The sequence below is a fragment of the Folsomia candida genome, unplaced genomic scaffold (assembly GCF_002217175.1).
Source record: "Folsomia candida strain VU population unplaced genomic scaffold, ASM221717v1 Fcan01_Sc044, whole genome shotgun sequence".
NCBI classification, from domain to species: domain Eukaryota; kingdom Metazoa; phylum Arthropoda; class Collembola; order Entomobryomorpha; family Isotomidae; genus Folsomia; species Folsomia candida.
The window spans coordinates 275,745-347,833 of NW_019091236.1; the positions used below are offsets into that span (position 1 = coordinate 275,745).

At 35.6% G+C, this 72,089-nt stretch overlaps 4 protein-coding genes and 1 pseudogene across 6 annotated transcripts; 4 read left to right on the forward strand and 1 right to left on the reverse strand.

The window, feature by feature from the left end:
• Positions 1–10,973: 10,973 nt before the first annotated feature.
• Positions 10,974–12,921, reverse strand: LOC118433196 (myeloid zinc finger 1-like). The gene is made up of 6 exons (XM_035844881.1): positions 12,910–12,921; positions 12,614–12,840; positions 12,107–12,337; positions 11,960–11,996; positions 11,044–11,477; positions 10,974–11,001 (listed from the first exon to the last, which is right to left on the reverse strand). The coding sequence occupies exons 1-6, from the start codon at positions 12,919–12,921 to the stop codon at positions 10,974–10,976; spliced, it is 969 nt and encodes a 322-aa protein (XP_035700774.1).
• Positions 12,922–21,309: 8,388 nt separating this feature from the next.
• LOC118433219 lies at positions 21,310–22,484 on the forward strand (annotated as a pseudogene).
• An 11,564-nt stretch (positions 22,485–34,048) lies between these two features.
• LOC118433230 lies at positions 34,049–35,864 on the forward strand. 2 transcript variants are annotated; one of them, XM_035844938.1, is made up of 4 exons: positions 34,049–34,266; positions 34,811–34,930; positions 34,991–35,089; positions 35,729–35,864. In XM_035844938.1, exons 1-4 carry the CDS (start codon positions 34,198–34,200, stop codon positions 35,855–35,857), a joined length of 417 nt encoding a protein of 138 aa, XP_035700831.1. In that variant the 5' UTR covers positions 34,049–34,197; the 3' UTR covers positions 35,858–35,864. The 2 variants fall into 2 exon arrangements, with proteins under 2 accessions (XP_035700831.1, XP_035700832.1); XM_035844939.1 differs by having other exon boundaries at positions 35,471–35,809.
• A 1,733-nt stretch (positions 35,865–37,597) lies between these two features.
• On the forward strand, positions 37,598–39,768 carry LOC110861705. Of its 2 annotated transcripts, none has more exons than XM_022110831.2 (4): positions 37,598–37,909; positions 38,000–38,098; positions 38,521–38,745; positions 39,205–39,768. In XM_022110831.2, exons 1-4 carry the CDS (start codon positions 37,804–37,806, stop codon positions 39,501–39,503), a joined length of 729 nt encoding a protein of 242 aa, XP_021966523.1. In that variant the 5' UTR covers positions 37,598–37,803; the 3' UTR covers positions 39,504–39,768. The 2 variants fall into 2 exon arrangements, with proteins under 2 accessions (XP_021966523.1, XP_021966522.1); XM_022110830.2 differs by having other exon boundaries at positions 37,620–37,909; positions 37,994–38,098.
• Positions 39,769–68,262: 28,494 nt separating this feature from the next.
• LOC118433210 lies at positions 68,263–70,840 on the forward strand. Its single transcript, XM_035844903.1, has 4 exons — positions 68,263–68,435; positions 68,556–68,633; positions 69,146–69,570; positions 69,936–70,840. Exons 1-4 carry the CDS (start codon positions 68,412–68,414, stop codon positions 70,141–70,143), a joined length of 735 nt encoding a protein of 244 aa, XP_035700796.1. The 5' UTR covers positions 68,263–68,411; the 3' UTR covers positions 70,144–70,840.
• The last annotated feature ends 1,249 nt before the right edge of the window (positions 70,841–72,089 follow it).

A 72,089-nucleotide genomic window follows, 5' to 3' on the forward strand; every position in this document is an offset into this window, starting at 1 on the left:
TCTACACAATGTTTCAGGTAAGTTTATAACCTTAAATCCTATTTACTAGTAGTAAAGTTCAGCGCAGAGATAACCTTACCGTCGATAGGATTACCAGTTTTGCCTCTCTCACTCATTTTTTCTCATCCTCAGTTAATTTAGCACATTTCACTTTCACTAGTAAAAACGCCTTAACTTCTCAAATTAAGATTATCATGCAAAGCAAAATTTACAGGGTATCTAGTGAAAATCATAATATCTAATAATGGCAAAAATAGGGGTCATTATTACAATGATTAAATATGAATAGCTTATTGTTTCGTAAAAATGTTGCCTTGGCCAGAAATTTTTCTGGCAATCTGACATTATTGATGTGGACATTTCAAATGCTATTTGCATGTGATAACACGTAAAGGATACGAAACGCAATAGAGTTATGGGATGAGTACTCGCAAAATCGGCTTCATACATTTCACTCCTTCAATGGGAAAACGTCATTCGCAATGTTGCCAAACTTTCTGCCAATATTCCTTACAGTTGTGCACCCTTCTGACGAATTTGAAACGTTCAACAACTACCTTCAGTCATTTAACGGTTGCATGCTACAAATTTTTACTAGAAAAAGTTACTCCTCTGACGACCCACGTTTCTGGATTTCAAACGCGCGCTTCATGTTTCCAAAGTCTGTTAAGGATATTAAAACGTTTCTTTTGTTTTTATTTGCAAGCATACATATTTTTTAACCAAACCTCTCTAATATGGAGTATGTATTGTAAATGGAAACATAAGTTATACTCAGAGTCTCGCCCTCTACATCATAAAATCGCACACTTGTAGTAGCTCACATTAGCCGCTGTGGATCGCTTTTAGTACAGAGAAAGAATAAAAAAGAAGCGCTGTCTTCCCCTGCTCACCACCATCACCACCAAAATCCTTCATTGCATCACAAAAGCTCAGTGGATCCACTTCACTTTTGTATCTCTCTCTCCAGCAAATTCGTAAAATTTATCAATTTCCTAATTTAAATTGCATATTTGAAGAATATTGCTGATCCTTATTTTATATATTTATAAAGAATCAAATTCTTGTATTGATTTTTTGATTAGTTCATCAATATGCCTCAGTCGGACTCATCAACTGAGCGGTCCCGTTCTTCCGTAAAGAAACACAAACGGAAGAGCACTAAAGGACGGATTAAGCGACTGGAACGAATGGTTGAACAACTGGTCCATTCGAGTCGCCACAAACGGAGGCGCTCCTCCTCATCATCATCGTCTGACTCCAGTAATTCGACCCCTAAGCGAAGTCGCCGGTCAAATTCTGGCGCAATCTCTCCACCAAGTGGAAAAGAACAAGCCTCATCCAATGAGCACATCAAAGTCTTATCTAATGAGCACAACAATGTCCCATCCAATGGGAATTCTATGGGCTCCCAAGGGGCAATTGGAAAATCAGATCAGACGGATGACATTCTGATCGTTGATGTGCTGGACACCGAGACAGCAGCTCTTCTCGGAGACATGCCAGGGAGCACCGCCCCCAAGGGACCTAGTTTTCATCCCGAAATTTCTGGGCGATGGAATGCGATCGCAAAATCTGGCCTTTCTAAAGAGGAACGTGACAAAATCACAAACAAGCACCCTGTTGCTGAGGGGCTTATCATTGAAGGGGCAAAACTTAACCCCGAGTTGGTTTCTGCAATTCCAGAATATATCAAGGTAAAGGATGATAGCCTGCGTCGCATACAAGACCATGTTGCGACGGCTGCCACAGCCCTCGGTGCAGCAATGAATTTTTTGGCTACCGAAAAATGCGAAACGAGTCGCCTTCACATTTTGGCTCAACTAAGCGACGCCGGTCGCTATCTTATGGGCACCCAGTATGCTCTCTCTCTGTTCAGACGTAAACAAGTCACTGGTTATGTCAAAGATACAATTATGACTCGCATTCTGGCAGAGTCTGAAGTTTACCCTTACTTATTCGGTTCAGACTTGTCCACGCAGGTAAAAAATGCAAAGTCATTGACAAAAGTTGGACATGATATTGCCAACAAATCACAAACCGAAACGAAATCTGTTCGGATATCTACTGGTCGAACCCCACCAGCGTCGGACAAGAAAACAACATACGCTCGTAAATCGGCACCTTTAAACTACTATCGACCACTCCCGAGTTCCTCTCACAAATCGAGTTTTCGCCGGAACAATCGGAGCAACTTGTCCAACTCGGTCGGACAAGTAAACGAGTCACATCAGGTTAGTCATGCTGGTCGACTCCGTCATTTCTATACTAATTGGCTGGCACTCCCCAATGTCAGCGAACAAATCCTTTCATTTGTAAAAGGCTACCGGTTTCCGTTTCGTGTGAAGCCAAAGGAATCACTTTTCGAAAACAAACAGTTTTCACATAAAGAGGAATTGGATATAGACAATTCTATCTCTGATCTTCTACTTATGGGTGCCGTGCAGACCTGTAAACATGTCGAGGGACAATTCGTTTCCCCAATTTTCTTGGTTCCAAAACCAGACGGATCACATAGATTCATTATTAATCTTAAACACCTAAATACGTATCTTATTACGAGTAAATTTAAAATGGAAGATCTAAGATCTGCAATAAAGCTTATGAGCAAAGATTGCTACATGGTCACAATTGATCTAAAGGACGCTTATTATATGATAAATGTGGCACAATTAGACCGTAAATTTATCCGATTTCAATGGAAAAACATTCTGTACGAATTTACATGTGTATGCTTTGGTCAAAGCACGGCCCCCTGGCTGTTTACCAAACTTTTGCGTCCTGTGATCAGTAAACTGCGGAATATGGGATTTGTTAGTGTCATCTATTTAGATGACATTTTACTTTTTGGCAACACATTCGAGGAATGCCAAGGTAATATTCAGGCAACAATTTCTTTGCTTGAAAGCCTAGGATTTGTGATCAACTTTACTAAATCCTCCCTGATCCCAAGTCAGTCGGCAAAATACCTGGGATTCATTCTGAATTCCAGTTCCATGACTGTGGCCTTACCCGATGATAAGTGCCTTAAATTAGGAAATTTATGCAAGTCTTTCCTCTCTAAGTCCACCGTCACTGCTCGCCAACTTGCTGAGCTCATAGGGTCTCTGGTTGCATGCATACCGGCTGTACCGTACGGTATGTTATATACCAAGAGGCTTGAGCGGTCAAAGTTTTTGGCGTTGTCAAAAAATAGGCTAAACTTTAACGTAAAGCTAAAACTCGAAGCTTCCGATTTCGAAGATATCTCTTGGTGGATAAGAAATCTCCCTGGGGCCTGTGCCCCAATCAGGACTGATTCTTTTGATTTCGAAATATTTAGTGACGCATCACTAACTGGATGGGGGGTATATTCCCAAGGCTCCACAGCCAATGGTTTGTGGAATTCAAACCAGTCATGCCATTCCATTAACTATTTGGAATTGGTTGCTGCATATTATGGCCTTAGGTGCTTTGCAAGAGACTTATCCAATGTGTCAATTCTTCTCCGTATTGACAACACGACGGCGTTAAATTACATAAATCGTATGGGAAGTATTCAGTATCCTCATTTATCTAATGTGACCAGGGATATTTGGAATTTTTGTGAACAACGGCACATTTGGATTTTCGCCTCATATATACGCTCAAGAGATAACTTTATGGCGGATAAGCAATCTCGCATAGTACATTCCGAATCAGAATGGGGGTTATCTAACGAAGCCTTCCAAAATATTTGTCAACATTTCGGTAACCCAGCGGTCGATTTATTTGCATCTTGTCAGAATGCCAAATGCAAGTCTTATGTTTCCTGGAAACCCGACCCGTTTGCGTTCTGTGTTGACGCATTCACTTTAAATTGGAATTCGTATAATTCCTATATTTTTCCACCCTTCAATTTAGTCTTGAGGGTGCTGAAAAAGATTAAATCGGACAAAGCCAAAGCAATTGTTGTTGTTCCGTTTTGGGAGTGCCAACCTTGGTTTCCTGTCTACATGTCAATGTTGATTACTCGTCCACTTATTCTAAATCCTAAACCTAATCTATTATCTTTTGGCAGTCAACGACATCCCATGAGCCATACACTTTCTCTGATGGCAGGACTCTTATCCGGGATGCCTTGCTGAAATATGGACTCGAAGAATCAACACACGTCATCATCAACTCTATCTCATCATCATCTTGGCGTCAATATGAATCATCTTTACGAAAATGGACAGATTTTGCTAATTTAAAACAATTCTCTGTCTTCTCAACTTCACCAGAAAATGTGACAGCCTTCTTGTCAAACCTGGTGAGTAATGTTGGTTACAGTTCTGTAAACACAGCTCGCTCAGCAATCTCCCTTCTCTCAACAAATTCCCCACACGACAGTGTAGGTTCACACCCGGTCGTGAAACGTTTCATTAAAGGGGCTGCAAAATTAAAACCACCTAAACCAAGATATGATTTTACCTGGGATGCCAGTCAAGTAACAATTTACCTCAAAACTTTATGGCCTCATTCTAATCTGACATTATCAGTCTTGTCTGAAAAATGCGTCATGCTTATCGCACTCTGCACAGCCCACCGATGCCAAACTTTATCACTAATCAAATTAAGCAAAATTAATTTCTGTGATGACAAAGTCGAAATATTTGTCGAAGACGTTATCAAGACCTCAGGTCCAGGAAAACTGCAACCCCGACTGGTCCTACCTATATTTTCACAACACCCATACTGGTGTGCCTTTACATGCCTTCAAGACTACATTTCATGTACTAAGGACCTTCGAGATCCTGCTGATGATTATCTATTCCTAAGTATATCTAAACCTGTCAAGCCCGTGGGCTCTCAGACCATCTCAAGATGGATCAAGAATGTCCTTTCAAAAAGTGGAGTCGACACTACTCACTTCACACGACACAGCGTACGCCACGCTTCAACCTCGAAAGCTTTCTCGTCCGGCGTATCAATTGATATAATTCGACAAAGAGCAGGATGGTCAAAATCATCTGAAACTTTTGCTCGCTTCTATAATAAACCTATTATATCTGACATGACTTATGCTAAGTCAGTGTTCAATCTTAAATAATATCCACACAAAGTTGTTAATAAATACATTATTGCCCTAACTTTGTGATAATTTTTCGGATAACTCTTTAAACAACTACAAGTGTGCGATTTTATGATGTAGAGGGCGAGACTCTGAGTATAATTACCTGATTAAACGAACTATGTGAAGTTCGATTGTAATTATACGAAGAGTCTCGCCTGAATACATCATCCCTACCCTCCCACCCGGATGTATTCAGATCCGAAAAATGTCTTTAAACTAATGAAGGATTTTGGTGGTGATGGTGGTGAGCAGGGGAAGACAGCGCTTCTTTTTTATTCTTTCTCTGTACTAAAAGCGATCCACAGCGGCTAATGTGAGCTACTACAAGTGTGCGATTTTATGATGTATTCAGGCGAGACTCTTCGTATAATTACAATCGAACTTCACATAGTTCGTTTAATCAGGTAATTCATATTTACATATGTACCAACATAAATGCATGTAAATACAGTGCCCAAACTTACATGTCCCGGCCCTGGGATTTTCCAGGCCCGGCCCTTCTTATTACTTATTCGTGAATTTATGGCATTTACAGGGCCCATGAGCAGGGTGGGGACTTGCCAGCGCCATGGGGGCCAACAATTCTATGATATGTTACGTAATTTATTAACATAATCGTCGTCAATAATTAGAAATGGACTTGATTATGTGCGCAAAGTTTATCTTTTGAATATTATAAATACAACAACGATTGGCATTTGCTGTTGCCTTTGAGTAGCGTACCCCAGGATAGGTTTTTTGTAGGCTTAGGTCTTTGTGGTTCTAGTTACTATCAAATCCCTGAAAGCAAACTCTTTCAACTTCTAAATTTTAAAAAAAATATTGCAATTGATTTCTAATAAGTCATGCAAGTCCTACTAGTCAACACGTTTTCGAATTTTTCGAATTCAAAAAGGTTCAGAATTTAAAAAACCAGAGGTTTTTGCTGGCAAAAAATTTAAGTGTTTAAGATGAATGTATCAGGCTCAAATTTGCGCCTTCTGAAAAACAAAACAAAAACTATGGGGATGCCAATTTTTGAAGAAAAATAAATTGGTTCAATGTGCATCTAAATTTTAAACCTGAAAGACCTAAATTTTGCCATCTCATACATATCTCCCTAGATTTGTTCGTCAAAATATCTAATTAATTTTTGGACGAGTTTTTAAGCATGATTACCGCCTTTATTTACTACCTGGAGAACGTTATTTTTTTAAATAGTGAAGTAGAATAGAAAAATTGAAGGCGCTCAAATACATTTCCAGGATAAATATTTGGGGGTCGCAGGGGCACTGCTGAAGGTTCCCTCCTAAATATGAAGAGGTTTTCCAGGATTTTTATTGGAGTACTTATGTATAGTATATATTGTGCATCACAAAAATCAACACACGTACATTTGCGTTTCTTCTCACCCCAATGCTTCGTAGATTTCTATTCGCTATTTTGATGGAGCTTAGAATTCTAGTTTTCTTTTCAAGGTGATTGTTTTTCAATAATCTTCATTTTGGGTCGACATTGTCTTTAACATATGTAGCGTGCCTTTGACGATTCGACAACGGCACACAATGTAGCTGCCCAAAACCTTACAAGGGATAGTCGCACAGCTCCTCGAGTCCCGGGTGCCCACCATGTTTTCTATAATAGGAACCCAGCCGAAGGATTCACATGTCCAGGTAAAAGCCGTATTCGGCGCTGAAGCGTGGCGCCGAACTTAAAAATCTGCATTTTCGACCAATTCCAAACCCCCATAACTTTTGCAATTTCCGTCGCATTTTCAATAATTGTGCTTTAACGAATCACAAAAGTTGAAATCTTTAGAAGAAATGAAAAATCTTTATTTTTTGAAATATTTTGAGAACCTTTTTAGCGTGTTTGGAATTTGGAAGTTTTACAAAAATTAAAAAATCTCGGTTTCTTTAAATTTCATGGAAATCGAAAGTTTTATTTGTTGTCACGACTTTGGTTGACAATTTTGAAAATCTATCAAGAATTGTACAAGTTATAGCGTTTATAAAAATAAAAACATTCGAATTAGGGAAATGTGGTGCAAAATTTGAGTTTTTCACAGAAACATGAATAAATCCTTCATCTATGGTGCAAGTAAATTCTAAAAAATATATAGTGGCTACCCTAGACTCGAGGGGCAATCGGGAAACTTCCAAAGCTAGATTGCTGATGCAATTGTTTTAGTGGATAATGGCCCGGCCCCTGCTAGGAATGTCAAAAGCAGTAACTTTTGTAATGTCTTAAACAGGGTACAAAAGGTTATGAGATACTTTTTACTTGCTTAGCTTTATTTACAATGTTTACATTAGCTTTTAATTTTTACTACATAATCTATCTGTTCATAAATTAAGAAAATCAAGCTTCGATTGTGTTTAGCTCATATTCACATTAATAAGCCAGAAACACAAAATGTCTGCTTGCTTTACTAGTAGGCTTTTCTACTTTTCATTTTCTGGCTACCATTCTTAATTATTGTTTGTTTTTGGTTCGACATTGACACGCTACGCAACTGCTCAAAATCTTCGAAACATTTAAATAATTTTCCATCCAATTTTTTTAATGAGCACTAGGGCCCGGCCCCCTTCGGGGCCCGGCCCTGGGGAAAACCCCCACCTGGTAGCCCCTCGTAAGGGCCCTGTGTAAATATTCACGAACTTTGCAAATCATATTAGGCCTTCCATATATAATAAATTTTACACATTTATCCCAAAATTTTAATCCCAAAATCTTTACTTTTAACAAAATCAGACATCAATATACCAAATCTCGTCATGCGTCGTGTCCCAATAACTCGTCAAGTTTTGACTCCCCCCGCCAAAGACGTAGACACGTCTCAATTTTGGAACAAATGCGGCCCCCGTTCTCGAAAAGAGGATTTCACCCCCTCCCGGGAGTCCTGCCACGGGGCAATACTCTCCCACATCAGAGGGTAACTGGTACCAATAAATGGAATCGGTTGGATGAAATCCGCCCACAATGAAGCCCTCTCGCTCGTCATTGGTTGCCGACATCATCTGGACGAAATCGTCGGGGATGTGCAAGTTAGCAATTGCCCCGATATCTGGACCCGGAGAGTAAACCACGTGGTCATAGGGCAGGCTCACGGCGGCATTACCCATCCCGAAAAGATACGCCCGCTCAGCATTCTTGTCCCAAAATGCGACCGCGGTACGAAACTTTGTCGGCAGGTCGGCCAACCTGAGCCACGTGTTGGTCCCGTGGTCAAAACGGATTACCCCGTTTTGAAATAAATTTCCCGCCATGACATAAGAAATGGAGGAGTTGTACGAGAACGAGGCGCTGTACTGGAGGTCTATATGTCTTTCCGTTCAAAAGTTATCGGAGCTACGGACAGACAGACAGACGGACAGACAGACAGACAGACATAACGATCTTATAAAGGGCTTTCACCCCTTAATAAAGGACACGCACTCGACTTTAAAATCAACAAGTTACAAATATCATTTATTACCATCTCAATGTAATTTGCATGAATACATAAAATGCAAAAATATGCAGAACGCGGACCAATCAAACTTTCTCGTCCGCCCCGACTTTATGGATATTTCTTAAATGCATAGTGAGATATCTGCTTTTCGAAAAGGCTTTTCCACACCCCTCCTGCCCGCATGGGAAGGGCCGCTCGCCCGTGTGGACTTGGCGGATGTGAGCCTTCAGCTCAGATTTGCCCGTGTACCTGTTCAGAAAAATTCATTCATTCAGAAGTTATTCAATCCGATTTCCGACGGAAGATTTTCATTCACATTCATTCATTTTTTTCCAAATTCATTTAACTTCATTTCTAAGCAAAGGATCATTTACCTGAAATGATGGAATCTTTCAGCCATTTTCATTCAAATGACAGTAAATTCATTTTCATTTAAATCATACATAATTTGTCAAATTAATGAAGGTGAACAGGTATGTATGTTTACTCTAAATATACGTACCCTTTTCCACACTCCGGACAGGAAAAGCGGACCGGGACGACGTAGCCGGGTGTGTGTATCCGGCGGATGTGAAGTTTCAACTCGGGATTTCCCCTAAACCCCCTTTTGCAATGGGGGCAGGGAAATGGACGCTCCCCCGTGTGCTTCCTGGTGTGTCGGATTAACTCATTTTTAGAAATGAATGAAGTTCCACACGTCTGTGAAATTCGAGAAAAAGTATGTAAGTATGTTGAAATGTATGATATGGTTGAAATTTCGAAATTAAGCGGTCCATGTCAATACAGCCAAGGTTTCTTTAGCCAGGCTGTGCGATGGTGCGAATTTGGCAAAATATTTGAGGTCAAAGTTGAAAAACGGGCGATTTTTACCAGGCGGTGGAAGCAAACTCAACTTCCATTCTCTTCCCGTGTTAAAAATTGCACATTTTTTAACTTTGACCTCAAATATTTTGCCAAATTCGCACCATCGCACAAACTGCCTCGAGAAACTTTGGTTGTACTGACATGAACCACGTATGTAATTTCAAAATTTCAACCAAATCGGAGGGTTACACTTCACACCATCGCATTATAAGTAAACTGCAGCTTGATAAAGTTAAAGATATTGAAAAGCGGAGCATTATTTTTAAGAGTGTAAGTTGAATGGCGACTTTTTACATTCTCAATAATTTTTTGACAAAATTGTTACCGGCGGAGGTACTATGTGACTCTACCGCGTGGTAACACTATAGTAACAAATTGTCTTCTGAGGGTAAGAAATTGCCTCCGGTATGGGTAACATTTTTATTACCCGAGCATTGACATTGGGCGCTGAGCAGGATTTAGCCTCTTTATATATGCCACCCTTTGGTGATAAATTATTACCCGAGCGGTAGAATCACATAGTACCTCCGCCAGTAACAATATCGTCAAAAAATTGTTAAGAGTGTAAATTATGTTACACGTATAAAAATTAAGATTATTGAACAAACTTACATACCTCACATTTGTGCGGTTTCTCGCCACGGTGACCCCTCATGTGACGATTGAGTCCTCTGGCATTCGATAAACGTTTCCCACTAAATAAATATTTCCAAAATTTGTAACATATGCAAATACCTTCCTTCAATTAAATATGATAGGTACCCTCCATCCATGCAGGATTGAACTTTTTCAGAGAGTTGAGAAATCTGGGAAACTGTGAGTCTCAGGAATTTTGCTTAGGCTTATGAGGGGGGAAATTGACTGACAATGACGTAGTTTCTCAGATTTCCCCAATTTTGAAAAAGATGGATGGGGAGTATTTCGGAATTTTGTGTCTACCCGCCCCATACAGGGTCACGCTACAATGTAAAGATTTTCGATGGGAAAAAAATTCATAAATTTCCATTAGTTACCGAAATTTTGTCTCCAAAATTCAACACTTTGGAGACATTACTCCCCGTCATTAGATTTCCATTAGTTTTGATAATAATTATAAAACTCTCAGTTCAAAATCATGCAATTAAATATGGTTCATCTATTTAAAATGCGTCATTTTTGTCTACAGGATTATTTGGTGCATGCTGTAATTCTTATGAACGAGGCGTTTAGCCCGCATCTGCGAGCCACTTTAGCCCGTCAGTCAATCTCAACCTGCCCCCAGTACTGCGGGAGTCAAAAAAGCACATACACACACACACACATACATACACAGACATCAAGTGGCTATTCTTGAACTAATTTGGAGTTTGAGCCGTTCATGCAATTCTTCACATCTTTACAAAACTATTTAATAACATTTTGAAAACTTTGAACCGTTGAGAGGTACCAGGCATGTTGATAGGAAAATCAATAAAATATGTGGTATGGATATATAAAAATGACTCATTTTTAGCACATGAATCACAACAGATATTTAAGGGTTTTCCCTTTTGAATTTTCCATTTAAATCTCCCTGTGTATGTACATAATCTACAAAAACCACGGAAACACTTTGTTTTCCTAGAAAACCCCCATGATTTTCGGAACCCTGCGCACAAATAATTTGCAGAAATTTATAGACAAGCATTACCACTCATAGCAAACCCACGCGTCACCATCAAGCTCCTCCTCCTCCTCCTCGACCATAAATTTGTCAGGGTCCTTAAACTTATCTTTGGGCCCGATGTTATGGACCTTTTTCAAGTGGAGGGTGAGATATTCGTTCCTCGCGAAGGACTGACCACACCCGTCCTGCCCACAGGCGAATGGTCGCTCGCCCCTGTGCACCTGGCGGACGTGGGCCTCAAGCTGGTACTTGCTCGAGTAGGATTTTCCACACTGCGGGCACGGAGGTCGGATTGGGGGGACATAGCCGGGTGTGTGAGACTTGACGTGACCTCGGAATGCTACCCGACCTTTGAAGGTAGCTTGGCAGTGGGGGCAGTGAAAGGGACCCTTCTTACGACCTGGGGGGATTATTTTGTTGGGGGACTGCTTTTCTGTGAAGGAATGGGACTCGGATGTCTGTAAAGTTTGGGAAAAAGAAAGTTTTTAAGCCTCCTGAGGAAATTAGCCTCCCTTATAATAAAAGCCTCCCCCTCAATATACTCCCAGGCCATTGACGAGTAATGCTCTCTCGCTGATGAGTAAATTGTGATTATGACACAATTAAGATCTGGATAAGCTAACTATTAAGGAAAAAACGTATGCATTTATATATCATGTGATGATTTTGGGTGGGAGGCGATTGGCCTGGGAGGATATTAAATGGGAGGCTATTGGTAAGGGAGGCTAATTTCCTCGGAAAGCAATTGATCGCAGACGATTGGGGGGGGGGCATGATCAGTAAGCTCGATTTATGAACGTCCCTGACCGCGGAGGATGCTTGCAACGAGAATAGTGTGAATGTCACAAATGATTTTCCGACACTTATAAAATTTTTAAGAGTGGTGAGTGGCGCTCATGAATATTTGCTCAGCTTGGACTGGACTTACTTCGTTTTTTACCTCCACATGGGACGATTCCTGAGGGGTTTTTGATTGCCTGAAAGTAATATAAATAGATAAAGTTATCCTTTTAGAGAAAGACTCCGTCCGAAAATTTTCCAGCATTGAGTTTAATTTAATAATTATTCAGTTAAATATCCAACCTACCGAAAAAATTCTTCGTTGTTATTGTCGAGTTCGTCGGGATCTTCAACCTTGACCTCAAACACCTCGTCCACTACTTCGTCTTCTAGCATGATGGGCGTAGAGGTGGACGAGGCTGTGTCGTGATTTGTAGCTTTTGTACGTTTTCTGGAGTAGGTTCGAGGCTGTGGAATACGATTCAGTTTAAGGTCACTTTGTGGGTAAGGAGGAGGAGAATCGTGGCGTTTCCGTTTTCTGCGTAGATAATAATAAAATTTGTAACGTTTTTGAGGCAAAATACCGATAGAATCCTACATAATTATATTATTTGGAAATTCTAAATAAATATTCACGCAATGCTTGGTAAACTCTGCAACCTTTTACAAAATTTATCAACCCAGTTAGCCCACAAATTTTTGTAAGCTAAAAGCTTACTAAGCTTGCTCAGGTCGCTTTAGATTTCGTAAAACCTTGCAAAATTATCTAGGTACGGATTTTACAAAGTTATCAATGATTGCGTGAATGTAGTACCGTAGTGATTGATTTTTAGCTTTTATTGGAGTCTCGTGGTCAGATTTTTGTAAGAATCCGATCCTCTCCTCGGGGTCACAGAAATTGTCACTGTGTTTGGTAAAAAATTGATCCACCTCTCCCAGCGGGTCGGCACCCAGGTTGCGGTTGTCGTCGTTTTCCACTTTGATTTCCACCTCATCCAGGACGTCGTCCTGCTCATAATAATTATCTGAAAGTGAGGAGAGCTAAATTTACAAAAATATTTATAAAATGTAAAACGCGTCTGGCAAAAAATTAATTAATTGCAATCTAACTTCACCTGTCATTTTGTAAACTTCGAATTATGTCCCCTCTCTTTTTTAGAGAATCGCGAAAATTTTAAGTAGTTGTTTCCTATTTTGGAAATAATCACATAAAATATAAAATTAGTGTACGTTCGGTTTACTACCCTACTTATCAATTTTCAGACTTCACCTTGCTGGAGCAAGTTCAATCTTGGGGGCAGTAAATTTTATTACAACTATCATCAACATACGAGTTGAGGGTATGACTTGGGATCGAACTCCTTTATTTGTTTGATCAGTTTTTTTAACCGCTATCCTTCTCCTGCTTTCCCTTCCAGTTCTTGCTGGAGCCATTACAATACTTTTAACAGATCGTAACCTAAATACTTCATTTTTCGACCCTGCCGGGGGCGGCGACCTTATCTTGTACCAACACTTGTTTTGATTTTTTGGTCACCCAGAAGTTATATTTTAATTCTTCCTGGATTTGGCATAATTTCACATATTATTACATTTGAAAGAGGTAAAAAACAAACTTTCGGTCAATTAGGTATAATTTACGCGATAATAGCAATCGGTCTTCTAGGATTTATCGTTTGAGCACATCATATATTTACTGTGGGAATAGATGTAGACACTCGTGCTTACTTTACAGCCGCCACTATAATTATTGCCATCCCCACAGGAGTGAAAATTTTTAGCTGAGTGGCGACACTTCAAGGAAGAGCTTTAATTATCTCCCCAACTTTAATATGAGCCATAGGCTTTGTATTTTTATTTACTGTGGGGGGTCTCACAGGAATTATTTTAGCTAACTCTTCACTTGACATCGTACTTCACGACACTTACTATGTAGTCGCCCACTTTCACTATGTTTTATCTATATACTAGAAACGTATTATCTTCGTTAGGAAGTTATACCTCAGTAGCTGCCGTTATTCTATTCAGCTTTATTATTTGGGAATCTATTTCGACTGCCCGCCCTAGAGTCCATAACTTTATTTACTCTTCATCAATTGAATGACTTCAAAATACACCCCCATCCGAACACTCATACTCGGAGCTATCCTTAGTCACACATTTTTAATGTGGCAGATTAGTGCAGTGAACTTAAAATTCAAAAATGAATAATTTATTCTTTTAAAAATTGCAACTTGAGCGGCTTTAGGGTTCCAAAACGCTTCTTCACCTTTAATAGAACAACTAATCTTTTTCCATGACCACACCCTAACAATTTTGATTTTAATTATTTCTATTGTAGGATTTAATTTATTCTCAACTATACACAACACAAATATTGACCAACATATAATAGAATCCCAAGGTTTAGAGCTATTTTGAACTATTATCCCAAGTTTTATTTTAATTTTTATCGGCCTTCCTTCTATTCGCTTATTATATTTATTAGATGAGGTATATAACCCGGCAATCACCATTAAAACTATCGGGCATCAATGATATTGATCTTATGAATATTCAGATTTTATTAACTTAGAATTTGACTCATACATAATCCCGTCAAATGAAATAAGAATAAATATATTTCGTTTAATTGACGTTGATAACCGAATAATAGCCCCTCTGAACTCCCAAGTCCGCACTTTAATTACAACTGCTGATGTTTTACACTCATGAACAGTCCCAAGAATGGGAATTAAAGCTGACGCTGTCCCAGGACGTCTAAACCAAGTTAATTTTTATACAAACCGCCCTGGATTATTTTTCGGACAATGCTCAGAAATTTGCGGAGCAAATCATAGATTTATGCCCATCGTAATTGAAACAATCCCAGGAAAAAACTTCATTAAATGAGTAAAAAATATATCTAAATAAATTATTCATTAAATGGCTGAAAGTAAGCGTCGGTCTCTTAAACCGTTTTATAACAATTTAACAAATGTTTTTAATGAAAAAATTAGTTAACATTATTTATAATATAGTTTTGTCAAGACTAAGTAGTTTAAAAAACATTTTTTTATTCCTCAAATAGCACCCATTATATGGCTATCTCTTTTTTTATTGTTCTCTTGACTATTCCTTCTATCTGTAATTAAAATTTCTAATATTAAAAATACTAATATGAATGCCAACGTTGGTCAAACTAATACCCCACTTAGTAACGACGAAACCGATCATATAAATTGAAAATGATAATAACTAATTTATTTTCAGTGTTTGACCCTTCATCAATAATTTTTATATCTTTAAACTGAATTAGATCATTAATTGTTTTAATGATTTTAACGCCTATGTTTTGAGTCACCCCTAATAAATTTTTTTTATTGACCTTAAGAATTTGCAAAAAACTTCATGATGAATTTAAAATACTGCTAGGACCCCACTCATCAGTAGGAAGAACTATCCCATTTATCTCTTTATTGATATTTATTCTAATAAATAATTTTATGGGCTTATTTCCATACATTTTTACAGCTTCAAGACACATAGTTTTGACCTTAACTTTAAGATTACCTCTATGACTATCATTTATGACGTACGGCTGATTAAATTATACCAAACATATGTTCGCCCATTTAGTGCCACAGAGCACTCCAAATTTATTAATACCATTTATAGTATTAATCGAATCAATTAGAAATGTAATCCGGCCTTTAACTTTGGCAGTCCGACTTATAGCTAACATGGTAGCAGGACACCTATTAATAACTCTTTTGGGCAGCCAAACAGCAGCCGCCTCTAACTTAATCTTAGCTAGATTAATCTTAACCCAAATTCTTTTATTAACCCTAGAATCTGTTGTAGCTATAATTCAATCTTACGTTTTTGCGGTGTTATCAACACTATACGCTAGAGAAATTACACCCCACTAAATAAGTAAGGATAATAAAGAGAGACCACTCATTCCACTTAGTAGACCTAAGTCCGTGGCCCCTTACTGGGGCCACGGGCGCTTTCATTTTAACTACAGGCATTGTAAAATGATTCCAAGAAATAAATATAAATTTATTTTTATTCGGTATAATAATTATAACCCTAACTTGCATTCAATGATGGCGTGACATCAGACGAGAGGGGACCTTTCAAGGACTCCACACTTCAATTGTAGCCAAGGGATTGCGCTGAGGTATGATTTTATTTATTACATCTGAAGTATTATTTTTTTTCTCGTTTTTCTGAGCATTCTTCCATAGAAGTCTTGCCCCTTCTATAGAAATCGGTTTAATATGACCCCCTAGGGGAGTACTTCCGTTTAACCCATTTCAAGTCCCACTCTTAAATACTATTATTCTTCTTGGTTCAGGCGTAACAGTAACTTGAGCCCACCACAGAATTATAGAAAATAATTTTTCCCAAGCATTCTTAGGGCTACTATTAACAGTCACCCTAGGTGTATATTTTACTTCACTTCAAGCTCTTGAATACTGAGAAGCATCTTTTACAATCTCAGACTCAGCCTATGGGTCAACTTTTTTTATAGCAACAGGATTTCATGGAATCCACGTAATTATTGGCACAACATTTCTTATTGTGTGTCTCTCACGACATATAAAAAGTCACTTCTCAAGAAATCTCCATTTTGGTTTTGAAGCAGCTGCTTGATACTGACATTTTGTTGATGTGGTGTGCCTTTTTCTTTACATAAGTATCTACTGATGAGGAGGTTAAAGTATATTTATAGTATAAAAAGTACACCTAACTTCCAATTAGAAGGTTCAATTTGTTAGATAAATATAATTTTAATAATATTTATTATCTCATTCGGGCTACCCTCAATTTTAATTTTACTAAACTCTTTTATTGCAAAAAAAAATATACAAGAACGAGAAAAACCTTCAGCATTCGAATGCGGATTCGACCCCAAAAGATCCTCACGACTTCCTTTTTCTCTTCGGTTCTATTTAATCGCAGTGGTATTTTTAATTTTTGATGTAGAAATTACTCTAGTCATCCCCCTGCCAGTTATTCTTACATCAATAAATTGAGCCCACACTCTAACTCTATTAACATTCTTCATCTTAACCTTTTAATGGGACTTCTACATGAATGGAACCATGGAGCCTTAGACTGAAAATAATATTATATATTAATAAAATAAAGGATTGTAGTTAAAAATAACATCTGGGTTGCATTCAGAAAGTACTGTGAAAGTCTATCTTACACTAGTAAGAAGCGAAAAATCGCGGTCAGTTTCGACCTGAAAAATTTGGGTTCTCCCCTTATTTTAAAGGAAGCCAAAGAAGCGGCGAGCCACTGTTAATGGCTATTAGGCACTCAGCCTCTTTAATAAGAAAAGGGAGCCAAATTTAAGCCGCTAACTTAAAATTTTAACGGTTAAACTCCGTTATTTTCTTTTTTCTATTTTAGTTTAATTAAAAACAAAACATTTTCAATGTTTAAATAAATAAATATATTTTTATGGGATACATTTTCAAGACTCAGTCTTCCCCTACAACTTCAACGTAGTGCTCTTTTATATAAGCTATAAAAATATAAACTAAGCTAAAAATAAAACCAATACACCCATAAAGAAACTAAATATGAAGAATTTCATTCTTACGGAATTTAATACATCTGCCTTGGAAGAAATAAACTTAGATTTGTCAATAAATCCTTGCCCCCCTAAAAACTCCACTCAACCTTGGTCCGCAAGATTTAAAATTTTTACGCCGTACTTAATAATAGGAGTCAGAGCAAAAGTAGAAATAAAAGGAAGCAGTCACATCGAACCTAAAAAATAGTCTAAACCTGAGGTAGGGCTAATTTTCTTTATACCTTAAAGTCTACTAAGAAAAAATAAATAAAGAAAAAACTAAAAATTATAGTAACGACCAATAATTTAAGCCACAGGGGTAGAAAAATAAAATTCATAGGAAATATATAAACTCTAAGCCACCCGCCAGCCAAAACTGACATAAAAATTAAAAATGTTATCGGAATTAGTATGTTAATTCTCTCAGCTAAACTTAAAAGATACCGGTTGCCCATAGTTATTAAAAAAGATAAATACAAAAGGCGAACAGAGTACGTTAATGTAAACAATGTAGATAAAACTATTAAGCATCCCATAATTAAATTTATTTTACCTTGAAAAAAAAATTCAATAATTATATCCCTAGAAAAAAATCCTGATAAAAACGGAAACCCACAAAGAGCTATTGAAGAAATAATGAAATACAAAGATGTGACTGGGCAAGAAATCATTAACCCCCTATCGCTCGAATATCCTGAGTGTCCCCTATAGAATGAATAAACACCCCAGCACATAGAAATAATAGGGATTTAAATATAGCATGAGTTAAAAGATGGAAAAAGGCATACTCGTAGAAGCCCAGCCCCAAAGATGTTATTATTAACCCGAGCTGACTTAGTGTTGATAAGGCAATAATTTTTTTTAAATCTATCTCAAAATTAGCCCCTAAACCAGATATAAATATAGTCAACATACCAGTAAATAATAAAAAATTATTGACACCTAGAATGTAATTAAACCGAATTAATAGATACACCCCAGCTGTGACTAAAGTAGATGAATGCACAAGAGCCGAAACTGGGGTGGGGGCTGCTATAGCCGCAGGTAGCCAGGCAGAAAAGGGTATTTGAGCTCTTTTTGTTATAGCTGCTAAAATTACTAGGATAACTATAAAAGAAACTACTTCGTACGAATAGACAAACTGCGAATAAAAAAAATTCCATCTACCAAAATTCAGTAGCCATGAAATGCATAAAAGAATAGCTACGTCACCCACACGGTTAGAGAGAACTGTAATTATACCCGCATTTGCTCTTTTTAATTTTGGTAGTAAATTACTAAACAATACGACACAAGACCGAGTCCGTCCCACCCCAATAAGATTCTAATTATATTAGGGCTTAAAATTATAAAGACTATACTCAAGACAAAGAAATACACTAAAAAAATAAACCGAGTTAAAAACTTGTCCCCCTCTATATATATGATTCTATAAAAAGTACCATAGAAGAAATAAATATTACGAGCCCTGTGAATCTCAAACTTATTCAATCAAAAATAAGAGTTATAATAATAGAAGTTGATCTAAAAGAAAATATTTCTCATTCAACAAATATAGTTTCAGCAGAAAGAAAATATAAAAGACCAAACCGCATACTGATTAAGCTAGCCACTAATAATAAAACCCCTAAATAAAAAGGTAAAACCAAATAAAATATTACTTAAAGGGCTCCCCCATCTATAGAATCACAAACTAAAATTTTTCTTAAACTATTTAAATGAAATTATTTAGTAAATGTAAAAATAAAATTAGACCCTAAAACTAAAAAATTTACTGGGACAATGTGAAGTCTAATAGTGTGGATCTCACGAACATTAGAATGAACAAACCCATATAGTGAATTATAAGAAGGACCCGTGTTGTGAAAACGAAAATATAAATAATGTAAAAACCGCCCCTAAAAAGGAGCCTAGGGGAAAGAATAAAAGTATAATATAATCGTAACTCATAATTCTAGCTATCAAAAAAATCTCTGATAATAAATTAATAGTCGGAGGGGCAGCAATATTCGACGCGCAGAGAAAAAATATTAGTAAAGAAAAAATACGAAAACTTAAAATAAGCCCCTTATTAATAAAAAAAACTTCGGCTCCCAGTTCGTTCGTAGTATAAGTTAACCATACAAAATAAACCTGAAGAGGAAACTCCATGAGCTACTATCATCACTAAGGCCCCCATAAATCCCCATGAATAGAGAGTTATTAGCCCCCCAATCACCATAGCTTATGGGCTACTGAAGAGTACGCTACTAAAGCTTTAAAATCATTTAAACGACAACACAAGATCCCTGTAAACATTATTCTAGCTAATCTTAGCCCTATAAAGTAAGGGCTAAACTTTATAGCCGAAACCCCTGTGATACTAAGAACTCGTATAAGCCATAGCCCCCTAACTTTAATAAAACCCCAGCTAAAATTATCGAGCCTGCCACGGGGGCCTCAACATGAGCTTTAGGGAGTCACAAATGTGTAAAATACATAGGGAGTTTAACTAAAAAGGCTATCGAACCCATAAAAGCAGTAATAACGAAGAAATTAAAACCTGAAAATGAATAAAAAAGTAACTCCCTTAAAATAAAGAAACGCCACCTCCAATTATATATAAGTACATAATTAATAAAAGTAAAGGTAGCGACGCTGTGAGCGTATAAAATAAAAAATACATTCCTGCTTGAAACGCTCAGGTTGGTAGCCCTCAACCCATAATAATTAAAAGTGTCGGGATTAGAGAAACCTCAAAAAAAAAATAAAAAAATAATAAGTTACCCGAAAAAAAAGTCAATAGTAAAATAAAAAGTAAAAAAAAACAAAACTATAAAAATAAAAAGTATCTCCTTGAAACGAAAAATTTTATATCTAGAAAAAATTATTAAAATTCTAACCCAACTCTTAGAGACACTAAAATAAATCTAATCCCGTCATAATAAAATAAAGAGTCTAAGTAAAACGTTTCTGGCTGACCCACTAATGTTAAATTACTAGATAAACAGAAATAAATGTTAAACATAAATTAAATTTAATTTAAACTTCTTTAAAAACCCTATAAATAAAAAATAAAAAATAAATTTACTATCATAAATTTTAAAAAAAATTAAAAGACTTAAAATAGTCACCTCCATGCGTCCGTCTTATCGTCACTAAAATAGAAAGACCTAAAGCACCCTCACATGCTGTAAAAGTAATATAAACTAAAGAATAGAAAAATCTCCTTTTCTCAATAATGCTAACAATAAAAGAAAAACCCCTAATCTAATTATTCAAGTCTTAAAAGAACAGACAAAAGATGATCCCGCTTAGAGCACACAATCCAAATCCCAGAAAGAATAATTAAACCTCTAATAAAAGATAAAAATATAAGTTTTTATAGTTAATTTTATAATATTAGTTTTGTAAACTTAAGTGTGCTTAAAGCATAAAAACTTCAAAATTAAGTTACCACTTTTTTCCAACTTCCAAAGCTAATATTTTTCATAAATTAAATTTTGTATAAAAATATTTTTGTTAACTTCCGCAAGAATTAGAGCTATATTTTATCTAAGAAGACACCAGTAATAATAATAGTTTTAATTATTTCTCAGACTATAATTTTATGCATCACTGTATGATTTTTTATAAAAACTAGATGATTTTCCTATATTTTATTCCTAATTTTTTTGGGGGGGTTAATAGTTTTGTTTATTTATATCACTAGCCTAGCGTCAAATGATTAATTAGATTAAAAATATCACCCTCCCAAATAGTATTTTTATCCCCATAATTTTGGTATTCTTTATAATTATAAATGTAGACTTCCAAGAATTTAAAGAGTCAGAACAAGATTTCTTATAACAAAAACATTTAATTTCCTTTATAGATGAAACAACTGCATTCTTTTAACCACTTCTATACTTTATTATTTTTAACCCTGTGATTGTAGTAAAAATTTCTAATAAATTTGAGGCCCCTCTCAAAACCCTCTCACACTTTTTAAAATAATGATAGCAGAACGGAAAATACACCCTCTTTTTAAAATTGCCAATAATGCTTTAGTAGATCTTCCTGCCCCAATTAATATTTCAGCCTGATGAAATTTTGGGTCTCTGCTAGGATTATGCCTAGTAACCCAAATTATCACAGGCTTATTCTTAGCTATACATTACACAGCAGATGTACCATCTCATTCAATACAGTAGCTCATATTACCCGAGACGTAAACTACGGATGGCTTCTACGAGTCATACACGCCAATGGAGCCTCTATATTCTTCATTGCCCTGTACCTCCATGCAGGACGAGGGATTTACTATTCATCGTATACTTATACAATGACTTGAACGATAGGAGTCTTAATCTTATTTTTAGTAATAGCAACTGCTTTCATAGGGTATGTATTAATTTGAGGACAAATTCATTTTGAGCCGCCACAGTAATTACAAATTTATTGTCAGCAATCCCTTATATAGGTTTAATATTAGTACAATGAATTTGGGGGGGATTCGCGGTAGATAACGCTACACTCACGCGATTTTTTACATTCCACTTTGTTCTACCATTCATTATCGCCGGAATAACATTAGTACATCTCCTATTTTTACATCAAACAGGATCAAATAACCCCCTAGGAGTTAATCCACTCAGATAAAATCCCCTTTCACCCATATTATTCATTTAAAGACTTATTTGGATTTATTATGCTTATATGAGGATTAGTATCGCTAACTTTAATATACCCCTATCTTCTAGGAGACACAGAAAATTTTATCCCTGCAAATCCTTTAGTTACCCCCGTTCATATCCAACCTGAATGATATTTTTTGTTCGCTTACGCTATCCTTCGGTCGATCCCTAATAAATTAGGAGGGGCTGCTGCTCTAGTAGTGTCTATTGCCATTTTATTAATTTTACCTATTACTCAAAAAAATAAATTAAAAAGAACTCAATTTAATCCTTTTAATCAAATAAATTTTTGATTAATGATTAATATTGTAATCTTATTAACTTGAATTGGAGCCCGACCGGCCGAAGACCCCTATATTCTTGTAGGGCAAATCTTAACTTTAATATATTTTTTATATTTTTTGACAAGACCTTTAATCACTTTAACCTGAGAAAAAATTCTTAAATAATGTAAATAATTATTTAGCTTAAATAAAGCAATTATCTTGAAAATAATTTACAGGAGTTTAAGCCTCCTAATAATTTAAATTAAGAATTACACCCATGAAATCTTAAAAACACCAAAATCATTAATTTTTTATTGTTCTCTATTATGTTAGGACACCTGCAGCAACTCCTAGCTTTAGCAAACCTTAACTTTATTTTTCTAAACTAGCAACTTTATAGTAATAAAAAAAATTATTAAATTAAGAGACACAGGAAGAAAGGATTTTCAGGCTAAATATATTAATTTGTCATACCGAAACCGAGGTAAAGTGCCCCGAACTCAAATAAATCAATAACAAAAAAAAGAGCCAATGAACCCTAAAAATAAACCTCTCACACCACCCCCAAAAAATATACAACTAACTAAATAACTTATAAAAATGATTCTACCATACTCAGCTAAAAATAAAAGAGCAAACCCACCACTCCCGTACTCGATATTAAAGCCGGATACTAACTCAGACTCTCCCTCAGCGAAATCAAAAGGAGTGCGATTAGTTTCCGCAAGAATAGAGCCTAGCCAGCATAAAAAAATAGGAAATGACACTAAAATAAATCAAACTAAACTTTGGTACAAATGAAATTCATTCAAATTAAAAGAACCAGTCACAAAAATAAAAGACAAAAAAATTAAAGCTATTCTGACTTCATATGAAATTGTTTGCGCCACCCCACGGGTTGCGCCAAGTAAAGCATAATTTCTATTAGATGACCACCCTCTGGCCATTAAAGTGTAAACACCAAATCTAGTACAACAAAAAAAAAATAAACCCCCTAAATAAAAATTAATAAAAGAAGAACTAAGTGGAACAACTCTTCAAAGCAAAATAACCATAAATAGAGAAAAAACTGGGGCAAAATAAAAAGGAATTAAATTAGAAAGAAGAGGGATAGTTTGCTCTTTAATAAATAATTTAATTGCATCCCCAAAAGATTGTAAAATTCCAGTGAAGCCAACCTTATTAGGACCCTTACGAATTTGAATGTAACCTAAAATTTTACGCTCAAATAACACTATAAATGCTACTCTAACCAAAACCCCAACCACTAAAAATAAATAAGAAAAAATTATTATAAATAAATTTAAAAACACTACTAAGTAAAATTTAATTTTATATAAAGATTCTAAATCAATTGCACTAATCTGCCAACTTAGTAAATAAATAATTTAATGCTTAATCCTTTCGTACTAAAACACTAAAATTAAACTAAAAGATAGAAACCAACCTGGCTCACACCGGTTTGAACTCAAATCATGTAAAAATTTAATGGTCGAACAGACCATCTAATAAAAATGCTGCCCCTCAAAGAATTTTTAATTCAACATCGAGGTCGCAATCTAAAGTGTCGATAAGAACTCTCAACTTTAATAACGCTGTTATCCCTAAGGTAACTTCTATTAAATTTTATATTAAAAGTTAATTAATTAAATAAAATTTATTAATAAGAAGTTAATTTTATTCTTTTATTGCCCCAATAAAATATACAACCTGGTTATTAACCAATAAAAATTTTAATACTTAACAGAATACATATATAAAGCTCTATAGGGTCTTATCGTCTAATTAGTCATTTAAGCATTTTCACTTAAAATTTTATTTCAATATATTTAAATAAATAAAACAAAGCCACGTTCAACCATTCATACAATCCTCTAATTAAAAGGCTAATGATTATGCTACCTTTGCACGGTCATAATACCGCGGCCCTTAAATTTTCAGTGGGCAGGTTATACTTTTTATTTTATAAAAAAGAAATGTTTTTGTTAAACAATCGTGACTTAATTTGTCGAATTAATTTATTTTTATTTATTATATTTTTAATTTATTTTAAAAAATTCTACTAATTGAATAATTATTAATAAATTTTATTAATTTAAACCGACAAATAAAATATAACTAAACTTTTTTTAAAAATCCCATTAAATTAGTTATTAAATTAAACTTATTATATTAAAGCTGTTCTTAAGCGAAAATTTAACTAAATAATATATAAAGATATAGATAACTAAATTAAGAGATAGCCCCCTTAAATTTAACAATCAATTAATTAAAATATATTTTTAAAACTCAATCAATACTATGATAGCAAGGATAAACCTTTTTAATTTAACTAGATATAAAATAAATCGAATAAAATCTCAATTCTATAAATAATTTTTAATGTTAATTCAACAACAAATACAAAATAATTTATTACTCTTTATTTTTCGAGAAAATTTTATAAAAAATTAATTAAACTCACACTAATACAAAAGGTACCTTTTGAGTACTTTTAAAATTTTTTATATTTAATCTTATTTCAACTTCCCCCTACGGACTTTATAAAATTAAATTTTCTTTACTATACTAAAAAATTAATTAAATTAAAAAGTTATAATTTTAAAAATCATAATATTAGAGTCAATTCTAAATAAGCTCAGTGTAAATGAAATGCTTTACTTAAGCTATATTACATTACTCAAGATCCTCCTTCCGGAAAATCTACTTTGTTACGACTTATCTAATTTTATAACTAGAGCGACGGGCGATATGTACATATTTTAGAGCTAAATTCAATTTTATTAACATAAAATTACTCTTAAATCCAATTTATCTATAGTTACCAAATATAAAACCATTATTTAAATAAATGTAACCCATTGAGCCATTAAAATTCTACACCTTGATTTGACTTAAATCATATAAAAATTTTAGAAAAAACTTACAAATTAATTCTTAAGACAACGGTATATAAGAAAATTTAATGTTAATTATAGTGTGGTATCTTTTAACTAACAGGTTCCTCTAATAAGAATAAAATACCGCCAAATTCTTTAGGTTTTAAAAATTACTACCTTAGATATTTTATAAAATAAATAACTGGGTATCTAATCCAGGTCTTTTAACTAAAGTTTTAATTAAAATATAAGTTTACATAAAATAAAACTCAATTTCACCTAATTTTTTACTGTAAATAACTTTTATATTAAATTTTCTAAGAAGATTTATTAAACCGTAAGGTATAACCGCGAATGCTGGCACAAAATTTATTCAGAATTTACATAAATTTTTATGCCTAAATTAGTTTCATAATATAAAATACTGCCCTATTACATGTATAAAATTTATAAAATAAATCATTAAGCTAAAATCAAACTTTTCTGCCCAAAGTATAAACCCCCATATTTTTTTAACTATTTTTTTAAGCATAATAGTTAAAAAAATATTATATTAAATATTTTATATATATATATGTAGACTTATATATATAATAAATTTAAACATATTATTATAGCCTTAATTGATTAGTTATTTTAGATTAATCTTTGATTATTTATTCGTTAATTTTTATTATTAATTTTAAGTATATTGATGGTTACGTTATTTTTTTTTTTATACATATAAAATATGTATATATCATTCCTTCCGGAAATTCTAAATATCATAGAAGAACTGCGTTCAGACGCTATACAATCAAATATTTATGCAAAGCCGTTGGCAGAAAAACTGACCCAAGGTATTAAGATGCGATTTGGCGAATGTTTTGATTTTGACACTCCAACGTCGAAAATGTATGCTTTGGCTGCAATTTCGCATCCATTCTTCAAACTACGATGGATACCACAAGAATACCAAGAATATGTTTCCACTTTGAAATCTTTATTCATTTCCGCTTGTCACACTATTGGCAAAAGTTCAGCTTCGTCATCCAAAGTTTTGAACACAAAAATTCAGGAAACTGACGAATTAACTGCTAAAGCTTCGAGATTTCGCTTCGATAATTTGGACAATTCGGTCTCTACGTATAACCATGAAGACAGGATTCAATTGGAGTGCCTAAAATACTTCGACGATAAGAGAGTTGATATCGAAATGTTGCTCTCATATCCAACAATTTTAGAAGTATTTTTAAAGTTTAACACAAATTTGCCATCCTCTGCTCCAGTCGAAAGAACTTTTAGTTATGCAGGTATGATTTTAGGGCCAAAGCGTTCAAGGTTGTCAGATGAATTATTTGAAGCTTTGGTGCTGCTTAAATGTAACAATTAGCGTAGTAATTGTCTGTTGTTTCTGCGTATTCCGGTACTTGATAATAATAATAGTTCAAATAATTAGTAATTATTTAAATAAATTATTTAATTAATTATTTAATTTTTAATAATCCAATCTTTTATTTATTATTTATTATTTAAATGAAATTTAACATTTGGCGTTTATTTATTATTTATAAATTAAATAATTTTGAGATGGAAAATTATTTATTATTTATTATTTAAATAATTCGTTCATTATTTACGCAACTCTGCCAGGGATGCACCGAGTGGTGAAAAATAAGACTCAGCCGAGTGCCGAGTACTCGGCAATCTTTGAAACGAGCGCTCGGCCGAGCACCGAGTTATACATAATAATCGGGCAAAATCTAATAACAATGGACATCTCCCAGCGGATTCTACCTAATTTTGACGGAGATAGTGTCGATTGGTCTCTAATATGATTAATACATGAAATTTGCGAAGGCGCCACGGTTATGGACAGGTTTGGCAGAGATATTTGTATACAAACGTGTGAAATCACATCCCGAAGTTAACAAATTTTAAACTTTCCAAATTCACAGCATATTGTTTCCTATTCAGACACAAATATCTCCATCCTTAGCGCTATGGGGTATTGTCTTATGAAAATGTGATATTAACTACATAAATCTGTGGTCGATTGAAACTAAGGGCATAATCGGTGGGCATACGTTTGGTGATATCCATTCCTAGTACAGTACAAAATTCATTAATTTCATCGTAATTGATGAATTGCAACTTAAAATACGCAAAAATGTTACGAACTATATTTTGCAAAACCCAAAATGCAAGAAAACTTCATTAAATCAGTTTCATGGACAAGATAATTTCTTAAAAAATGACCAAAAAGATGGGGAAATACTCGGCCGAGTAGGACGACAATACTCGGCTGATTCCGAGTAGTAAAAATACACGCCGAGTCGGCCGAGTACTCGGCCTGGCCGAGTACTCGGTGCATCCCTACTCGTGACGAAAATAATTTTGCACTATTAGAAGTTTATTAATCGGTACCTCAAGTAAAAGCGAATTAATTCTCTTCCAAGGGTTTCCTGATGTACTCACCTCAATCCCATCGAAAATTTATGGCTATAATTGGTGAGGAGGATTTCGAATCGAAACCCAAACTCCAAATATGACTTGCATGCTAAATATTTTGAGCGGAGTGTGGGTAAACGTCTGACCGGAAGTCACAAATAAGTAGTAGAGTTCATGCTGCGGCGTATCTAAGCTGTAATTGAAGTATACCGAAGCGTTTCAAAGTGTTAACTAATTATTAGACACAATTTGCATTAAAAACCCGCAAGGGGACGATTTAATTTTTTGCATGGATTTTAAATCTTTCCCAAGTATTTAATTAGTGGTTCATAATCGGTAAGGAAAAACAAAAAATGCGTGTTATTTTCGGAATCTACGTTAAATTTCTTACAAGACTGATGTATTGCATAATAATAATCGACTTCCATCAAGTAGAAAACCATGGATTTATGAAGGGACAGACAAGGGTACGATTTAAATTTTTGCTTACTGTATTCGTATATATTTCGTATATATTTCGTCCTGCCCATATTATTTCCAAAACCAAGTTATACATATTTATAACTTACCAATGATTTTCTTTTCCAATTTTGGAATACAATTCACAATAAGTGGAGCAACTTCTGGACAAAATGAGATCGTGTAACTCATTCCCATCAATGCTAGTGGAATCAGGCCAAGGTACATGCAGGCCACAGGTCGTAGGATGTCTAAGACGTCGTCATTTTCTATTTTCCTTGCAGAAATCATATTTGCCAAAAGGTAGAAGCAAATCAGGCTGTGAAGTAGGCCCAAAACTGACCAACATTTTGAAATGAAGCGGTTCATGCTTGTCAACCGGTGCACGTGGATCATTCTTTCAGATGAATCGAAAGAAAACGGCATCATTGAAAATTTTGCGAACACGTTTCGGTACAAATTTAGCAGAATCCACATTCCCTGCGAAACCAGTTCTGCACCTTGTTCTTTCCCAGGTGCTACCTTAGGGTTACGAATTCTAGTCAGAAATGCTACCCTTTGTTTAACTTCCGATGACATTTTAGTATTTTTGTAGATTAATGGACAAAATTTATAATTTTTGCAGCTGTGAATTTTCTTCGTCATTGTGAAACAATGATAGCTATTCTCCATAATGTTGAAATGACAATCACAAATTTAATATTTGGTAGGATTGATTTTGATAGTTTGGACGCTTCGAATTTTGAGTTGTCAAATGTAATTTAGATAACTCAATTTACAAGATTACGGGTATCCTATTATAAAACTTGATTAGTTATGTATGCATAATCATAATCATATTTTCGATCGTAACATACATACATAACAAAGTTATTTAAATAACATCAACACAAAATATGCACATCCATACTTCCATGTCTTGTCCAAATATTTATCATTTCTGTTGATACCTATTTATTTTGTCTGCAAAAAATTTCGAAGCATTTTATTTCGATTATTCCACAATTCCGTCTTCGCGACAAATCCACAACTTCCAACTACCAATTTAAACTGGATATTTAACATTTCCATATGTAGAATTAACTGTCAATATGTAATAATAGGAGAATATAAATGTACATGTAGGTATAAGCACATATCTAGATACATATGTGCACTGGTCACTAAGATTAAACGACTTGGTATCAAATTTTGTATGTATATTATACATACAAAAACTATGCAAATTTATGTATATTATACATAAATTTCTGTCGAAAAATAAATTTTGATAATATCTTTGTCTCCAAATGTGAGCAAAATATTGCTTAAAAGTTATAGGATTCTAGGCTAAATATAAGGAGTATTGCCCTAAACTGGTCGGGTTTATGGATTAAATGGCGGATAAGGTTCATGTTGTTTGTATGATGATTATTAGCATAATTACGCATTTAAATGTGTGCTTTCGCAATCGTTTCCTTTATATTTCAATAAAAACGTTTATTCGTCTGATAAGTAATAAGTGGTTGTAATAATATAAGGAATGTTATTAACAAAACTCAATACCACAGTGAAAAATGGCATGTATGTACTAACCAGAGCTCCACGCCGCCGATTTTTCGCCGGCGCGCCGCCGAGGCCGACCCAATTTGACACGCCGCCGCCGCCGAGAAAATCCATCGGCGCGCCGAGGCGCGCCGCCGCCGCATAAGTACCGGCGCGCCGCCGAGAAAAAAGATATTTTATACAATTAAAACCAGATAAAACGATCAAAAACGACGAAATTTTAGTTTTAAGGGTTTCATTTGTGATTGACATTGAGAAAATTAATATTTTTTTCCCGATACGCATTCCTAATTAGCGATCTTTTCGAATAGTTCAAATTTTGACACCACCTAAAGGATCGATAACGTATATATTTAAAATATGATATTTTGGGTACATACAAATTGAGTACATAAATACATGGCTTATCGAAATTACTATTTTTTGAGGATATTATATTTTGCCAAGTCCTGGGGTTATTTAAAACTATCAATTATAAAAATTTCAAAAATTTCATGAAAAGTCAAGCTAACTTTTAAATTTTTGAAGTTCCGCCAAGAATCGAGTTATATGGCTATTAAGGCAGTCGAGAAATACAAATATTTGTATTTTTGAAATTCTGTAATGCAGAAAACTCAAATTAACACGAATTAAAAAAAATGGATCGGCTTATTTCTTCGCTGAACCAATTAAAATTAGTACGCGAAATATATTACTATGTCAGAGGAAGCTAAATAAAAAGGTCAGTTATGATCACTGACTGAAAAACAGGCAGAAATATCGGCGCGCCGCCGGCGAGGGCCCAAACGGCGCGCCGCCGACGGTTTTCACTACTCACGCCGCCGCCGACGATTTTTTAACGACGTGGAGCTCTGGTACTAACAAGTAGACAAAACTACTCGTACTAAATATGTAACTTTTGTCCTGATAAATACATATCTTTGCGATCCTAGTATTACATGTGTATCTGTGCAGTAAAAATGCTAAATACTCTCGTTGTATATGAATACTTATGTATGTGAGAACTTATAAATAAACTTTGTGTGCAGTGCATAAATTAGGTACTTATTAAAGGGTGACACCCTTTTTAAAATCCCGTAATTTTGCGAATTTGATGGCCAATTAAAATATGTCATATATCGAAAAATCAAGCCAAAAACTAGCAATCAAGTGACACAAGTCTTGAATGGCACCTTCGAAGAGAAATATTAGCCGAAATTAAATATGGAGACCAATTCTTCATGCAATGGAGTCGTAGATCATCAATTAGTCAAATTTAAATTTGCCCTTGACACTTAAATTATTTAATTAATAATATAATAATGAAACTACTCAAAGTTTCAAGCTGAATCCGAACATTAAATTAGTACTGCTCCTATCTATCGGAGAGTTTAAATAATTTTGTTTCAAAATGTAGCAGAAATTCTGGAAAACCAGCAGAAACCCTAAAAAACCTCAAATAACAAAACAAAAATCTCAAGATAGCGTACCCCGCTACATAAACTTCACTTTCAATCTTTTGCTTAGATTTATGCAACAACATTAAATACTTCAACCTAATAAATATACACAGTTTTAAGCATCGAAACCTATCGAAATGTTAGCAACGCTGTCAACGTATAATTCAAATCCGTCTCCACAAATTTGCTCACCCATTCGTACCTAATAATACCGAACGGACCACACCTAGCCCCTATCGGTCTCAAGGAATAGCCTACCTTTCTCTCATACTTTCCAATCACGTAATTCTTTACACTGGCCAAAAAGAGGCTTGAATTATCATGCGTTTTCGCCGCTTGTGGTAACAGCGTCATGAATAACACGGCTGCCCCAAGGCTTGACGCAGGAGCAGCGGGATAAATCATACCGGGCAGCACGCCGAACAATTTGATCGTCGCATAATTTACAAAGATGACTATGATAAGGCCCAAAAATAGCAGGGGAGGTATCGCCTTATAGCAGAAGAGTATGTTGGTGTGCTGATTCCAAATCTGGAGTTCTTGATATAGCCGAAGTATCCCAAGTTTTGAAACTGTTCCGGATTTTATACAGTTATCAAGTTTGCAAGCCCCCTCGGACGCGGCAAGCAGGACGATCATTCCCACGATGAGAAAAGCTAACCCTGCCTTCACTATTTCCACACAAAGCAAGGTTAGTATAAGGATTCGGGTCATGTAGAATGTGACCATTCTTGCAACGCAATCTTTACACGTGGTCGAAAAAAAAATGTTAAGCGGGTCAAGGTTTAGCACAACTGCAGATGGGACCAATACCATCATGGCGAGTGGAGCTGCAAAGATCCCAATGTATATTAAGGCTTCCAAATGCGGGTTGGACACGGTTGGCCTTCTTCGGCAAACTGTGTTGGCAAGTTCTAAAGTTTAAATTGAAAAAAACATGTAATTATAAATAATTATATTGGAATCCGAGTCAATAAACCGATATGGACAAGGTTAATAGGAACATGCGCTAATGTAGAAATAGACAGGCGAAATGTGGATAAGTTAGCTGTTACATTTGTCATGCACAACCTATTGGATTTGATCATTTTTCAATAATTTATATCCACTTGATTTAATACGAGTTACCACCACCAACTAATACTGGGCACCAACTCTCAGTAAGTACCTGACTTACCACTAAATTTCTCTTCAAGTCTGGGAATACAGTTCACAATACTTGGAGCAACTTGTGGACAAAATGAGATCGTATAACTCATTCCCATCATAGTGAGTGGAAGAATTCCAAGGTACATGCAGGCCACAGGTCGTAAGATGTCCAAGACGTCGTAACTTTTAAGTTTACTTCCAGAAACCATATTGCTTAAAAGGTAGAAGCAAATCAGGCTATGAAGTGGACCCAAGACTGACCAACATTTTGAAACCAAGCGTTTCCGGCGTGTCAAACGATCCACGTGTATCACCCGCTCAGATATTTCGAAGGAAAACGGCATCATTGAAAATTTCACGAACACGTTTCTGTACAAATTTAGAAGAATCCACATTTCTGGAGATACGAGTTCTCTACCTGATTGTTTTAGTGCTTCTGTAGGGCCACAAATTCGAGACAGGAAACCTGTACTTCGTCGAAATGTCGATAACATTTTACAATTTCTGTACATTGAACGAGAAATGTTTGATATTTTTCAGTTTTGAATATTCTTCGTGCGTTTAAATTGGACAGAAGGATTGGATTGCTCATCGATCGTTCAAATGTAATATTGCTGGTGACCGATTTTCTTATTTTTGAGGACTTACTTAGAATATGAAGTTGTCAAATATAATCTAATCTGGACAAGTCAACAAACCAAGATTTGGTATATTGCATTATATTTAGATAAATTATACTTATGAATGTACATATGTGTGTATTTATGCCATGCATAATCACATTTTCGATCTTAACCTAATAAAAATTTATTTAAGAAAATATGTATCGACGGAGAAGATAAATTTTGTATGATTATGTACATATTTACGAATTTTCAACAATTTCTTGGCTTCGTGGCTCATCATAATTTATTTACGAATTTATGTCCATCTTTGTGTGTAAATATTTTAACCTGGGAATTCCATAACTTCTACATACCTATTGATGAATCATGCATAGCAACAAATCCAGATTTTTCCAAACTGAACTCCATATTTTTTACACTTTTACATATTTACGTATGTCTATGTATATGCAGTAATATTTATATAAGTGATGTCTGCAGATGAAGATTTGCATACTAATATATAAATATGTACATGAATACATATGTATCTATGTATGTAAGTATGCTTACAAGTCTGTCGCCAGCAAGATAATATTTCTAAAAATGACGAATTCGTATCAAATTTGCATACTTACATATGTACATACCTAGCTATATATTAGTATCACTTAAATAGATCAATAAGCATTGCAATTTGCTAAAATTCGTTTAGAAATTTGTGCCAAAATGTTGATTATGGCCATGTTGGCATTGAATCTACCTACATAAAGAGCCATGTCCTTATTGTGTCACTTGTGAATTGTTTTGATCCGGGTAGATAATAAACCGTTACAACGCATGTAACCAAGGGGTGAAAGAAGTGTGTCATCCGTTAAAATGACCTTTTGACCTTGAAAGGTGTGACCTACAGTGTCCATCTTCGAACTCGTCCTGTCCCCTGACGTTAGGAGCTTAAGTTCAAAATTTCAAGTCTATATGTGTTTTTGTTCGAAAGTTATCGGACCAACAGACGGACATAACGATCTTATAAAGGGCTTTCACCCCTTAATAAAGAGACCGGGTTGGCATGTGTGGTTCATAGGGGCCGTTCATAAATTATGTAAAGCAACACTCGCGATTGTTAACATATGTAGGTATGAAATTATTACAGTGTTATCATTGAACCCATCCTGGCCCTCTCGAGTTACATAATTTATGAACGGCCCATACATTTAATCGATCGATCGCTTTTCATTCACCAGCCGTCTTTTACACACATGTTGCTTTTCTCTTTTTATCATGGGTGCAGTGAGTGCAGTGCAGAAAATAACAACCAAATCTAATATAGATCAATTTATTATGCATTTTTCAATCCTTTGCATCAGATACGAAATCTAAAAACAATTTAGAAATTCTTATGGCTGTAACAGGAAACGTGATTGGTTTTCTGCTGGTGCTGGTAAATTATCTGGGAATACTTTGTTCGGTGAGTAGTCATTTTTAGATAACTGCTCTGCTAAAATATTGACAAAACCCGGGTAACCATATTACATATTTATTTATATGACCTTTTGGTCCAAGCGATAATGTGGGTTACATATGTATGTACATATGTATTACCGCGCCCGTTGAAGTCTTATATTTACGCCGGTTGGTAATGACTAAATACCATTTTGCAAAGAGTCTTCCAGATTATTGACAGTATACATATGTATGTACAGAGTGGTTAAAATGTCATTTTATATCTAAAATGCAACATTCGAAGACTTTTGTGATTAGTTTTGATGATAATTATGAAAATTTCAATCCCAAATCTTGTAACTACTGGAGATTTTTGGACTGTTCCCATTGAATAATTTTCCATTGTTGCGTGACATTTTAACCACCCTGTATGATGTGGGGTGAAAAAAAAAATCATACTTTTGTCTTTTTCATGTACACATTCATGTAAACTTTGCAATGTTATTTCATTCATGCAAACATGTGAGGACTAATTTATTAATATATGAATTTACATATTATACATGTAGTCATATTTCTTCATGCTGTCCATCCTCAGTTTTCTCATGGGACTCAAAGGGATGCAAATAAATGGCAGGACGACCAATGTGGAAAATACGGAAACAAAAATCACCAACCGGTTAAACACGGTAATAATTTTATACATACTTATGAAAACTCAATAACCCATTTATTGACTGACTTTCCAGGATTGGATCAATTTCCTCATTTCCTTCACGTCAGCAAGCATGACTACATTCCTTCTGGTTTTGTGGATCTATCTCAACCGCAAGTTGAGGGGATTTAAGGTAAATATTCATATAATTATGTATGTACTGCTTACACTCTAAACAATCCATTCGCAAAGTATTATTACCAAGTGGTGAAAATACACTTTTACAAATCTGGTCTGGTGCATGTAATATCGCAGGTATTGTGTTCGGTATATGTAGTAAAATGTAGTAATGTCTGTTAACCAGGATGAGTGCGAGATAATTTTGCGAAATATGTAACACATGCCAATTTGTTGGATAAAGTTGCATAAAAAATCTCATGCCTTTCCTACAAAATTTCGCATGTCATGCTACATACATATCTTGCTCAATTTACGAGCATGTTGGTGCGAGTAGTTATTACCTTTCACACCAGTAAATCAATTAATTAAACTACTTATTTATACATTATTTTAGTTCGAGGAGTAGCACAATCATCACCGCCACTTCCGCCAGAGTCATTTCCCCTTTGCAAAAACCCTTCCAATTTTAGGCCTCCTTTCCTCATCCTTATTTGTAACCCTGTTAACCCTTCAGTTTGCTTATGATGCCTGGTTCGTACCGTTTTTCACCGGGAAACCAAATTATATTGCGGGCGTCACGGCTTTATCTTTTTCTACTTTGTATTTGATATCTTATTTTATTGTTCTGATAAGTTTTTGGTTATCAATGAAGTGCTGCAAGGGTCCGGTTTTTGAGCACGATTACGCCGGATATGGTGCCGCGTATGGGTTGGATGAAAGGAGCGAGAAGCTTCGGAGACTAGGAAGATACCTTCAAGTCTATTATATAATTAAGCACTGACCGTCTGAAATTAATGCGGTGGACCAGAAGTCGACGCCGCCGATAATACGCAGCCGACGCCGGTACTATTTACGCGCCGCCGAAAATTTGATTTCTTATACCTTCAACCTTGCGATGCCGCGCCGCGCCGCCGACGACGCCGAAAAATCACCAAAAACTGGCGCCGCGGCTGCCGAAGATTTGTCGGCGTCGACCTCTGCGGTGGAGGAAGGGTTATTAATTGCCCCTTTCATAAATATTTATGTGCTTGTCAAAAATATCATTAATTAAATATTAATTAAATACTTCATTAATTAAATGTTCACCTTCAATATTCATTGGAGTTAAAACTTTTTAACGAAAAAATTTTCTGGAATTGATGCGGTGAAGGAAGTGTTGTTAATTTCCCCTTGCTTGCATAAATACATATGTACTTGTTAAAAACCTATCAGTACAGCTTTGCGTAGCCCGACCCAGGGTTAATTGTCACCCCATAGGGTCCTTCCAGATATAATTTTTTCAAATTCCAATGCATACTCTTCCATGAAGAGCCATAAGAAAACTAAATGCCAAATTTTAGTTCGATATGACGACTTTGAAAAATCAGTAGGGGTCACCCCATAGGGTCCCTCAAGATGAAAAATTTTCCAATTTGAGATCATGTCCTTTCTTTAGGACCCATTTACTACCAAATTTCAGCTTTCTACTATAATTTTGAAATTTTGGTGCATGATACCCCACTCACTCCGATGACCCCCACCGGTCAAACTCTTGACCGATGTCGCCCATCTTCGAACTCGAGTTGTGTATTTATTTACATAGTATACATGTGTGAAAAATTTCAAGTCTATCGGATAAGTTTTACGAGAGTTATCGTTAGACAGACAGACAGACAGACAGACAGACATCACGGGTACATAAGCCCTGGGTCGGGCTAAAAATTTCATTAATTAAATATTAAGTAAATAATTAATTAAATACTAATTCAATAATTAATTCATTACTTAAATATTCACATTCAATATTAATTTTAAAATATGTATCTGGATTTGATAAGGAGGATGGAGCGTTGTTAATTTTCCCTTGTTTATATAAATATGAAATAGGTATACACATACTTGTTAAAAAATATCATCAATTTAATATTAATAAAATACTTAATTGATTAAATAGTGATATTTAATATTAAATAGAAATATTTAATGAATGAATGACTATTAAATAGTCATTCATTCATTCAACTTAAAAATCGAAAAGAAAAATATTTATGCTTTCAAAATTAAGAAAATAAATACTTACTCATTTTTTATTAAATTTCTCTATAATTCGCCTTAGTAAATACGTAGTGGTCTATGTAATGCATCATGCATTACACACCATGCATTATGCATGGTGTGAAAAATGAATAATGTTACCACTCTTGAGTCTATTATGCAAACAAACTATACAAAATCTAGAGTAATTTTAGCTTGATATAAATATTTATCAATCTACATAGGCGCCGTCCATAAATTACGTAACGCAAGAGGGGGGAGGGGGGGGGTCTAAGGCTCCAATGATATCGTGCCTATGTTACACATGTTAAAGGGGGGAAGGGGGTGTAGAAAATCGCGATTTTTGCGTTTCGTAATTTATGGACGGCCCCATAACAGTCTATTTTAATTTAGGGTACATAATTCTCGTCATATAAAATTCAGAGTGCATTAAGAGTGAATGCACTCACTGAAAAATGAATCCCATTCATTTTTCAGTATGTATTTAATACATACATCTGCATATGAAATCGCACGAAAACATATTTTCAGGGGAAAGCGAGAACATTTCGTTGAGAGCGAACGCAATGTTTACATTTTACTCATGTGTTTGGAAATATTTTTTACCATCTCTTTGCAAAATATCGTTATTTAATTATTTACCTACACATTTGCAACACCAGACTAGATATAACTAATTGTATTTAACTAACCATGTCTGTTACTAAACGTGAAATGGAAAAACTTATCCATCGCGTCGCCAGGTTGGAAGCATTCGTGGCAAAAATTGCGAAACATTTCGCACAACTTGGAAGTTTTGGTGAATTAATTATCGCTTATTTTATTTTTTTTAAATATAATGATTATCATGGATTCAAATTAAAAATACGTTTATTTTTGTCAGATTTAGACAGTCGTGATGATGACGAAGGATCCTCTGATGTGGACTACTTAACGCCAAAATTCGCCGGAGAAAGACAGCAAAAAATTAAAAGTTCTAGAAGGAAACGTAATATTTAAATTCTCTAAATATTTTAAAATTTGCGTATGAATCAAAGGGCCATGTCAGCGTCAAAATCAGTACATTTCTCATATCTGGAAATTTATTTTAAACTTCTGGACTTGGACTACAAATTTGGGAGTCACTGCAATTTTTTTGCAAATATACACTCCAGAAGTTTTTGAAGTCAAGTTTCTGGAAACTTCAGAAAAATTAGAGCTCATCCAAACTGGCTTTCACCGGCTTTACATTAATCAACACACTGTGTAGACGAATTTTAAACTTCATTCTTAGATCAAAGAAATGCAAAATGATTAAAAATTGCTGATTTTGGCCATTTTAGTGACGAGTCTTCGAGTCCAATGTTACAATTGTTAAATAATGCAAACATTTTTCAACTTAAATAAGTACAAAATTATATTTGTGACTAGGAAAATCCCTGGACAAGACGTCAACTCCAACTTTCTCCCGTAACGTTGACGACCAGCATGAGAGTCGCGACCCAATTTACATCGCGGACCAGGAATACTTAGAAATTGGACCGGACTCTGTTAAAATGGAGCAGGATTCTGAAGAAGAAGTCGAAATTTATCCGTACCCTTCCGATTTCGTAATAATTCCTTCTCACGAAAACAACGGCCTTCAAGCGGAAGTTGGTAAGCGCATCTCGTTATTTTAATTTTTGTCCAATGTGAAATAATCTACAATTTTTCGACCATGTACAGAGTGGTGAAGAAATATGGTAACGTATGTAACCAGACAACTTAGTCTTTTCCGAAATTTATAAAAATTCCATTCAACAAATCATTAATTAATCATTCGCATTCCCAGTAAGAATTCTTCAAAAAATCTAAATAATGTTTCCAAATAGACTGGAATTTGGGATACGGAAGTTTTTTTTCCAAACAAAATAAAAAAACTACGAAAGAAACAAATTTGACATTTTTTTCACCAAATTGTAAATAGGTTAAAAACTTGTGGTAAAAATGCCTTAGCATGGGCGATTTTTTGTGTCAAATGGGATTGTTTTTTGCGAATTTTACAGAATTTTTGCGAATTTTACAGAATTTTTGCGAATTTTTTGCGAATGTTAATCTAGTCTTGACTTATTCCAGGAGAAGGCCTAAATTTAATGCGGACAAACCACTCCCTTATTACCTCGCCCCTTCCACCACAACCTCATCTTCCTAAAACTGGAAAAGGAGCAAAAGCCCGAGACCCGGTGTGGGCATATTTTCAAAATGTCAACGAGACCACCCGCACTTGGAAGTGTAAACTGTGTGGAAAGGAATTCAAACACGCAAAACCTGACCGTCTCAGAGGCCACATACAAAACAAATGCGTCAAAAAAGGAAGAGGGAAGCAATACGGCAATTCTTCAGACGGAGAAGAAGCTCCGATCCAACACTCTTAAAAAATGCACTCTGAATTCGAAATTAAATAATCTTGGTATGCTAAATCAAGAGCAAACTTTACTATTTCTCAGGTTACCGTCGCTCTGGATTTAGTGTACCCTAGTTAATATAGAATTCAAAGTCCATTTACTTTGAAAAGGGTAACATTATTTTTTAGAGTGAATGTATGACTGTTTGCACCTATGCATTTATTTACAATCGGATCTTGTATTGATTGGTGGCCCTTATTTATTCTGAAATAAAAGTGTGTATGTTAGAGTAAAATATGTATGTACATACTTAATTATACACCAGTGCTGCATCAGTATTCGGTATAATTATGTGCATAATTAAATTCTTATAAAAACAGGCATTTCAAACAGGAATACATTTTCAATGTGAGAAACGTTTTCAAATTCAATTTTTAGCCCGAGTCAGGGCTTATGGAACCGTCATGTCCGTCTGTCCGTCCGAGACACGATAGGGCCAAAACGGCTGAACCGATTGAGTTCAAATTTTGTACATATGTATATGAGGCAAAGTTAGGAGTTAAGTTCGAAGATGAACCAAATCGGTCGAGTGGTTGACCAGTGGGGGTCATTCAAGTGGGTGGGGTATTATGCACCAAAATTTCAAAATGGTGCTAGAAAGCTGAAATTTGGCATACATATGTCTAATAGCTCATAATGCAAGATTCAGGAGGGAAACTTTAAAAATTTTCCACCGGAGGGACCGTAGGGGGTGACCCATACCGATTTTTGAAAATGGTCAGAACATGGTGAAATTTGGTATGAAGGTGCAAAGGAACATCAGACTGAAGAATATGAAGTTAAATTGCAGAATATTTTTCCAGAGGGACCGTTGGTGGAGGGGCATACAGATTTATTTAAATGGCCAGAAAACGGTGAAATTTGGTATGAAGATACATCGGTGCATCAGATTAAATAAATGTCAGTTGCAAATATGTAATAGTGTAATAATTTAACCTGACTCGGGCTAAATGAACACTGCACTGGAGGTTATTTAAATAGTATTTAAAAATACAAAGATTCACGTAAGATTTTCTGAAGTGAATTTAATGCATTTTCTTGCTAAATTACTTTTCGTTAAGTTGACTATGTACATAAGTACCTTAAATAATAGGGCAAGGCAAGGGTGGACTTAGGGAGGAATATATATATACATATGTATCACGGAACGTCCATATATTACGTCATCGAAAATGTGGGTGGGTAGTTTTGACTCACTCGTGTTCAGGTAAACATGAATGAAATGGAATTGGTAGGTGGGTGGTGTAAAAATCGGAGTTTTCTTATGAAGGTTCCCGTACCGAGAATCAATGAAATCTCTGTCAAATACCTCAATCTCAAATGGTTAATTAACTCGAAACCCATGGCCATGCATTCACTAACCAAAAATATTGTTGCAACCTGTTCAACAGGATATTTACGACAGTGGTGGTTATCATTATCTTGGTTAAGGGTTGTGACTAATTAGTCCGTCCATAATTTCTTAATCGATATGTTACTAGCTATTGGTAACTAACTCCACCTAAACATAACGTTTCTACGACATAGCTTCTACGAAACTTCGCTGTTCGCTGTTCAGAGAGCACGTAATGGAATTAAGTTATTATTAACTAAGGAGTAGAAGGTCGCAACTTGTCGGCACCCGATTTTGATCTCCTTTGGATATGTTGTAGTACTATATGAGTGTAGAAAAAGTGAAGGAGGGTTAGACTCCATGAGCCCATTTACGCCCGCCACACCCCCTCAAAGGCCCCCAAACCCCCAGAGTTGCCGCACTAAATTCATCGCCAAAAATCGAGTTTTGGTCAGATTTTCAAGAAATTTACAATTTTGTGATCCCAGATAGTTGCTCTATCATATCCAATAGCAAACTCAATTTTTTTGAAATTTCGAATTTTTTCAATACATACCCTTGGTCAGAAAATCTTCGAAAATATTGAAAATTTCAAAAAAGTTGAGTTTGCTATTGGATCAAGACGTATATCATATTGATGGAAATAGGCGTTATCGCGTATCCAATTCTGGTATTTCTTTTGTTACGATGTCTCCCCTGCACGCCGCCGTTCATCTTGTCAATGTTGGAAACTTTTGGGAATCCCGTGTCGTTAAGCTATGGAGTTGCTCTTGGAGTACACGCCTTCAAAACTTGGATGAATTTCCATATTATGTTTTCTGGAACTGCTTGGATTCTATACGTTCTCTTTGTTGGAATAACGTTTTTGCTGAACTACTTCGAACTTCTTAACATGTAATTTATTTTATTAAAGAATTGTTAGCACCACACCAGAATATGTATGCACAAGGTATATATCCCAATATGGTATTCGGATTATATGTATTTTGTCACACTGGGTTTACTGGAATTCGCTAATGTTTTTCTCTAACGGTTTACCTTATTTTCTTTAATTTCCATACGACAAATCTAATTAGTCATTTTTTACATATTTAGAGAAATATCCAAAATTGAGAATTGCACCGACACCACCGCCTGCATCCGGCTCTACCGCTATATCAAAATCCTGGAGAAATCATTCAATGCTGCGTCACTGACAAAATCGTGCCCATGATAATAACGTGTCCACCATTAATTCAAATATCCGCGCTCTATATCTAGATAAATAAATATCTACGTATGCATTACATGTCACGGAGAAATTGCTCTTCCTGGATTTGCAATATTTCCCTTCCTCGCAGTTGGATCAGGTATAAACAACATTCTCGTCATTACTCTGGCCTCCGTGGTGGATACTTCATCGCAAAGGATCCTAAACACCATGGAGCAAAAAATTGCAAGCTGTAAGGGTGGTAAAAAGGGTATAATGAGGAGAGAAATATTAACTGTCCCCTTATTGAAAGTGTCAAGGTTCCCACTATTGGTTCAACTTGTTAACAGTTAATTTTGCATATGTAAAAATCCTAAAAAATAGCAAATTCGATAAGCTTTCTAAAGCCGTAAACAGAATTTGATTATATCTTTTCGTTAGAAAATGACAGCACAAAATGTTGAGGAGGTGGAAAAATTAGTTTGCCAGTCATGCGAAAAAGTGACTTTCTCGAATCAGAAAATGGCTCGTAACCACTTCATTGTTCAATGGATGTCCCGGACAAAATTCATCATGCACTTCACATATCCAGGGATCGTGAAAATGTAAAAAATAAAATTTTGACTTGTCGACCTGTCCGTCAGAAGACCAAAACACCGAAGAAAAACGTGAAAAAACTTTTTCAGAAAACCCGAACAGATCCGTGAGGGCTGCACCCAGAAAACTAAAAATTTCAAAAACCTATCTTCGCCAGATCAAAGCCAATAAGATGGGCTTCAAAACTTGCAACACTTAAACCGCGCCAAAATACAATGAAGATGAAAAGCCCGGAGCTAAAACAAATTGTCGAAAATTTTTTGAGAAAATGTTGAAATCGACTCACAGAAGTTTGTGGTCGTGGATTATGAAAATTAATGTCCCGTTGACCTCGAAGCGTCAGTCGGGTAAAGTTCTACTCATGTAGAAGTAAAAATGACGTTTGTTCGAAATATAAATTCAAAACCAAGCAAAATTTCCAATGACATGCATAAAATGGCCGGAGATCGACAAAAATTGGAACGTCTCAAATCCATTCCCTTCCACCAAGAATACGAACTCAGTAGTTTATTTGAAAGAGTGCATCATCAAGATAATGACCCCCTCTATCAAAAACAAACGCGTTTTATTTTGGTCTGACATGACTACGTGCCAGAATGCCAAAATAGTGACAGGGTACCTTTGAGGGGAAAAGGTTGATTTTTTCGAAAAGAAAGACAAGGCTCCAAACGTACCCCAGTGTTTACGCATTGAAGGATTTTTGCCATAAATTAAGAAAATATACTCTTAGAAAAAAAGAACATGAACGAAATAGGAAGAATTTCAATGGGTTATAGAGAAAACCATCACAGAAGTTGGAGAAACGAGTGGCAAAGCGCTCATGGGAGGAGCTCGACAAAATATTTTCTCCACTGGTACGGAAGTGGTATTTGGACAACTCAAGGACTAAAAAACTTCGGTATGCTCATCGTTAGTATTCCACAAAAGTTTCGTTAGATTTGATTCATGCATGCATTTTCTGCAGGTCAAAATAGCTTGACACTTTCAATAAGGGGACAGTCAATAAAAGCCTGTGGCGTCCTGAAAATCAAATTCGGCTCAAATTTCATCGACCGAGGGATTGGTGATGCAAAATTTCTGCATAAACCAAACCGTGTCTCTGCCTGGTAAAGGCGAGGAAGTTTATAAAGTGGAAATCGGTAATTTTGTATATCCCTGGTCTTATATCTTGTTGTTATATTTTATATCTTGTGTTATATTTCCTATTTCTTATATCTTCAGTTTAGGAATTTTCAATTAATATGAGGGAAACATTACCTTTCTTTCATCAACGACTAATATTAAATCAGTATAATATACATATTATGTGTATGTACGTCACTTTAAAACGTCAGTATAATCACAGAGTTTTAATTTGAGGGAACTCGGAGTCAACAATTTGCATAATGAAAATCGATACCAGTTTCATTTACGGATACGGATAATAATAAAGGGCAATAATAAAGACAAACATTCTTAATCTTAATTAATATTGCGATTGAATGCGATAAAATTATCGAAAATTTCCAAAGACCATCAGGAATTGTTGTCGTAACCCAAGTAGAGAGTAACGAGGTGTGTATACTTAAAGCAGTGGACAACTGGTATAATTCGGCTTACAAAATTTGCCATAATTGAATTAAGAATAGTGAAAAATGGATTATTGCCAAACACACGATTTGCCTAATCGAATGTGTAGCTTAGGCATAAAAAGTTCAAATACTTTTAACGACGGATCTGATGGGTCCCAATTTTATTAGATAAAAAAGTTTTCTTTTTATATGTATGTTGCTCTATAACGAATTATAGAGTTTGTCAAAGCTGCAAATATTTTTGCGCCATCTCTGTCGTCATATAAAATTCATAATTACACGCCCCTATGTACAATGTTAAGAACGCGTTGAAGTCATAGAGTTCAAGTCATACATATATACTTATGTACTCCCTGATGGTATTGATTTTGTGATAATTTCTCCTCGGGTTGGTAATAGTTAATTCTGAGTGGTCGGTTTTCAGCACTACAACGGTGTATATTTTCAACTATAAGGTGATTCCGGTTATCAACGCCCCGTTTAAGTCCTTCTTTTGGTTATCGTTTTGCTAAGAGGGTCAATAGATTAAATAACTCATTTAAGTACCTAATAGATTTCATTTCTAGATAAATAAATCCATTAATTGATCATCCCGCACGGCTTTTTAATTCCTTTCTCCGAATAGACTTTCACTGCCTCTCTATCACTAGGTTGCCAACATATAAGCGAACACAATGTACCAAGAATTTGCTCGTCTTTTGAATTATCGTCTGAATATTTGTCATCAGTTGAAATGCATCCCGTTCGTGCTTGACGAAAAATCTGGCCGTCTAAGAAAATCGAAATCGATTCAACTAATTAGAATTTTTAAATTGCAATGTGTCCTTGGCGCGATTTATTGCTCTTCAATGTTTCTGAATATTTGCCTCGGTTCGCTAACAACTTCAAAAAGATTGCAGGGATTTGGTCTGTTTATTGTTTGTCTGGTTGCGTCCGTTACGAAATGGAATTATTCGATAGATAACGCTCCAATTCAAATCATTAATACTTTTCTGGACTTCGAAGAAAGAATTGTTGGAAGTAAGTGGAATAAGCAAATTTAAATGTAGTAAATTTAAAATTTCAAGATTTTAGTGACAGAATGACAGAATGAATTCACACGTGTCGTTGTATCTTAAAAGGGTCAACTCTTACGCGTTTACAAACTAAATATAAGAACTTTTTTTACATACGCCATAGAATTCTACATAAGTAATTCTACATAACAAATGTCTTGTGATCTAACTCATAACGCCCCCATCTCTTTTAAGAGTTGACAATATTTTATGTTATTCCAATCCTCATAAATCACATAGTGGGGAAACTGAAGAAATCGGTGGGGTAAAAAGTTCACGAGCTTTGGTGGGAAGTTCGGATTTTTTGCATAAAACTACAAAAATTATCTGGAGTTGTTTATGTTTTTAGTGGTTTCCAATGGGGAGAGTATGTGTGGTGTTGGCTTCCCGCCACACATACTCTATGACGAGTTGAGACGAATCAGGAAAAATTGCAAAATTTTTATCTTGTAATTCGAAAACCGAGATTAAATGTACACTTAAAAATGTGAGATTTGTTGGATTAGGTGAACTAGGTTAGATGAACTAGGAATAGTTGTACAACAAGAAAATAAGGCCAAGTTTCGTCTAAACTTTGCTTTGCTCGAGATTCGATGATTAATATATGTAAATACGAGTTGCATATAAATTGCTTAAAGGGCCTTTCTCCCTTGTTGCGCAACTATTACTAGTTCTAATCCAACATACTTCACATTTTTGAGTGTACATTTAATCTCGGTTTTCGTATTACAAGATCAAAAACCTGTGCAAAAAATAATGCATGGGGTAACATACGGGAGAAGTATTGAGCGAGAGACTGTATTGGCTGATAAAGCCAGCAGAGCTAGCTATTGCCAGTCGTTAAGCAATCACCTAAAAGAATTTTACCGGATTATAAATTTCGCAAAATTCTATGACTACGTAATATCGTTGCAGGTGATACTTTAAAAGTTTATTTTCCATATATGTATATTTATAGGTCTGCCAAAAATTTCGGCGACCATGACAACGAAGGCAATGAAAGTGATAATATACTTGATTGAAATTGGAATATTCTCATATCCACTTCTAATCTTTCTTCTGTTGCGATTTATCCCATGTACGCCACCATTCATCTTGTCCATGGTGCAAAATTGTGGGCAGGATGCGCAAGATGAAATTCCATTTAGATCTGGAGTGGAAATTGGAGTACACATCTTCGAAACTTGGATGGCTTTTCATATAATGTATTCTGGCACAACTTGGATTATATATGTCCTTTTTGTCGGGATAGCTTTCATCCTGCACTACTTTCAGCTCTTGAACGGGTAATTTCATTTATTAACGAATAATTAATAAGCCAGCAATGGTCGAAATGGTGTTCTAATCAATTTACCATTAGAATCGATTATTTCCTAATACTGGGAAAACTGGTCTTAAAGAATTTATCTAGCTGTTCGTCGTACTAATTCTATAAAGACCGAAGTGCAGTCGATAGTTAATTTTAAAAAGACCGAAGTGCAGTCGATGATTAATTTTAAAAAAAAGACCTAACTGCAGAAAAAAAATTCTAAAAAGACCTAAGTGCAAGCATGTATTTACTTATGGCTAAATCGCGCGACATATGAAGAATCGTTTTGGCAAGATATAGCCATAAGTAAATACATGCTTGCACTTAGGTCTTTTTAGAATTTTTTTTCTGCAGTTAGGTCTTTTTAAAATTAATCATCGACTGCACTTCGGTCTTTTTAAAATTAACTATCGACTGCACTTCGGTCTTTATAGAATTAGTACGACGTGTTGTACATAAATGGTTTATAATACTGTTAGATACACCGACAATGCCCAATGGTATCGATGTCCAAAGATGGTATAAATAGTAAAATGAGAGAATTTTTTGCATGCAAAGCTGATCAGTAGTTCGCTTTAAAACATCACTTAATAGAACTATGTAGTAACCCTAATTAGTAAAGAACAGCGTAATTGACATGATTTGCCGATTTAATATTTAGGGAAATACTCAGAATTCAAAACGACAACGACATCACCGCTTGTATCCGGCTGTACTGCTATATTCAAATTTTGGAGAAATCATTCAACGCCTTCATTACTGATAGAATCGTTCCTATACTAATATCCTGCATTCCAGCGATTCAAATATCCGGGCTGTACGTGTGCATCACAATGCATGGCGAAATTGGTCTTCCTGGATTCGCAATATTCCCGTTGATGGTGATTGCCGCTGGGATTAACAACATTCTCGTCATTACTCTGGCCTCCATGGTGAATATTTCCTCGCATGGGGTACTTGGCACCTTGACGCAAAACGTTATTGACTTCCGGAAAGGAAATAGAAGCCTCTATCTGAAACAACTTAGGGCCTGTGGCGTCCTGAAAATCAAATTCGGCTCAAATTTCATCGACAGAGGGACCCCTCTGGTCATGCAAAATTTCTGCATAGGCCAAACCGCGTCGCTGTGCTTGGTAAAGGCGAGATAATATGTAACTTAACCTTAGTGCTGTTCAGTTCAAACACTTATTAAGCGCTAGATTTATTGCGGGGACTAAATTCCCAATTTTTTTATTTCCTTGAACTTAATATAATTGCACATACATAAATTACATATCAGAAAGCCGGAAATGTATTAGTTGTTGCGTGGCAGACAAATGCTGTAAGTTCCAAGGTCCTAGAAATGTTTAATTTATTTGACCCAATTCATACCCATCATCCGAAACCTGTCAAGAAAATTCATACGGAGCAAGGTATCGAAGTGGTTGGATTGGATGGGTCAATTTTAACCCTGTTCATTATTTGTTGGATAGGCATGTTTCGAGCTGGTGTTGTTTTTATTGTTGAAGATCGTAACAAAATGTACGATTTAATTAGGCAAGTGGGACAATCGATTGGTCATAAATTATCTAATGTACACTTAAATATTTCATGAGTAAGAAAACCAATCAGGTAGCACGGTTTGTTGTATACTATGGATTAAAGTAAGTTATAGCTGTTTATGTATTTAATACCCACAATCCGACTTATGAATAAAATCTTGACATGGGCTTACAATTATTTTGTTCAATAATTTCATTGGATGAACGAATTTACACCTTGCAAAAATATGTAGTTTGGCAAGGGAAAAGTAACAAAACATGCAAAAATCATTCAACGTGTTAGCAATTGGCATCCAATATCAAAGTATTTCATTTTTACAAAATGGGTATATAAACCCGTACATATGCAAATAGTTGATCGAAGTTTGAAAGTATCATTTCTTGTTCATCGGAATTTTACTTTAACCCAACAATCTTTGAACATCTTTAAAGGTATATTTTAAAATGAGTTTTTAGAGAAATATAACTTTATCTAGCTTTATTCAGTGAAAGTGTAATAAATATATCTATATGTAAGCTGCAGCTTATAAAATAGAAAATTTCTGAATAATAAATACATACAGTGAACACTTTAATAAATATTTGACACACCCATTGTTTTCTCCTAGTTGATAAATTGTTTACTGTTTACACCACAGTCGCACACGAATATAATCTCCGTTACGCGTGTACATAATCAAACTAAACATGCCTTTTACTCCCAATTTACAACACTATTATTGTAAATTAATACATTTAATTACACTTCGGGAAGGTAACTTTGGCTTTGTTACGTGAAATTAAGTTATATGTGATACTTACGAACCGTTTAATTGCATGAGTTAAGTTATAAGTTCATATCCTGTAATTTAATAATTCCTGGCTGATTTTCATAAATACATAAAGGGTGTTAATAAAGTCCGATCCCATTTTTCCTATAAAAAAGTGAAGGCTAGTATAAAAAAAACTACCCGTGATACTTACAAAAAATGTTCGACATATTTACCTTAGTATTTGGTCTTGTTACCATTTACTTTAACCATGCCCTCAACTCTTTGTTTAAGGCTCTGTGCTAATTTTTCCAATGTGTCTGTGGGAATCGAATTCCATACATCTTGAACTTTTTTTACTAGCTCTTCCCTCGTCCGGGGTTGTGGTTCTTTGTATACATTTTCCTTAAGTATGGACCACAGGTTCTCCAGGGGATTCAAATCTGGGCTGTTTCCGGGCCACACCCCCTTGCTCCAGACCGTTGAAACTTGCGTCTTGATGAGACTCAAACTCGCTTTTGCTGTATGGGCTGTAGCACCATCCTGCATGAAAACTATTTTTCTTTCATTCGGAAATATTTCCTTGTTCCCCATGCTATCGAAATAGATAGGTAATATTTTTTCCATATAATACTTTGCATTGACTGTTTGGCCTTTTGGTATGATATGTAGAGGAGTCACGCCACGTGCACAAAATCCACCCGCTACCATAACTTTAAGCCCGAATTTTGGGACTGCTCTTGATGGTACATCCGATTTGTTTTCTGTCCTGTAACGAACATTTTGTTGGTTCAATTTTGGATATAGCTCAATAATAGATTCGTCAGTCCAAAGGATGTGACTGCGCAATTCTTCACCAAGTCTTTTTTCACTCAAATGGCCACTTTTCTGAAGGAGTTCTCCAAATTTCAGACGGTCATCGATATTTTTTTGTGACATGAGAGGTTTTTTGGTTAGTTTGTAAGCTGTGTGACCCCACCTCGTAGATTTCACAAATTTTTGCACGGTCACATAGTTAATTTGCTTCTTCTTCTCTTTATAGCGTTTTGAGTCATTTAACTCCCTTGCACAATTACGTAATGAACTACCGGTTTTCTTGTAAAGTCTGTTTTTAATCATTCTCTTTGTGGTAGGTGACACCTTTCTAGGTCGCCCGGGTCGCTTTTTGTCGTGGACAAAATTTTTGTTCTTCCATTTCCAAACAGTTCTGCGGCTGCAGCCCAATTTTTGCACAATTTCTGCAGGTTTAAACCCCTGCTGATGCAATGTTTGTATCTTAACTCTAAGATGCTCATGACTTACACGTTTAGTTGTTCCTCCCATGGTAAAAATTTGAAATAAATAACTTCACTGGTTCAAAAGTTCCAGCTGAATTTGTAACAACCGCGCTCCAAAAAATTCATGGGATCGGACTTTATTAACACCCTTTATGTAGTTTGTATTTTTTAACAAGAAATAGTTATGGGAATGTAAATATACATTTAAATCATTTAGACGGTTTCGATAACTTATGCTTTAGATTTCAAAACCTTAAATTTGTCACTCCGTAAAATTTATTGGCAATTATAAATACAACAAAATTATACTTTACCACTGTTACTGTCATTAATCTTTACCGAATATGGAAAATCATACTTTCCATAATAGCAATAAATTCACGGTTGCAGATAAGCAGAAATGCGTTGTCGTAAAGACGGTGGAAATTTCCATAAAGTTTGATCCAAACCTTATCTTGATGGGGGAACAGGCTTTTATCCGCTTGAAGAAAATATTACTCCTACTTTTGCAACTCATTTCTATTCTTAGCCAATTTTTAATTAAAATTTTCGAGTCGTGGTTCGCCTTTCCAGAAGAATATGACATAAAAAGTATCATTCCCAAGGCATCTAGAGCAATTAAAGGATACACGAGAAACGCAATTTGTTCCGATATTTCATTCCCGAACGAGATGGAAATGTACGATCCAAATATTACGGCGATGCAGCCCGCCGTGTAGAAAAATTGTAGGTGGAAATCTTGGAAGTGGCCGTTGTACATGGATTCTATAATTTTGACTCGGGCATATAATCTTAGCTGGAGGTCGGTTTGATACCCTTTTTCAGAGCGTATCTGCTTTCTTCCTCTGCAAATTAAAACAAATACGAGATTATTTTCAGTGTAATTATTTTTCAAATGATGATCGTGAACTGTAAACACACGTTTATTCACATGAATACCTACAAGCATCTGTAAGATCGTGTGCTCGATATGTATTAAATAAGCGTAAGTATGATAATATTACTGATGATATGTACATGGATCTCGAATGGCTGAATGCGGACAACATTGCAAAACTTGAAATAGCTAAGTTGTCGTTTAATATGGTAAATGGTCTCTGTCCCTTCCAATTTCATAATTATGTTAATAATGAGGTAATACAAACTAGACAAACGCGATCCGTGACACATTTTGAGCCAAATATACCATGTAATTCAAAAATCATGCTGAAAAGTTTTCAGTATAGAGGGTCAAAAGTTATAAACAATTTACCGAGTAATCTATTTAGTGGTAATGTCAGTAAAAGTATGTTTAAAAAGTTATCCAAGAAACATTTTATTGATAAGCAACGTGAAGACAGAATTATTGATATTTTTAACCTAATTAACAATGATGATGAATAGCTTGTGTATTCTGTTCGATATGTTTGACTTATGTTTGTCCTTGAAACGTAATGACCCGGTTATCTGGGGTGTTTCATTGTATGAAATAAATAAATAAATAAGCATTCATCAAAAACACAATCCGAAATATCGATATATGTACACCGTTTGCAAACAAACCTGCAAATATTTGCAACCTCGCCCATTTTCCCATTCAGAATTTGCACATATGCCAAAATCGTGGTTAACATCGTACCATAGGTCGTCCCCACCAAAAATCCAGCATTCGCGGCAAACCAATACCACACGACGAACTCAATGAAATCCAGAAACACTACGATTCCTAATTTTCCAAGGTGACACTCTTTCGATTCTCCACTGGTCACAAAAATCGACCTCAACATCGGTACCATACAAGGATCCAGCAACTTTAGAACCGTAACACAGATTGGAATCCCAACCGCTGTAAAACACATTTGAAGGATCCAAACCTTGCACAATTTTAGGAGGGAGGTACAAGGGAACTTATTCCATGCGAAGTGATGTCCATTCGTCTTTTCAAATCGTATCAAAATGTTTAGCATTTCGCTACTTCGAGCAGGGTCAAGATAAATTGGGGAAAATCCGATAAATGTCAACACCCAGTAGGAACTCCGGAGCAGTTGAGACTTTCCCAAGGTTTTGGATAACCGAAGATTATTCACGAACAAAAATACTCCATACAATATGAAACAGTATTTTCTAGGAGAGTAGATTAATCGATGTTTTATTCCAGCAGATGGGGCTATTTTCAACCATTTCGAATGTTCTGCATTCCATTGAATTTTATAAAGGCCGAGGAAATTCGAGAACATAGTTTGAACGGTTACAAGATTCCTTAACCGTTTCAGAAACATTATGTATGAAATATACGGTACTGAAACTGGTCCAGTTTCTTTAAATGTTTTCAAGTGATCAAACCATACAGTGACAAGAATATTTAGTTGCAGCGTTATACATAAGTAATACACTACGTAAAATGATAGAATTAGTCACCCATTGGCCAACTATTAATTCATACATGAACAATGATATTGATCTATGAGCTAACCATTCCTTCGTCGAAAATTGGTAATTCGCCGTCAATATAAATTAGGTATATGGTTATTATCTATTCTGACCTTTCCTGAATAGTAGTTCGAGTTTCTTTAAGTAATAGAGCAATTTGTGCTCCAAATTTCCACTAGTTTTGAATTTTCACGAGGTGAGTTGTAAAAGTACTGAGGGTAATGCAGCATGTCAAATTGTATCGAGCTTGTCCCGACATATGTATATGAACAATTATATTTAAATATAAAATAAGGTAAAATTACATTTTCTTCGTCGAAAATTGTAAATTCAACATACATAAAAATGAAGTTCCACAACGGTTTACATGGTCAAATCAAGTTATTCTCTCCCCTCTACAATTTATATACATTATTACCAGGCTAAACATTATATAGATGAGCTAGACTTACATACATATATAGGTATGCAAGTATATAATTTGAAATAAATCAACCGCCATTAAACTAAACGTTCTTATTTTAGTACTTTGTATACAAAAGCAGAGGACAAATAGACTGACATAGCACGCCCACTAAACAGAAATAAGTGTGTAAACAACATTGTCACCAAATTTCACTTCGATTTTATTTGTGACTCATAAAATAGGAGTATCTTTCATCTGGACAAGCCATAGGGTAAATCCTTGGTCCTAAATGTCATAAAATAACTCCCGGGTCGATGTGAAAAGGCTGTTGGCTGTGATGCAATAAATCAATTATTATTAACTCCCAGATCCGAAGAACTATCCAAAAACCATATTTATGCATGTAAATTATTCATGAAAAAATTGTACATAATCTTCATTAAATTGTGATATTTATTTATAAACTTTAAAACCCCGTTTCTTCAGCTAAGTGAATTGCGCAATGCTCAAAATCAATTTTCCACGTGTATCGATTATCCAACGAAAGTTACACAGACAGACTGATCAAGGCAGGTTTTGATTAATACATTTTTACCATTCCAGACGTTTTTTTTAAATAATTTGGAGAAACTGATGAGTTTTGTTTCGTACTTTGTGTCGTAGGCAGACCATAATATATGTACTACCAATGGCGTACTATTGAGTGCGCTGATCTCTGCTCCCTCTCCTCTGTAGTGTATCAACCCGCCTATTTATATACATACATATTTCAACCAGACTAATTCATCCTCAGTGAAAATAGACTAATTATGATAGTGTTTGACTTTTATCCGAAAGATTTTTAAATTTTGTTGAATTTTTTTTTGCAAATTTTCAAATTCTATTTTTTGTCGAACCCACCCATCCTTAAAAACTCAACTTGCTACATTGTAATAAAAAATTTACTGAAGTTTGTTTATTTAATCATGCGTTACCAACATTTGTTTTAAGCACAAAACAATTGGTTGCGATGTTAGAAAACCAAACTTAACTGATGACGAAATTAATTATTTAGGTAGGCATTACCTGGTTAATCCGATTTAATTTCCATTTATTGGATATATTTATGTGTAATCAAATTAAGAATGTATTAAAGATGTATTTCAATTGTATTCATTTCTGACTGTAAAGCTAACTGATTAAACCAGAACGGGTTTCTCGAGTTTCAATCAAGGAAAGAAGAACTGTCCGGTAATAGATCCTGCCTAGTATTCCCTATAAATCGAACCATTAAATTTTAATTAAAGGTTTAACAAAAGTAATTTGTTTGTGTAACTATAACTTTTATTACTATAAAGAAACGGTGGATTTGTGAATTGTATTTATAAGCTATGAACTGATTGATAACCATAATACATATTCATATTTACAAATATATACATATGTATTATGGCTATCACAACGATAATAATCAAGTAATGCATGAATGCTCCAGACATACCCGGATCCATAATTGATTATTGCGACAAATGAAACCGGTTAAATCCCTATTTATTGATAATAAAATTAGATTTAGAACATGTGAAATGTATTTATTTTTATTTTTAATGGTGCCCTTGAGACGAACCAACCAAAAAAGGAGAACCATTCCATTGAGTTTCAGTTGAAGGGAGAAGAGTAGTTTAATCGGTAATGAGTTCGACTACGGAGTAAAAAAAAAACTCGTTAATTCTATCTTCTAAGAAATCTACTGTTGAAATAAGTCAATCCGTTGTTGTGTACATATGCCTCTACCACAGTGGTGTTTCAAAGTAATACCTTGTAGTAATAGCTCGGTATCAAAATTTTTCCATATCTGGAGCAATTTTTATTGCGGAACGCCATAATTTTCATACAAACGCAAAACTAGCAGTTTGTAAACCGAGAAATTGATGCCTGCCAAACTATACGCTATATTGAACTGATTATATAACTACCTCAAAACCATGGAGCACTTACTATTTAACCTCATCCCAGAATTGCGATGGTTATCCGTTGCTTACACCAATCCAAGTATTTTCGGCAAATTCTCCCCATCTCGTCTAAGGAACCCCAATATTTCCCCGGATTTCTAATGATATCCACTTTTTCGGTTTACTTCACGGCACACATGGCTTATCTTTTAATCCACCCAATTCTCTCTTCCGACCGTGACCCGGACTTAAATATGGTGACCATTATCCCCCTCCTTGGATATCTCTTTACCGGTATAGCCATGATATTTAGTGACATGGTTTTCTTAAAGGGCGGTTTCACTATAGGATTAGTGCTCCAAAGTACACACCGACTTTACACCGAATGCGTTGATGTTGCCGCTCAAAAATTCAGAATGCCCTTAAGAAATGATAACTCAATCCTGGATAAAATCAGCGCACCAAGAATGAATACGCTTGCCTCTTTTACCGTTTTTTATTCAATGATAGCGCCATTATTTCCATCATATGTGCCATTTTTAATGTCGTATTTTATTTAACGATGATTTAACGATGCCGTATTTTATTTAATTCTTAAAACTTTGATCCCCAGAATGGAGAAAGTTCATGTCGCTTCTCGTAAAGTAACGGGTCAGTCGTTAGGGTGGATGCGTGACAGGCTGACAGGAAGACGAATGTAAGGGTATCAAAGTCCCTTTTACCGACGGGTATTCAGCTCGGGTGGTTTGGTTATATACAGGAAAATAGGTATATGTATTGGTAATAATGAAATCTTACAAATAATAATTTTTATGTTTTGCTGCATTTTTTCTTGAAAGGTTACATATACATATGGTATATGTATGCCTCAAAATTCTGAGTTTCGGCCATTTTATGTAGCTTTTACAATAATTCTAATTCTTCAATAATTTTCATAGTATTTTGTTAAAGAAATACCTGTCTATATACGTAAACGAATAAAGAAATATACAGTAAAACGAATTATTAGTATAATAAAACCCGGGGTTTGGAAACCCCTGGGTTTTTCTAGAAAACCTCCCAGAGTTTGAAAATATGTAATGATATGTACGTAATTGGAAATTCAATACCCATATAAAATTGCTTAAAATTTCAAGCTAAATTAGATTTTCATTGATCTATATAAGTTGTAGTTTAAAGAATTTTCTTCAATCATGCGCCTAGACCTTACAGAAACCCCGGAAAAACCCACAGACCCCCGTTTTTTAACACTGAGGTTTTTATATATGTTTGCAAGGGAATTTGATAGCGCAGCAGCAACCCATACATAAAAACACCTAAAACCCACAAATATCCCGGGTACCCTGATCTTCAGTTGTTCACTATATCGTCAAAAGAAGCGCAGAAACAGTTTGTCTCACACAAAAGTCTTGGACAACCAACGGTGTCAGAGCTTCAACAAAATTATTCCCAAACTCCAATCTTAACGAGGTCAAAGATTTTTGCATCCTCCTCTCCAACCTAGTCCTGCATCCCACTTTACATTCCGTGATCCACTTCGTGCTCACATTGTTTATTTGTGCGGTCGCAGAAAAGAGAAAAATTGAAAAGATCAAAATAGTCAGATACGTCCAGAGGAATAAAAACGCCACCAATTTGTTGATATCGTCCGAACGAAGTATATACATTCCGGTGTGTGCAAGAATTTAGCAGTTTCTCGTAAACTTTTAACTTCTTGTAGGCCATGATACCTGTTGAAAAAATTGTGGTCAGAAATCATTCATTATTAAAGGTTAGTACTCAGGACAAATTTTTTCAGGCCGAATTTTCTCTTTATATTAGACTATTCCTTCGCTGGGATTACTTGAGTTTTGCTAATAATGGTGCCAAATGGGAGTGTTTATTCAAATCATTCCCATGTTTGCTAAACTTTTTCACATGAAAACTCCGTCCTGAGTGGTTAATGGGTGCAAGAAGTGAAATGTCTTGTCGTGTCTCTGCCCGTCCGTCTGTCTGTATCCACAATAACTGTCGGTCAATAGGTGTAGGCCTAGTGTTCAGGTGGCTATTTTCAGATGAAGAAGTTTCACAAAAAAACAGGGAATTTAAGTACTGTTTTCAAAAAAAAAGATAATTAGATACGTCGGAAGGAATAAAAACGCCACGACTTTGCTGATCTGGTCTGAATGTAGTACTTGCATTGTAGTGTATGTAACACAGTAAAACCTGCACACCTGGCATTACTAGGGCTATGATGTTCGTTCCTACTTATCCCAAGTACGATCCTAAATAGCAACGTGCCGTGTCGCGTGCAAAAATCGTGCTGAGTACTAGGCTTTTCCCAAAAGATGAACGACATGATACCTTCTACAATGATTGCTTTGGATTTCCAACTTTTTAGAAAGGCTTGACATGACATCCATAAAAATGAAATTCCTTGCAACATCACGGTCAAAAAATAACAAAGAGAACCAATCGTCATCTGCTGAAATAGGATGAATTCCACCTGGGCCAAAAATACTTGAGTCACGCGTTTTGTCAAATTCCATTGTACACAGCACAAAAAATTGTGGTTGGGGCAGCAGAAAAGAAAACTTAGGAGGGGAGCCTCACCACCTGCCCTTCACAGATCTTGATGTCCTTTGCATATGTGGTAGGGTCCTATGAGTGTACTAAAACCCTGAAGTGGTTTGACTCCATGGCCACATTTGCGCCCGCCACACCCACTCAAAGGCGCCAAAAACACGAAAAAAGCCCTGTTATCATGTGCTTTAAATGTCACCAAAAATCCAATTTTGCTCAGATTTTGATAAAATTTGCATTTTTGTGATCCCAGATAGTTATGTGATCATACCCAGTAGATATCTCAACTTTTTTGAAATTTTGAATTTTTTCGAATAATTCATCAGCAGTGGAAAGCTCGAAAATTTCGAAAATTTCAAAAAAGTTGAGATTGCTATTGGATATTATCAAGCAGGTATCTAGGATCACAAAAATGCAAATTTTATCAAAATCCGAGCAAAATTGGATTTTTGGTGGATTTTTGAAGCTGGTAACTTTTGTGATTTTCATCCCTTTGAGTGGGTGTGGCGGGCGCAAATGTGGCCATGGAGTCAAACCACTTCAGGGTTTTAGTACACTCATAGGACCCTACCACATATCCAAAGGACATCAAGATCTGTGAAGGGCAGGTGGTGAAGCTCTCCTCCTTAGCAGGATGGGTTGACACGGGCTGAAGAATGTGGGCTGCGACAACGCCAGAAATTAAGTAGCTTGTCCATTCCGCCGATAAATAAAAGAACCGGACGCCTAACTGGAGCTTGGAGACTTCGGGACCTACATAAAATTTTTGAAAACGATTTATCATAAAATTATTAACATTATGCAAACCGTAGATTCCGTGAATTCTCCACACTCTAAATAACTTGCTGGTAAAATGTCGCTAGCGGAAGCACTGTGAGTTTCTAAATTTGGGTAAGATGACGACGAAATTTTTTTAACCAACGGAAAATATGTAAAAAAAAACATGTGTTCCAAACACAAGTTACATACATAGATACATGTTGATTAAAAAGCTGAACTGATTTGTGACCCAAAATTAGGTTGTGTGCGTACTGAATTTTTTAATTACGCCGTCGCCTGTGTTTGGTACCCGATTTTAGTAATTTTCCGTTAACTTAGGTATGTAGGTAACGTCGTCATAATCGTTACATACAAATGGGCCACCTATCCGGGTGACGATGTGTTTCCAAACTACATTCTTACCAAACTTTTGGACGGGTTGGCGGATCAGAAAGTTCACAAGGTGCACAGCCACATGATCGATGGGGATATCCAACCTGATAAGGAAACCCATCGCGTACGAAGCCATTGCAATGGAAGCCTCCGCCTGTTCAATCAAGTTTAGCGGGTGGGTAAAAATGATGAATATCCGCGCCATTACGGCGACCGCGTTTAGCAATAAACTCAAACGGACCATGGTTTGTGTCCTTGACCCACTGACGGCTATTTGATCTTGACTCGTGTCCCACTTTACGCGTAAACAACGATACTTGGACCCACACGCAAGGTTATGTTTGATTAAATTTATATCTTTAATATCCATGTTTAATGTGTATTTCAGATTTTACAAATTTTTACGTTTTCCAATACTTTTTCCGTCTATTTTTGAAGTTCGAAATTCCGATTATCAAGGAAAAAATTACGAATCTTTAGGTGACATAAGCAATTTTATCCACTTTATAATTTTTAGCTAATTTAGACCCCTACTCAACATGAAGTAAAAAAAATCAAATTATTCATTCCGTTATATAAAATTGGCTCCTCAAATGGTTCAAATCTAAACAAAATCAAGTTTTTGTCAAGCTTCGGGTTTAGATTATGGTTACGCATCCGACGATTTTTTAGAAGGCAGGCCGAAATTGGAGAAAGAAGAGAGTGGCGAAAATATGTATGGGATTGTATGTACATAAATAAGCAGTAAAATAATTCTCGTCGCGGGATGAGAAATGTTGTCCTTAATAATTTATTTTATCAGTGGGTTGCCTAATGAAAATGTAATATATAGATTAACATGCATGAATGAATGTAAGTATGTAGCTTCGCCCGGACATGAATGTAATTAAAATGTATGTATGTATGTATCTATCTTTATTGCTCTCTAAATTCATAACAATCATAGTATACAGGTACAACAATAATGGTCTACCACTGGTAAACATACCATACAATTAATTAATTATATGTGTTGCTAACTAACAAATTTAATAAATATAATTAGTAGCACGTGCTCCAAAACAGAAAAGCAATATGCTAAACCGAGTCAGAAGTCCACATTGTAGTCAATACACAAAATAAGACACGTTTATCCGTTTCCATATTCCTTAAAATTACTTATACAAAATTCATATGTATTTATGATTAAAATATTTATTTGTATGATCAACTTGATTTTGTTAAGGATTTAAAGTTTTCGCTAATCTACGCAACAATTGTTTATAATTAGAATCTGTCTATTAGTTTCAACAATGTTCAATCTGGTTAGGAAAACGGGGACGTTCTTAGGGCACGCCCAGTTTTGAGAAACAAATTAATGACAAACAGGATTAGGAGAAAGTCGTGTATTGCACTTGTCTTTATGAGTTAAATTTGAACAGTATACACACTGAAGTACTTCGCAAACCCGAGAAAAGCCGTCTTTAAGGAGGACGGCATAACAAATTACATTACTTTGTTCATGAAGTAGTAAACTCCTATACATATATTCAGCTATGTTATAAGTTAGTTAATTTACGTGTCATGGTGTTCAAACCAATTTATAATGAATTGATCTCCGTTGAATAAAGGATTAACAAACAAACAAACGATCTTCCAACTTCCTGCAATTTTAGTTATCCGCGGATTTTAGCTACATGGACCAAGTGCAAATTTACATTTTAGAAATTCAGTATTTTCCTTATTAAGGTACATATATTTAGATTTACAACATTTAACATACATAATGAGGGATGTTATCGTTCATGCCCACATGTTGTAAATACATACATAACATTATGTACATAATTGATTAGCATGGTACATAAGCTTTCATTTAGCCACACACTAGTAAGAAAACTACTCATTGTCGACATATTATATTCTCGTCATATCAAACATTTTACACACTCATTGCTGTCAATCAATCATCAAATGTAAGGACAACTTGCCAAAAGTACTGGTACCCAAACTACCCTTACCAGTATGTACACTCAAAACACAAATTTGTCAAATCAACACCGCCGGTGTCAATATACATATGATTTAACCGCCTTGGTTACAATTGTGATTCGAGTGGTGATGAAATTTTTCCGTCCGGTCATATGTAACATTATAAATACCGGTTTCAAACTCATCATCACTCGGATTCAACATTTTAGCCAAGGCGGATAAGTCATATATTGACAACGGAGGTGTTGATTTGACAAACTTTTGTGTTGAGTGCAGGTACATACAACCGTTCACATAAATTATCGATACATACACACATATGTACATATAAATAACATTCACAGAGACATAAGGAGCATTGAAACTGTCAACTATTTACAATTTCCGGCCCTTAAGTTTCTCAATAAATGTGAACTTTAGAAACTTCTCGAGTTATTACGAACTAACAAAAGTACACGTCACATTAACGCTCCAAACAATCCACCAAATCGGTTTATTTTTAATATCACGCATGTAATTTATAAAATAAGTATGAAGTTTTCCACAAATTTTCTTTTATTTCTGCTCTTCTGCGTTCAAATATTTTGTAGCTGCTTATTTGCAGAAGGGTCGCAATTAACATTAACCGACTTAATTTGCCAGTACGACACCTTCATTATCGTTTTCGTAGAGGACGGGAATCAATCCTTGGATGAAACGCATAAAACATGTGCTTCACAACGAATCCTGGTCACCATGGAGAAACAGGTGGTTTCTAGATACCCAAGAAAATACATATTTCCCATTGTATACTTCATATTCCCAGACAACCTACCCATTGTTAACGATTACTACGGAAAACTGGGAAACAACCCTAACGCAGTTATGATTAAAGCCTGGTTATCTTACGTTGGGCTAGTGCATCTTGTAACCGTTGATGGTTACGATCCGGACAAAAAACCTTCCGTAACCACGCATTCTGCTCGTCTTGAGTCCCACACCTTATTCATCGTGACAAAATCTCAAATTACGGATTATTCACTAATGGAACAAATCTGGTCCGGATTTATTGAACAAACCGTGGCTGCATTTTTGGTTAAAATTGAGAAATTTATGGTACAAAGAATCCTCTACATTTGCGATTCCTGTGCACCCACATTTTTTACTGGAATTTCATTTAATCCGAGAGGAATCCATGTTCCAAACTTTGTTGAAAATATGCAACTAGAACTGTCCCGACATACCATGTCAATTCGTTTGGCTGATACTGAACTATACATTGGTATTCCAATCCATTCAATTCAACGCGTTTTATCAAGGCATGCCAAATATCAGGGGCCTGTTATCCTATGCAAAAAATGTGTCCATGCCGCCATTCTGTTCGAGCTACAGGATCATTTAAATACTTCGTTTCTACAGAACACGTTCTTTTCCCGAAATGTGACATTACTTGAATTCCCCTCCCTAGTAAGTGGAGATGGGCTCCTTGCAGTCATCTGGAGGGAGAGGGCGACCCGATACGTCGAGTTTCAACCGGTCCACTGGATTGTGTCCAACACTGATTCGTACAGTTTCATAACCTGCGATGGAGTCAGGATTAAGGGAGCGTCAATTCTGTTTGCTCCTTATTCTGGGAATGCCCTCATTGTGACACTGACATTTGCAGCATTTTGTCTCCTTATCCCAACATGGGCTGAGAAGCTGGCCACAAAATCATTGTCAATTTGGGTGACACTTTGGAAGAGGGGGTATCAAATGGTTACTTATATTCTTGAAAATGGTGACCTCCAATTACATCAAATTCATGGAACATACAAATTTTGGCCTCGTTCTATAACCAACGTTACGCTGGCAAGCTTAGCTGTGTTTTTCGTATTTGCTAACAATTTCTATAAAAGTTTCCTCTCCGCGGACGAGGTTCTTCGACCCGACTATGCCGCAACTGTGACAAATTGGCACGATTTGACAGGATTTCGAATAGTAACGCCCATTGATACCGATAGGGCAAAGATGTACGGCCTTGGTCCCCACCGTTCCACGGGCAATATGCGTCTAACAAATTTTGGCTTTGATGTATACCAGTTTTATTCATCACTCGAAAACCCAAGCGGCTACAGAAATCAGCACGTGTTCACAATGACTGACATTCCCCCGGGAAAAGATAACCGTGATGGTTTAGGCTACTTTCCGCACAGGATGAATGCATTCCTCGAGTTTATTGAATCTTGTGATAAGACGGCGTTCATATCCTTGAATGATGCCAGTGACGAGTATCTGACCTATTTTAATGATAAAACGGGTAAAAATAAGTGGTTTGTGAAAGGAGTTGATAGAATATTAAGTATCCCAAGCATTTATAGGTTCGAACGTTTTAATGCAGGTAGTCGAAGTCATCAAAGGGTAAAGATGAAGCTGGCATTTTTAGTAGAATCTGGCATTGCTAATTATTTTAGTGTGTTATTTTCAAATGGGAGTAATCATATGATGAAATCTACGTCTGCTCTAAGCCTATTGTTTTATCAAAGGCTGAAGTTAACGAGTCAGATTGTGGGATTGTTTAGTGTTTGTGGCGTCTTGTTGATGGTGGCTTTACTAGTGTGGGCATTGGAAATAATTTTACATGTTGTAAGAAAGCAAATTCACAGGCTAAATTATTATCTTAAGAATATAAAACTTCGTCTCACCGTTTATGAGTCAGGTTCCGGTTGCGTTAATATATGTAATCTATTATTTTGGGCTAGATTTGTCAATCATAATTTTTAATTTAATTTAAATTCCAAAATATTGAATACGACAAGGGTTTAGTAATTTATTTTCAAATTAGGTAATTACTACAAAAATATGTCCAATGAAATCTAGCCAGACCTCAATCTTACACGTAATTCTAATCACCAATTTACATACACACAGGTTAAAAACAAATATTGTTAAATATTCGATTTCTGATTCTATTTATACAATTGTTCCTTTATGGGCACGAAGTGACCGAGAATAAAGTATAAATTAAGCCATGCCATATATACATATTTCAAGATGCTGTTTAATTAGTCGCTCCAGAACATATTTATGTATTTACATACGTCACAGAATATTTGTACACTTTGCGTACCCGCTTATTTTTGCAGGGCACTTTTCCAAATTAAATCTGTGTCTATTTAAACATGGAACAATTCGTTAACGATTCTAGATAAGCGTGATAAGATCTGCTGAGGTCGAAGAAGCCTTCTTGTACGGAGGACAATGTAGTGTTCAGGTTTGAGACGAAAATATTATGTATGTATATATGTATGCGCCTAAATATTAACATTTGATTTCATTGGCATAAATTCATACATGTTTACTTTTGTTGGTTGCCAAGCAATGTGGAGGAATCGGTGTAACCTTTTGCACAAGCAGATGATACTCGTAAATATATACGTAAAACCTCTATTTATAGCCTTATTCTAATTATAGCCGGGGCTAGAGAACAAGATTTCAAAATTTTAGCCAGGTCTTTAATTATGTCTTGTCCCCGTTCATAGCCCATTCAAGAAAAATGTTGCACATTATGCTAATCAACGAGCAAGTCGAATTGTTAATTTTTATCTATATTAATTTTTTAAGTTAATAATGGATATAATCATGACAGAAAATTAAAAAGACTGCCAAACCTCGTTTAAAGATGTAGATTTGAAGTGAAAATCCTAGGAGGAGAAAAATTTAGCCGGGTCTCTAATTGTAGCCGGGTCTGTGACCCTCAGTTTTGGATTTTAGCCCCGGCTATAAATAGAGTATTTACGGTATGTGCATATGTATGTACATATTTACATACATATGTCACTATGCGGTGTATATCTTAATAATGCATATATGTACAGTAGGAATTATATGACTTGACAAGGGTCAAGTCTCTTTAATCACTCTCTCTGCCTTGGTTGTGTAGCCTTCATATATTACGTCATCAAGACAACAAAGTGTATTACCCACCTGCCTACTATCTACTCATGTTGAGCTTAATCTGAATAAGATGGACGACCAACAACCAAAACCTTTTGGATGACTTAATCAATGAACGTTACGTTACGTGTGTGCCCAAGGAAAGCGAAAGGGATAGTGGGGGTGATATATCGGCCGAAATAAATACACCCCCAACCAGCCCAGTTTACAGATATTTCACTTCGATTGCTATTTACTGAACATCTGTACACTCTTTTTTGTCATCCTCTAAATTAATGTTGTTGATGCGATCACCACCAGTCGCTTCTTCGAACGACTGGGTGGTTGATTATGAATATATAAGCAACAATATCGCCTCTCACGGTTGGGAGACAGACACCCGTCACCATACAAGTGCGAGGAAGTGTGTTGGCCAGCTACGTGGCGCAACTCACATTTTGCCCGACTTCAGCCCCAACGCACCGAGTTCTAATCGTTTTATGCACCTTATCTTTTGCGTCTTATTACTTGCTTTTCTTTACTTTTTATGCATTAAATAAATCATGCGGATTATTTATATGCTCACACAAATGCAAAATGAGAGTGAATTACCCAAAATTCAAGTTTTTACTGCATATTTGCAACGTATTCATCAATTTAAAAATTTTTATTATTTTTGTGATTGTCATTGCATATTTTTGAAATTATGTTACATTAATTATGTAAGTATTTATAGTTGGAAATAAACAAATTTATCTATTAAATTTATCTATTTCCTCAATTGAATCTAACACAACCACCACCACTGAACCGGTTTACAGAAATAAGAAAGTATGTATCACCTGTCTTTCATCGCACGTGAATGGTGACGGGTGTCTCCCACCCGTGAGAGCCGACATTGCTGCTTATATATTCATAATCAACCACACAGTCGTTCGAAGAAGCGGCTCTGGTGGTGATCGCATCAAGAAAAATTAATGCACCCATCAAAAAAAAATTCGAATTAATTACAAGTTGTGCATATGCACATACGTCCGGTGATTTATTATGTTAAACGAGGAGATATTCGAAGTAAGTTGTTAATGGTTTTGATTTTGAAATGTTTTTCTATATACAACCGAATTAGATTGAGCTTGTTGCATTATTGATTTCTTAAGGAAGGTGATTCTATGCGGTGTCTACCCCGCCGGTAGAAAATGCATCCAACACCTACCCTGGGCCTTTATTGCATCATGAGGTAAAACCTGCACGTCCACTTATGTATGCAAAACAAATAACAATACGAGCGTAAGTCAACGTTCGCATATCACGCAAATTGAGCATACCTATCAACAATTGTGACAAATTTTGTTGGAAAACCATGGGATTTCTATCGCAAATTTACCCAGCGAAGAGCATATTCTTAAACGCAAAATTAATTCGCCAATTTATGCTCATCATCACGGTTTAAGTAGATATGAGAGATTGCAATCTCCCAAATCTAGCCAATCAATCGATTGGCAAGGTTTGCGAATCCAAAAATAGAAAAATCAAAATTCTAGCAGGATGAAGCTTGACACACCTATCATTCCAATTAATAATTTCCTCTTGATTCCATAGATTGTCGGCCATCTCTGCAACTTTCTGGCAAACAGTGACATCAAACAGTGTCGGCTCGTCTCCCACGTTTGGAATTATGGGTCCACCCCCCATCTAAAAGCAAACACAAGAACAAGAATCTCCTTACATATATCGAAATGATACCGCTATTTTGGATATTATCGACAAACTCAAATTCTCCCCAGTCAATGTCCTCTTACAAGTTATAGCTGTCCCCTCTCTCAATCTGCCCCCCGTCGACCTCGAAATATTCCTCATGATGAGAAACGTCAAATCAATCAATGTCGCATACGAGCCCGGAGACGAATTGAAATTTCTGGGATACTTGGGAAACAAGATTATCCTCGCTGCTTGCCCCACCCTGAATGCACTTGAGTTTGATGGACATAGTTTCCCTAATCTGGAAGGGACCGTATTCCTGAAATTGAAGAAAGTTACGACGTACTGTACACTTTATAAAGTCCACGATCGCGAAAAATTTGGGCACGCTGTGAAAGATTCGTTTAAAAATTTGCAATATGTCAATACCGCTAGCGATCATTTGATAAGCATGCCAATGATGTGAAAGCTATCCAAGCTGCCGGTGTAAGTTGCACACTTCTAACCATTTGATTGATTTTAACCCTAAATTCACGAAAGGACACTTAGCGGTCACTGAAAAGTCACGAAGTGTTAAATGTGAATCAAATTTAATATTTATGTATGTAGTTACCATTTTTTGTTTAAACCAACAAAGAGAATACTTACTTTTTCCTACAAAACACTTGATTTAAAATTTAAGTTTATACATAACGTTACACTCGATTTATTATAAATGTGTATCTTTTTGTTTCCAGATCACTCAATAGGTTGGTCTTGCATGGAATTCCTGATACGACGGGAGGGTTGGAATGCCTCCTAGAAATTCCTGGCAGCTTGAGAGAACTAAACTTTTCTGTCAACTTCCAAGTGGACGATCGGGTGGACGAGATGCCCAGAATTTTTTACACTTTTTTGAAGAAACATTCCACCACTTTGGAAATCCTGTCCATCTGCATGTTCTAGTTGGAGGGAAAGGCACAGCTGGACTGGAAATTTCCCACATTTCCGAAATTGAAAAAAATAAAAATCATGGGTGACATGGTTACTGGGCTGCTCGGGTTTGGAACTATGCCAAGCTATTTTGGACCGATAGAGTACAACGTATGTTTCCCAGTGGTGGAAATTTTAGAAATTTGGTCCAGTTCGGATGCATTTATTCCGTTGGAAAATCAGATTCAGGTTGTCGAATCCGTGAAAAGGATAGATTTGGAGGGAAAGAGGTGGGATCATGTAGAACATTATGCTAGGCTGTATATACGAATCTTTGATATATTTCCGAACGCGAAAGAATCAGTTAGAAAAATTTTGGACGATTTGCTTCAACACAATATAAAATTTGGTCGTTGCGGGAAAACGATACACTTTTTTGAAAAAACATTCCCCCACTTTGGAAATATTTTCCATCCGCATGTTCTGGTTGGAGGGAAAGGCACAGCTGGACTGGAAATTTCCCACATTTCCGAAATTGACAAACTTTAAAATTGTGGGTAACATTGTGGCAGGGCTGCTCGAGTTTGAAACTATTCCTGGATATTTTGGACCGATCGATTATACCATATGTTTCCCAGTTGTGGAAATTTTTGAAATTTGGTCCCGTTCGGATGCATTTATTCCGTCGCAAAATAATTTTCAGGTCCAATCCGTGAAAACGATAGATTTAGGGGTGGTTAGGAGGTGGAATAATGTAGCAGACCATGCTAAGCTGTATACGCGAATATTTGATATATTTCCGAACGCGAAAGAATCAGTTATAAAACTTTTGAAGGACTTGTTTTTCCTGTAAAATTTTACGCTTGACGGATAAATACGATGAAAAAGAATTGAGAGTAATAAACAAAAAAATTAAGCTAATTATTCTTTCAATGTAGATGCAACATAATTACTAAACTTAGGTTTTCTTCAGTAATGCATATTTGATCTGTATATGCGTCGTACAAGCCCTATGAATAATTTGGAGCACGCTACAACTCTGTGGATGAGTGAGACAGTCACATCATGAAGTTGACAGGTTATGATGCACAGAGTGAGGAACTTTGCACGGGGAAAGGGCACATAAAAGAGAAAGGGATGGTGGTGGTGGTGGTCAGTCCACAGAAATAAAGGCACACTTTCATTTGTATTTGATTCCTACTAAGGGAACATCTGTACAAAATATTTTGAAATTAATACAGCCATCAAAAAACATTCTCAAATTTATATTATTAATTACACGCAAGAAATTTGAACTTGATTTTACGTTCAGGTGATTAATTATGTTAAGCGAGGAGAGATTAGATGTAAGTTCTGAAAAGTTTCAATTTCGTAGTATTTAATGTTTGTTATTTATTTAATGTCCTAATAAGATTTACCTATGTATGCACATATCTCATATCTTGTTTCATTATTCATTTGATCAGGAAGGTGATTCCATGCGGTGTACTTCGCCCTTAGAAAATTCAGCCGATTTCTACCCTGGGCCATTATTGCAGTACGAGGTACAATTAACACATATATTTGTTTCAGTTTTATTACAGAGGGTGTGTCATGCCAGTTATTTTTTTGCAAGATGTACATATTCAGCACGTCTACTTATGGAAAACAAATACAATAAATATCTGTAATTTAGTTTCAGTGGGTGCTAAAATAGAGAATTTTTGATTAGGCAATATACGGATGGCATCTATATTATAAGCTGGAAATGTCTGTCTGCAACGGAGGTGTGTAGGAAGTAATTTTCTGTGATGGAAGCAAAATGCAGAAAGTTTCACTTCCCTCGCCAAAAGACATTTCTAGCTACTTATAAATTAAAAAAAAATTATTCGCTGGAATTATGAACAATCCGGCTTAATTTTCACGAATATATAATAATATGTTCTCGCAGGGCGGGAGACGGGCTTATACACTAGTATACACATTTTGCAAAAGAATACAGGAGGTCCTCCAAAGGAGGATGAAGCTTATTTGCTCAGCAATTCTTAAGATTGATAATTTTCCTGTGACTCCACAGATTGTCGGCCACGTGTGTAAATTCCTGACAATCAGTGACATCAAGCAGTGTCGGCTTGTCTCGAACGCTTGGAATTATGGGTCAACCCCCCGTCTCAAAGCGAAGACTAGAACAAGACTCTCGTTGTGTCGAAATGATACCTCTATTTTGGAAGTTATCGACAAACTCAAATTCTCCCCGGTTAACGTGCTGTTACAAGTTATCGCTGACCCCTCTCTCAATCTGCCCCCTGTGGACATTTCAATATTCCCTATGATGAGAAATGTCAAATCAATCAATGTCACATACAAGCCCGGAGATGAATTGAAATTTCCGGGAAACTTGGGCAACAAGATTATCCACGCTGCTTCCCCCACTCTGAAAAAACTGGAATTTGACGGACATAGTTTCCCTAGACTGGCGGGGACCATATTCCCAAAATTGCTGTAAGTTGCACGTTGCACATTTTTAAACTAACAATGCGATGGTGTGAAGTGTAACCCTCCGATTTTATTGAAATTATAAAATTATGTGGTCCAAGTTTTAATAGGTATAACCAACGTTTCTTGAGGGAGTTTGTGCTATGTTTGTGAAAATAATTTAGGACAAAGTTGAAAAATGCGTGATTTTTAGCATGGGAAAAGAATAGAAGTTGAGTTTGCTTCCTCCGGCTGATAAAAATAGTCAGTTTTTAAAATTTGACCTCATACATTTTCATAAATTAAATTTATGAACATTACTTTTCGCAGGGATTACATTTTTTATAATTGAAAATAATCATTAATTATTGTAAATATGTATTTGTTTCCAGATCACTCAATAGATTGGTCTTGCATGTAATTTCTGAAACGACGAGAGGGTTGGAATGCCTCCTAGAAATTCCTGGCAGCTTGAGAGAACTAAACTTTTCTGTCAACTTCCAAGTGGACGATCGGGTGGACGAGATGCCCAGAATTTTTTACACTTTTTTGAAGAAACATTCCACCACTTTGGAAATCCTGTCCATCTGCATGTTCTAGTTGGAGGGAAAGGCACAGCTGGACTGGAAATTTCCCACATTTCCGAAATTGAAAAAAATAAAAATCATGGGTGACATGGTTACTGGGCTGCTCGGGTTTGAAACTATGCCAAGCTATTTTGGACCGATAGAGTACAACGTATGTTTCCCAGTGGTAGAAATTTTAGAAATTTGGTCCTGTTCGGATGCATTTATTCCGTTGCAAAATCAGATTCAGGTTGTCGAATCCGTGAAAAGGATAGATTTAGAGGGAATGAGGTGGAATAATGTAGCACATTATGCTGAGATGTATATACGAATGTTTGATATATTTCCGAACGCGAAAGAATCAGTTAGAAAAATTTTGGACGATTTGCTTCAACACAGTATAAGATTTGGTCGTTGTAGGAAAATGTACCATATGTAACAATTCAGAAAAATTTACATCAAATAAAATCTAATTGTTATGTATCTATTCGCAAAAAAATGTTAAAATTTTAAATAATATTTAAACATATTATGTTTAAATTTCACCACGAATTAAAGGGTTCCAATTAACGCACCCAAGAAAATACTGAAAAGTACCCAGAAGAGTATTGAAAATCAATAATACTGAACTTTACCCAGACAAATTCTTTTATGACCCCAACATAAAACCAAAAATGCCCAATAATATCTTTGACTTTATTAGCTTACAATGAGAAGGTGTGAGGTGCTTATCGCCGATATCTACCGGACTAATTTTAAATTGTTCACGCTCAAAAATAAGTGGACCCTAATTTTTTCGTTTTCCTGAATGAGCATGTTTACGCCCTTGATAAAAATTCATTTTAAAAAATTTAAAAAATTTGATATTTTCATGCTATTTCTGAATTATAAACCCAAAAAACAATAATTTTTTGAAAATTAAAAGTTTTTTAAAAATGGAATTTTATATTTTCAGGGATGTAATTCTGATCACAGATTGGGTTTATTTTTTGAAATCGGGTGAAAATTCGAAAAGTTACAGCGTTTTCAAAAATCCGAATTTTGGCTGAATTTTTTTTGAAAATTCTGTTTACTAAGGGCATAAACATGCCCATTCAGGAAAACGAAAAAATACGGGTCCACTTATTTTTGAGCGTGAACAATTTAAAATTAGTCCGGTGGATATCGGCGATAACCACCTCACACCATCGCATTGTTAGTAGTGCATTCTTATGACATGCTAATACGGATTGGTCTTCATATTTTATGTGATGGTTATTATTGGGCAATCTAGATACCAGCAAGTTTGATACCGCTTACCCCTTGTTCACTTGCTATCCATACTTTATTTATTTATCTGTACATATTCATCGACACAACTATGTAGCGATTCAGAATCCGATTTTGAAATTTTGAAAATCAACGGAAGTAAAAAAAATCCCAAACTATGTATATGGGAACATTATTGGTGAGGGGAAGAAATATACTAAAAATCGTTCGGAGTGGTGTATAAAATAAAATATTTCTCGTTTGAATGGGACATTGCGCTGTTGTGTTTCGCCGTCTTCTTTTTCAAAATGTACGATAGTCTTGCCGAATTCGATTTTTCACCGAATTTTAGGACTGAGAAGTTGATAGCGATTCGACTACATACTTTATTTCAACAGCTAATCAACAAATAAATATACCAATAAATGTTTGGGGCTTAGGGAGCCACGCAGTTGTAAAACTTTTGATACGTACAAGTTGTGTATCAAGAGGCTTTGGTTAGTTTTTAATACAGATCAATGGGTTAAATCATCATACTCGTGTCTTATTTTCTTAACAATGTGTGTATATAAGCACTAATTGGTATCACGATTATACACAAACTATACGAAGTATGCCCAGAGGCCAGAAGCCAAGACGATTCTAATAGGGAGACGGTGTGGGCCTATTAACGCCTTACCAAAGCTAAGCGGGCATTGATTACTATGTAAAAATTTATTGTTGAATAATCTG

Excerpts from the sequence above, each read along its gene's own strand:
- LOC118433210 (XM_035844903.1), top strand. The coding sequence starts at position 68,412 with ATGTTAAGCGAGGAGAGATTAGAT. Across the intron at positions 68,436-68,555 it reads TAAGCGAGGAGAGATTAGAT|GAAGGTGATTCCATGCGGTG; the intron begins GTAAGTTCTGAA and ends TCATTTGATCAG. Across the intron at positions 69,571-69,935 it reads ACCATATTCCCAAAATTGCT|ATCACTCAATAGATTGGTCT; the intron begins GTAAGTTGCACG and ends ATTTGTTTCCAG.
- LOC118433230 (XM_035844938.1), top strand. The coding sequence starts at position 34,198 with ATGGCTGTAACAGGAAACGTGATTGGTTTTCTGCTGGTGCTGGTAAAT. Across the intron at positions 34,267-34,810 it reads ATCTGGGAATACTTTGTTCG|TCATATTTCTTCATGCTGTC; the intron begins GTGAGTAGTCAT and ends TTATACATGTAG. Across the intron at positions 35,090-35,728 it reads GCAAGTTGAGGGGATTTAAG|TGCTGCAAGGGTCCGGTTTT; the intron begins GTAAATATTCAT and ends TTATCAATGAAG.
- LOC110861705 (XM_022110830.2), top strand. The coding sequence starts at position 37,804 with ATGTCTGTTACTAAACGTGAAATGGAAAAACTTATCCATCGCGTCGCC. Across the intron at positions 37,910-37,993 it reads CGCACAACTTGGAAGTTTTG|ATTTAGACAGTCGTGATGAT; the intron begins GTGAATTAATTA and ends TATTTTTGTCAG. Across the intron at positions 38,099-38,520 it reads TAAAAGTTCTAGAAGGAAAC|GAAAATCCCTGGACAAGACG; the intron begins GTAATATTTAAA and ends ATTTGTGACTAG.
- LOC118433196 (XM_035844881.1), bottom strand. Across the intron at positions 11,997-12,106 it reads AACAACGAAGAATTTTTTCG|GCAATCAAAAACCCCTCAGG; the intron begins GTAGGTTGGATA and ends TATTACTTTCAG. Across the intron at positions 11,002-11,043 it reads GCGTGGGTTTGCTATGAGTG|GGTTCCGAAAATCATGGGGG; the intron begins GTAATGCTTGTC and ends ATTTGTGCGCAG.